Source organism: Brienomyrus brachyistius, chromosome 9 (genome assembly GCF_023856365.1).
Source record: "Brienomyrus brachyistius isolate T26 chromosome 9, BBRACH_0.4, whole genome shotgun sequence".
Taxonomy (NCBI): Eukaryota; Metazoa; Chordata; class Actinopteri; order Osteoglossiformes; family Mormyridae; genus Brienomyrus; species Brienomyrus brachyistius.
This window is the reverse complement of record NC_064541.1, coordinates 3825080-3894256: the sequence shown is the minus strand read 5'-3', so window position 1 is coordinate 3894256 and position 69177 is coordinate 3825080. Positions and strand designations below refer to the sequence as shown.

The following is a 69177-nucleotide window of genomic DNA, read 5'->3' as shown; positions in this document are numbered from 1 at the left end:
CAATGTTATGTCTTGTTTCTACCACTTGTTGGCAGCAGAAGTATATGTATGCAAGGCATATTTTACCAGCGCGACCACTAGTTTCAGGTTTCATTTGTTGCATGCACATACACATGTGTGTAGTAAAATTGCGTTTTAAACATGCTTTCAGGACTGTGCTCAAAAGGAAATACGTTCCCTATTATAGAAAGAAAAAATATATAAAAAGATCAGATTGAGACAATAAAAGAAGACAATGTAAAGCAATGATATCCGTAAATGTATTAACATAAGGAATGATCTGTCAATGAAAAGTGAGAAATACAGTCATGTTCCGAATAACGGCACGTCCGTCAACGACTGACTGCACATACGACGGCGGTCTCATAAGATTATGACGGAGCCATAAAATACTTACCGCCTAGTAACGTCATAGCGCAACGTATTACCTATTTGTGGCGATTCCATTCACTTAATTCAATTCGGTATTTTATTGTAATTTACGCAAGGTGCGGACACACGTGTAAATGAAAAGAGAGTTGCGGCTTCACCAGAACATGTGAGACGTATAGGGAGACAGGGGAGGTGGTGGGAGATAATATACATAGATTGGACATACGTTACGTACCTTATACATAAACACTGACATATATACATAAATGAAACATATATTACCAATATTATACATAAGGTATCCAGACGTACAAATTAAAAATAGATACTGGTAAGATACACATAACACACTGAGACGCAGCTGGTTAGGGGCCATGCTTTTAGTACGTACGCACGGAAGGGGGGGTCTAAAAATTTGACCGAATTTTGCGTACGTGTCCGTATGCTGGAGGAGGGGGGGTGAATCAACTTGAGAAATTTCAAAATTAAGTGTTTCGTTCACGATAATTGACCTGCTGGATTGCATTCCATACGCGCATATAACTCAAAACGTCTTTAGTTCATCTCCCGATCATCAGCCGGCCGGCCGGCGGATAGTCCATCAACATCGAATCAACACGCAAGCAGAATTATAAGCATGCAACACTAACCATTATTATTAATTATATAACAAGTGTTCGCCTGATATACATATTCGAATAAATCCAAGTTGAATAGAAAGTTTGACGTTATTTTTATTCTGTTATAAATTACCACTCTCTTACAGCCGCGCCCCATTGCCCCTGAATGCAACGTAACAAATGACAATGGGGCCGAGTTTAAGACGCTAGTCCTTATAGCTTATTCCTACAAGTGCCGACTGAAATACTACATTATAAGAATTAAAGAAGCCTTATTTGTTGCATTTCGTTTTATTTGAAAGTGATTTTATTACAGTAAATCTCATTACATCATTCTTTTGTTTCCCTAAAGTTTTAGCTCCAAAAAGCAGTGCATAAGTCGACTGACGATAGCCCATGCGTGCGTGCGTACGTACGCAGAAGGGGGGGGGGGGGTAAACTACCCAGCGTATGTGTGCGTAGTGTGCGTAGTGTGCGTAGTGTGCGTACAGCGGGGAGGAGGGCGGGAAACAAAAAATCGGTAAAATGTGCGTACGTAATAAAGGTATGGCCCCTTATGATGCTTTCAATAGTGCAGCGACAGAAGGTGGAGAGGGTCTTGGGAAATAGGCGGGGGGGGGGGCGTGGCAGCAGCTTTTGGACTTGCCGAAGTCCACAATCAGCTCCTTCGTCTTCTGCACATTGAGGATGAGACTTCTGGAAGCACACCGTGTCGTCAGGGTGTAAACATATGGGGCGCCGTTTGTAAAGGTAGCAAACATTTTTGTACTTGCCACTTTTTCAACATTTAGTGCAATTTTCTGACATTTAGCTAGAAGTCAATGGTGTTGTGGATCATCAGGTTTTTTTGCTGTGTAAATTATGTTCAAAATTGTTCATCATCCACGATGGATTATGATCCTCATAGTTCCTGTGACTGGACCTGCCGTTTTGCAAGCGATTTCTTGCCATTTCCGAACAAAACGTTCAGCAGCAGCATCTTACGAACTACCGCCACCGACGAAAGTATGGTGGGAAATATTTAAGGCCAATTTATACGATACTTCTGATCCACCTCCCGCCCCCAAAATACATTCATAGCTTCCCGATGTCACAGTGGAAGGTGTACATGATGTTGCTCCCGGCTGTGTAGCAATACCATGTAACGCAGCGCGAACAACTGCCAAAACTGCACCTTCTATGGCCTCTAAGTAAGCGGCAGTACTGACAGTCGCTAAATTGGCAACACTGGCCTTAACCTGCGCTCTCGTCGGTACCGCCCATTTTATGCAAATGGGCGTGGCTAATTTGAGGTATATAAAATTCTAACAGGTTTGGATGCTGTTCAACCAAATAGTTACTTCAGCATTAGTTTAAATACACGAACTCGTGGCCATAGGTGGAAATTAGCGGGAGAACATTTCAAGCTGGATTTAAGGAAGCACTTCTTTACACAGCGTGTAGTCAGAGTATGGAATAGCCTTCCTGATAATGTAGTGCAAGCTGAATCCTTGGGTTCCTTTAAATCAGAGCTAGATAAGATTTTAACGACTCTGAGCTATTAGTTTAGTTCTCCCCAAGCGAGCTTGATGGGCCGAATGGCCTCCTCTCGTTTGTATAGTTCTTATGTTCTTATGTTCTTAATTTGCATACGTTCTCAACATTTAGAGTCTACATTTAACATTTAGATTTATATTTAAGTTTTATATTTAACATTTATATTTATATTTACATTTAACATTTATATTTAACATTTATATTTACATTTAACATTTATATTTAAATTTAAGTTTTATATTTAACATTTATATTTACATTTAACATTTATATTTAACATTTACATTTAATATTTATTTAATATAGACAAACCATTTATATTTACATATGATGAACAATTTTGAACATAATTTACACAGCAAAAAAACCTGATGATCCACAACACCATTGACTTCTAGCTAAATGTCAGAAAATTGCACTAAATGTTGAAAAAGCGGCAAGTACAAAAATGTTTGCTACCTTTACAAACCGCGCCCCATATAAACAAACCTACTGCACTACCAGTCTTAGAAAAGTATAGCACATACAATTATGTACATAATAATTGATAATGAAAATGTTACTGCTATGTTACTGGTTTATCTGGGCCTAATTAGTGCACATTTTATCATTATTTTGGAGTATATTCAATATACTTTAGTAGTAGTAGTAGTTCTGAGTCCATTTCTTTACCATAAAAGGTACACTTACTTACAGCTGGCAGACCTAGTGACAAGTAATTGTACCCTCAAAGACAATTGGTACTTTTTTTCTGATAGTGAATAAGGACGAAACCGCCGAATGACGCATTATACGTATCCCGGTCCTTATAAGCGCCAAATGACTGTGGAATGAAGTGCGTGAACTGGCTGTTTTCTATTCGAGTAGGAGTGAAATGAAACGGGTATGGAAAGTTACTAACCCACACAGGTCTCGGCACAAACTTGGAAGCTGTGAAATATCGTTAGCTATCCAGGCTATCCTAAAGTCTGTCCGTCCGGAGCCGTCAGCGCAAATGTTTACTCGTGTAACCCATGGCTTCCTCGTATGCGTATTATCGAAAAACCACAGAAGCAAAAATTTTGTTTCGTCTTACTTTAGGGAAACATTGCCTATCAGATCTGATCATCTAAAAAGCACTTCCTTCTGGGGTTTTGGGTTTACTCAAACACGTCAGTAACGTGAACACTGAAAAATATAGACCTATATAGGCGAATGACTGGTTTTCCTTTTTTTTGCTTCCCTGGTTTTTGTCATGATATGCACTTAGAGTTTATTTGGCTTCGGTGATAAGCAATTATTTTGTAACAGACAGTGATGCATAACCCGTTCATACTTAGTAGCTATTTCATAATGAGTTATTAAAAGAGTACAATCTTGAAGATGTGATACTACAGTGATACCCACCGAGCGACCACACCGCCCAATCTAAGAAATACAAATACCCCGTCGTATGACACGTGGTAAGACCATTTCACTGATTTTTACGATTTAACCTAAACAATACCAACAGTTACAAATACGCAACAACAGAAAGACATTACCTCGAGCCTTTATTAAGGAAAAAGCCAAATATGTATGACGTATAAAAAAAATCTGAACATATAAAACTAAAACATAGACTAAATCGCAAATGTATTTTCACCAAAACAAATTAAATCTCTCATGTTAAAAAATTGCAAAATGTAAAAAAGTGAAAATATTCACAAGAACATAAATTGTAAAAAAGAGTTAGAAAGTGCATACCAAAGAGGATAAACCGTGTTAAAACGTTTCTGCGTTTTACGCGTAATCAATTTGTAAGGCTACATAGAGCGTAGATAACAAATATGCATCGAAACACAAGTGATTGTGTTTATTTTCAGATCTTCTATTTTAAATAAGTAAAACATATACATTTTTTCAGCCGATCTGAATTAACTTCGTTAAGTACCTCCGATGAGAGTTTCAAGTTGGAAATGAACGATTTCTATGAGACAAATGACTAATTCTAAAACGTTCTAAAACGTTTCCACACACTTTTGGCTCCGTTAACTGAAATTACAGTCCGCAGTTGCCTTCGTTAATCTATTTAATTATTTAAGTTGCTTTCTTTTATATTTACACAAATAAAAAATAAAATAACATTCGTATTCTTATACTCTGTAGCCTATACCATGTGTCCATTACAAGTCAAATAAGCCGTTTTTTCCAAACATGATCAGATAACGCCAAAATAAGGCGTTGTAAATAAAGAGTGGTTCGGACAAAAATACACCCCGTCGTTCCGGTTTTACATAATTTCTCCCAGGTTACACTGTGGACGAAGTAAAGAAGGGAACTGAGAAATTCAGTTGTTCTTCATAAAAAAAAAAATCTACACATTTCCTTTCCGTGCAGGACACAGATGAATTTGCCTCGCTACTAAGGAGAAAGTTTGATGGAGGTACTCCCAGATTTATGGCAGTTTGTACGCCCTCCCTTGTCTCTTTGTCGTTCACCTTCTCAGTGATCTTTCGTCTATTTCATTTTCAGTGAGACTTTTCTTACTTACTTTAACCGACGTCCTTACAGTATGCTGAGCTGAGTTATAGGAAAACGCAAGTCACGAACCCACTGCTGGGTACCGATACTTGTGAAAGATTCAAGACTGAAATATTAACCCACAATTGTCCCCGTGTTGTGTGGATTTCCCCCGGGCGGTTTGGTTTCCTTCCATAGTCAAAACACATGCAGTTAGGCTAATGATGTCTTTAAATTCCCAGTTGTGTTTTCCATACTTATGCTGTTTGGCATAAGCTGAACTCTCCCAATGAACCTGACCAGGATAATAAGCTGGGAGATGGATGGATGGACCATTCACAAGCCCTAAAGCAAAACATTGTGATGGCATATAAAGCGTACTTATGACAACCTTTCAAATTTAAGGTGATTAAAAATTCAGAAATGTATTCCTATTAATATTTTCTCCTGTACCTAGAATAATAACAAAAAAGAACACAATACTGTACACACTGACGTTCAAAAATGAGGATCTTCATTTTCAGTTTAAACACAACCATATAAGCAACAGAAAAGAGAAGCACATTCCTATGATTATCTGTGGAAAATACATTAAACTCAGCTGTATTTGTAGCTCAGTAAGTAGCAAGCTGTGCTCGTAACCTAAAATCCCTTGCCTCAAATTCCTTGGCTCAAATCCCTGAGAATGCAAATAAACTACAGCTTTCTCATCTACTGTAAATTGCTTTGACCAAAAGCATCAGATAAATGTATTTAGTTTTAAAGCAGACCAGTAATACTTTACCAAGAATGACATAATGCTAGTTTACTGATTTATTCTGTAATAGAAGCACTTGTGATTAATAATGACTGTACTATGGAGCCTTTTCAGAGCAAATTATGTTTAGCACAGTGAACAACACTAGCATTATTATTATATAACAAGAAACCAAATCCAGATATCATCTCTGATCGAAATTTTGAAAGTTTCTTGTTTGGCTTCTGGTTTCTGATATATAGTCATTTCATGAGATAGCATTCTATAGTAGACACCATCACTCAAAACAATAGCAAATTTATTCCATATGTTGGTTTTCCTCCAGATTTTTGATCAGTTTTCCTCATCACCCTCTCTCACCTTCTCAAGAAATGACGACTCTCTGCTAGTTTCATTATTACATGTTACACTTTTGATTGTTTTTCTGATTGATTTTTGGCATAACACCATCATGCATTTCCACCATCCTTAAAAAAATCATGCGGCCAATTGAAAAAAAGGACCTGGTGATGTAAGAGGCATCCATCAGAAGGCAGAGGTGTAGGAAGTATCTCCAGACTCAGACCACACAGAGCTCTTCCGTGAGGGCATGCGATATTGCCCATGCAGCCTGCAGCCCAGGGCCTTCAACATCTCCAGGAGTTGATTTCGGAACTTGACGCCGACAAATGCATAGAGTATGGGGTTCAGGCAGCAGTGCATGTAGCCCAGGGTGGTCGTGGCTGTCAAGGATATGTCCAAGGCTGTGGTGCTCTCACAAGTCCTATTTATTGTATCGTTGGTGTGTAGGGTATCTACTATGAGGGTTATATTGAAAGGTGTCCAGCAGATGAAAAAGGCCACCACTAGCACCAGGATCACACGTATGGCTCTCTGTTTCTGGATGCTCTGGGAGCCACGGTGAAGCCGTAGCAGGATACAGGAGTAGCAGAAGACCATGACCACAGAGGGGATAAGGAAGCCCACAATGTGGTAGAGCAGACGGGAGGCCAAGCGCCAATTGCTGGCATTGATGAAATACAATTGATAGTTGTGGCTACACTTACTAGTTTCTAATCGTTCGTCTTTCATCTGCTCTAGGAAGACCCAGTCAGGGATGGATAGGATGAGGCAGAAGAACCAGACGAACAGACAGCTGGCCTGCACCTGCCAGGGCTTTCGACGGGAATACATCTGCACGGCGTGGACAATGGACAGGTAACGATCCAGACTTATGCAGGCGAGCAGGAAGATGCCACAGAAGAAGTTGATCTGAAAAAAAATGAAGAGAAACATTGAATATGAGGGAACTTAGACAGAGCAAAAGGCCAGAATGATACAGAAAAAAAATATTATGGGCTCAATGTGGTACTAGATTAATTTTGTGAACATGACATATATGCATTTCTATAGTATCTTCACTGTATTTTTGTTGTCAATCTCCAGATGTAGTTTGATATTCCTGTTAAAGTGAATGGTTTGAGGAACATCTGATCTGCTTCAGAATATATTTATGACAGATTTTGTCCATAATCTAGGTCGAAGGATCGGGTACTACCTTGAAAATGGCTCCCATCAGCTTGCAGAGAGGAGTTCCAATGACCCAGCCCTGGGCAGCTTCAGCAGCCCAGAAAGGCAGCGTGATGAGCAGGAGAAGATCAGCCACAGATAGGTGCAGAATGAAGGTATCAGTGATGCTCCAGACGCGTCGCATCTGGCAGAGAATGGCCAGAACTAAGCCATTCCCCAGCAGACCCAAAAGCAAAGTCAGGGTGTAGAGCACCGGGATGAACACAGCATCAAAACGCATCGTCTTCTCTTTGTCGCACACTTGGCCAAAACAGCATGTGTCACTAAAGTTTTCTTGATAAGCTGAGTAACTGAAGTTTTCATAGTCCAACCAATCCTCTACTTCTTCTGCAGAGAATGTAAGCTTGCCATAAGCCATTTTCTCTCCTGCAAGAAAAAACATTTAATTTCTAAGAACTATTTGTCAATTTCAGTTTCAAGCAATTAAAGACCAAGTATCCATATTACCAATGTAAGCCAGAAAATAAATTTAACCTGTAACTGAGCTTTGAGGCTTAATCTGTGTGCATTGTACCAAGCTGACAAATACTGACAAATACCGCAGGTCTTTTCTTCCATCTGCCATCAGACTTTACAACAAACAATAATCACATACCTAATCCCATGCTCATATACTCCCACACATATACTGAGACTGTTCTTATGTTATAATACTCGTTTTATTCCTGCTAACAACATGTATATATACATATACACATTTATTTATCAAACAACATAACCCACATTACTATTGCTGCACTGTCCACGTTGCTGTTGTATAATGTACATTTCCCACCCGTGGGACTAATAAAGGCTATCATCTTATCTTACTTTACATCCTCACTGAAACCAGTGCTTCCCGCTGTTCCAGATTAACTTAATTTCCCACTGTAAATGAAATGTTATCTGAACAAACCACGTGTCTCTGCCAACATTAAAAACTTAACTTCTGGGATTTTCCTAGTGTCACAGCAGGCAAATTAAGGTGTGCCAGGTAGGGTGTAGCTCTGTGCTGCTGACTGGAAGGTTGCTGGTTTAAGTCCTGAAACTGATTTAAATGATGTCACCATTTGGCCCTCTTAACCACAACTGCTCCTGGGACCGGCTGACCTGCTCTCTCGCTTCCTCCCTGCCATTTTATGCAGCAGAATGAAACCTGCACCCCGGAATATGAAAGGAAGCAGGTGGCTGACAGTGCACATACAGAAGGTGGATGTTGGGTCTCAGCCTACAGAGTAGGGGAATGAGTTAGGCAGGTGGCTGACCATTGCACTGGCCAAGAAAATGCAGGAACAGTAACATTTATTACCTAGAAACAACACATTTTTACAGACCTCTGTTGGGGGGTGGGCTGTAACTACCAATCAGCACAGGGCTAGCAAGACATGAGATACTGTTTAGACAGGTGCCCAATTAAACTTTCCAGCATTATTTAATGTGGAAATCAGAAATCAGGACATCCTTCTAATTCACTGGCACCCTTCTAAATCACCATACTGTTTTCATACTTTTTCATATTATATTTGGGGGAGGGGGGGTGGTCAAATATGTCAACGTGGAACCACCAGATAGGAGAGGCTTCCGCTTGTTGGACAGTATAGCCTATGCAAATGTTTACTTAGCTAACAAGTAATAATTCCTTAATGCCCTGTTTCTCAGGATGTGTGCCATAGGACTATGTTTCTGTCACTTTTGTAAATGACAGTACAAGGTTTCCTGTCCTTAGAACAGTTTTCCGTAATGGGTTAAACTGAAATACGTAGTGCCATTACAGTCGAGAAAACGTATTTTACATAGCAATTTAACAATCTTTTGTTTTGCAATATGTATGGTCTTCACTTTGCTATTGTAAACCGAAAGTGCCTACACTTCAACTCACATCGAGTAAAAAAACAGCAGAATTGGTAGTCTGTATCTGTCGTGGGTCGCCTTGTATTATTAGCATTGCTGTTTATTTACGTTTACGTTGTTTCTGTTTTTCTCTCTGATTTCCTGGAAGTCGCGTTTCTGAGAAGACCCGTAGATGTTTAAAAAGGCTAACCATTAAATGTAGGCTACTCATTTGAAAAAAGAAACTCAGGTTGCGTTATATTTGGACGCGTTAAACGAATAGTACGCGTTTAATAAAAAAAAAAACACCGTGAAGAGTTTTAAGATGAGACATTGCACATTAACATTTTTTGTGCTCTTTTACGCTCTTATAGAGTAGCTCCGCTGCAAAAAAGCCACAACCCATGACTGCAGCACGCTAGTTAATTGTGCTGTTATTGTAAAACCACAAATCATTTGCTTAAAGAAAATTTTAAATTGAACATAAATTCATGTCGGAAATCAAGTCACTCCCTCACACTTTTTAATATGCTTTTCTACCGTATATTCCCACTAGCAATGAAATATCAGTAAACAAGGGAATTGTGACGGGTAGACATTAAATAAGTAATATGACGTTTTTGAATTTTCCGAACGCAATATTTACTGATAAAGTTGTATATATTTAATTGTAAAGTAAAATTTTCAAGAATATATAATATATACCCTGTTATATATAATGCCTGTATAAAGTCAGGCATATTCTCCATGCAATTCTGATGTACAAAATGAACGCACGGCATATTACAAATGAATAATATTTAAAATGATATTAAATTGTCTACATATATATTAATAAAATTAGGAAATATTACTGTTAAAGAAAGTGAAATAATACTACATAACACATGGTTGGAAAAAAAACTTAAATATCCAGAACTGTATAAAGCAAATGTAAACCCCTAGGCACAGAGATAAAGGACACTCACCCTTTCCAAAGACGGAGTATAGCGCGATACCTGTCAGAAAACGCGTCTGGGTACGTTTGGGGTTTTTTTTTCAGTCGAATAAGCAGAAATACCTTGAAGAGTCGCTAAGAAGGGAATGGGAGGTGACAGTGAAGAAAGCGGAAATTAGGAGATTCAGTAGCTTCATTCACAATTTCTATTGCTTGATATTGTTTCGTTCTTAAGTTTTACATTTCCTAATGCATTTACATTTATTAAATTTAACAGACACTTCTGTTCAAAGTGCCGTACCAGCAGAGTTGCCAGTTCGTCAGCTGGCTGGACAGAGATTTTCAATGCAAGACAAGTCTCGCGTTTGAGCACACACACTTACATTTATCTAGCAGTTTCCTTATAGTCTGCGGGATTTGCACACTACCCCAACCGTGTTGATACAGCTAATTATTGATACAGCTTATTGTTGATACAGCTATATGTTTATAATGCAATTTATTTATATGAATGAATGAATCAGGTTTATTGGCCAAGTGCGTGTATGGCACACACAAGGAATTTGTTTCTGGCAGTTGCTGTTCCTTCGGTACATTACAATACAATAGGGACAAAACAGTACAGATTAAATACAAAATAAAAGACATCTTGCTTACAGAGAGAAAACGTACATAGAGTGCAAACAACACAGAAAGTGCAGAGTGCATAAGATGTCTTAGATTCAGTTCTAAGGTGTGTTGAGTGGAGTAGATTGTAGCAGTCAGGGAAACAGGTGTAGGTCGTGACGCGTTCGATTATTTCTCTCCAAGTCGGAACTCGGATGAAAACGCCATGAAAAACGTCACTTCCCGTCGGAAATACGCCTCTTTTATGACGTTGATGTCGGATTGATGTTGCAGGTCAGACGTTTGTAAGGGTGATGGCGTTAGCGAAATGACTGTTCCTGTGGTCTGCAGACTTATGAATCGTCCGCCAGAGGGGAGGAGTTCAAAAAGACAGTGACCGGGGTGTGATGGGTCAGTGATGACTTTTCCTGTCCCTTTCCTGGTTCTTGAAGTGTATAAGTCCTGGAAGGAAGGCAGGGGAGCACCAATGATTCGTTTTGTTGCCCTAACTGTCCATTGCAGTTTGTTTCTGTACTGTTTGGTGGCTGCTCCAAACCAGACTGTGATGGAGAAGCACAGGGCGGGCTTGATGACTGCCAAGTAGAACTGGACCAGGATTTCCCTTGGCAGATCGTACTTCCTCTGTACATCCTCTGCTGGGCCTTTTTGAAGATGGAGGAGATGTTGCTCTCCAATATGCAATCCCCCTTAATATGTATAATTACAGTAAAAACATAACAAGCATCTTTGTGGGCTGAGTCTTTATAGGACACAGGGTGCACATTCAGATTAGGCAGTTGCATACTTGACATTCTGTAGCACCTGAGCAGGGGGATCGTCTGTAACAGGGCTCGAGGTCACTCATTCTGATTGGCATATTGGATGCCAGTGTCGCCCGGCAAGTGATATTAATTTGAATAGCCTAGTATTTGCTTAACTTATTAAACACCCGGTCCGTTTGGGGGAGCCCAATTTTCCAGCATGCTCCAAGTCTTCCCAACTCACATGCACGCAGATACATATAAATGTGCAGCAGCGCGGTCAACAACGGGGTTACTGCAAAAAACATTCTGCTATTACTACTGCAGGCACCTAATACCGTCAGTAACGTTTAGGGCCAGTCACAAGATAAGAATCAAACAAGAAGTTTAATAGCCTAATCAGAGCAAATAAAAAACAAAATCACAAAGCTTAGGGACACTGGTAACTTCCTTCTGCTTCTCATACACACCCCTTTAAGAACAATACATCACTTGAACAAAAAGGCTGAGCATTATTTAACTAACTTGTTTTTAACCACAGCGAAATGAATCAGCTGTCTACAGCGCCCAGCTACCTCTCTCCCACCTGTTGCTCCAGCAGGCTTGTTTCCATTTTGACATTTTGACTATCCATAAACTGCCTCGAAATACTGAATTATGCTTTCCGTTCAGATGGCTACGTAAATCTAATAATTCGAGTGCAGCGCTGCCACGCATGGACGGTCACAGCAAGAATAGACACAGAATTATGTGAATTAATGGGGATAGATATACGTCGCAGGGGAGGCGTTCAAGGGAGCTTGTGTCCTTTCTAGAGGTGCCTTAGCTCACTTTTGAAACATGGATACACAAGATGTATAAAGTGCTGGGCCTCCTGAATCTGTCAGTGTATCTATGCCCCTCCAATGCCCCTGAATGTCTCTAACAGTAGCTGCTCTACTAACAACAGATACTTTGCACTTAAGTAATTTTTCACTGTAACCAGCATCACCTTTGTATACACACATTAACTGTTTATTTATTTCACTCTCTGTTCCATCCCATGCTGCCTCTGTCCATAGACAGTCTTGTGTAAAAGTATGTGTAAAATTCTCACGGGTACACAATTGTTATATGTTATACCAGAGCACATGTGTAAAGACATATTCCTTGTAAGTTTAATACACTTGACTAATAAAGATCTTTCTGATTCTGATTCTTAAGCCCCGTTGCTCCAGGGACTATCAGTAAATGTTTAGAGCAACTTTGAAAGCACCTGCTAAATAAATAATAATTATTGATACTTTATTGAGGGGGCGGCATGGTGGTGCAGTGGTTAGCACTGTCGCCTCACACCTCTGGGACCCGGGTTCGAGTCTCCACCTGGGTCACATGTGTGCGGAGTTTGCATGTTCTCCCCGTGTCATCGTGGGGTTTCCTCCGGGTACTCCGGTTTCCCCCCACGGTCCAAAAACATGCTGAGGCTAATTGGAGTTGCTGAATTGCCCGTAGGTGTGCATGTGTGAGTGAATGGTGTGTGAGTGTGCCCTGCGATGGGCTGGCCCCCCATCCTGGGTTGTTCCCTGCCTCGTGCCCATTGATTCCGGGATAGGCTCCGGACCCCCCGCGACCCAATAGGATAAGCGGTTTGGAAAATGGATGGATGGATGGATACTTTATTGATCCCTGTGGGGAAATTTGTCTTTTTGCCTCCCCCAACTTGCTCGCTGTAGGTGAGAGCAACCTGGCCGCCAAGGGCAGCAGGGCAGATGTGCTGAGGTTGGGTTTGAACCGGTAACCGTCTGATTACAGGTACAGCCCATTGAGCCACACACTGCATTGATCTTATATATAAATATAATGTAAATGCAATATGAAAAGGAAAAAAAGGCAGGCATGCTTTGATATACCTCTGCAGGCAGGAGGACCTTAAGAAAAGAGATAAAGTGGTAATGCATCAGCAAGGCACATATTTAGGATGTAAACCTGTGGCTTTCCGACAGAGTTGTGGTTATTTTGACAGTAGGGCTGTCAGGGGGCTGCAGGGTGCATGCCAGAGGTACAGCGTGTGGTTCAGCGGGTGAGGATGCTGTGCAAAGGAAAGTCATCATTTCAAATCCTAGGGCCATCTGCTAAATAAAAGTATATAAGTACAAGCAAAGGGAAACTCTTGCTTAGACATGTACATTTTGAGATATGAATTCATTAGGTGTTTATCAAAAGCGTCAGCAATGGACTGGCATCCCATCCAGAGGGCAGGGCTGCCAACTCTAAAGCATCTGGCGTGACACTCATGCTTTCAGACTCTCAGGCAAGAGATCTTACGGCGAATCTATATTATTCCATTGTAAACATAAAATTAGCTACATCAAAAGTGTTGGAGTAGTTTGCAAACCTTACAAACTATTTACAAGGTAGTAAAACTGTTACATACATGTAAATGCATGTGCAGACTTGTCTTGAATTGAAAATCTCACCCCAGCCAGCTGACCAAAGTTGACGACTCTGAGGGTGTTCCCTTGTCTGGTGCCTTACACGGCTGGGGTAGTGTGCATCTAGGGTGCACTACTTTAAAGCTGGGCCTGCAGTACTTGTGACAAACTCTGCAAGGTTTAGCTACTGCATTGCTACATGATATAAATTTAAAATGCTTTTTATAGGAGTTTGCAACAACAGCAATTAACAGTGGCAGATGAGAGTTTTTGTGGGTAGTGCGGCTGAGTGATCTAAGCTGCTGAATCCAGATCACCTTTCTGCGAAGCTCCTCTGCAAGTCTCTCTAGGATATATCAAACATAGTCATTTGACATCTTATGACTCCCATAGCCACATTGTTATGTGGTATAGGATTTGTGGGGGAAAAGTGGTTAAAAAAGTGGGCATTAAGGGATGCATCAGATGCTAAGTATGTCAAACTGAATTCGGGTGGCATGAGTGGGAGGAATCGTACATATACAATATACAAGATAAAGCTAAATGCTCTTCAGACAGTCACAGATTTTCAAATGAAGATCTGTGGTGGTTTGTCAACCTTTAGCAAAGGCCTTCTTGATTTTTATGGTTGTGCCTTTTAGAGTTTTATTATTATTTATAGTTTGTATATGGCAGGCTACAGATGTGAAAATGTACTCCTATACATATATTTAACGTTATACACAATTACAGTACAAACCAAGCATATTTTAAGTAATATAATACTTATTCTGTGAAGGAATTTATAGAATACTGAATAAATAAGAGTTCAAATATATTTGCAGAAGTATGATTACATTTTGTGTGATGTTTTCATAGATCACTGTGCTGGATAAGAAAGGGATGGGATGATAAATATTTTAAAAATGAAAATAATGAAATATAACCATATTGCTTCCAATGATAAATATATCAGGTTCTGTTGAGATTCAGTAATTTAAAATTCTTTTTTAACAGTGAAGGGCCTGTTCTGACCAGCTCATGAACTCCTTTGCCAGGTCAATGGTGGTTGTTAGAGGTAATTTTTGGCATATGTTTTAAACTGTTAAGAAGTTGCATACACCCTTCCGCATGGGGGTCTGCGTTTCCCTTTACTGAGCTCTCGAAACTGAGGGTGACAAAACCACTACACACCGTAACATGTTTTTACATCTCCTATATTTCTCCCATGTCTAAAAGGTTAATAGGCATTTTATACAAATACAATGTTTAGAGCAAGTTGATCCAGAAAAATCCCTTTCAAAATACAGACAAAGCTAAATTCCCTGTAATAAATAAATGAGATTGCATTAGACTAAGATTTTTTTAACAACCGCTGAACAAAACTTCAATACTTACTAATAAATTCAATTGTAACGAGATAAGACAGACCTACTATGATTTTGTGAGTTGAACGAAGGCACAAAATATTTCATTAAAAAGGTGTGATTTCAGTTTCTAAGTATCACCTTATACTTTCTGATCTCTGTGCAGCTATGAAACATCAGTCATTACCAAAAGTGAAAATAACACTCATTTGTGAATTTTTTAAACATGAATGTTCAGTGTTTAAATGGATTCCCCTGTAGGTTTCAAATTTGATCTGCACTTATAAGAAGTCACAATGTCTCTTTGTTCCTTGAGTGAAAAAGGTCATTTGATTCTTTTTCTGACAGGCTAGATGGCATACTCAATCCATTGGAACAGAGAGGTTGATTACACGATGCTTTATAATACTGACCTTTTTTTTCTATCCTTATATTTGAGCTGCATTCAAACTATGGCATCGAGCACCAGACTTCCTCACTACAGTGTCAAAGATGAAGCTAAATAGGAAATTCTAATTTTTGCCATTGTATGTGGTGATCCTTTCTATTTCGAGAAGCTAGACATACATTTTCATGGAGAGATGCAGTATTCTTTGAGTAATGTCTCAATTTTCACTTGCATTTCACATCAGTCATCTGATTATTTAGACATTATTCTTTCTTGTGTCTCCTCTTTCCTATCCCTCGCTTTTTCACTTCCTTTATCTCCGGATGTTATCTAACCCCAGATCAAGATGTTTATCAACACCTCTGAAAGAAAAAAAAGGGGTTAAGCAGCCTGTGGTGTTCTGCTCGCTTTACTGGGGCAAAAGACTGCAATTTCTTTCACGCTTCAAAAAATAGATAAATAAAATGCACTGGTGATCAAAGAGGACAGGAATTCCAGGACTTCATGCCCATATGATATCGCTTGGTGTCCATCTTTCTGCGAGTCAGACTGCTCATAGTGTCTTCACCGACCAAAAACACTGCAGTAAGCATAATACGAGACAGACCAGAGCTGATTAGCAATATGCACATTTGACATTCTTGTATTCTCATGTACCTGATTAATGTCTTCTTCCATTTCCAAAGTACAGTTCCAATACTCATGACCATAAGTGTGGAGTACGGTAAAAATCACTGGATGTCATTCTTGCCAAGCCTGAAATATCGAAGATGCATCATCTGCAAACAAAACGAATCCCGTGATTCACTGTGCCCTAAGTTTGCTCTTTACCAAGAAACACAGAAAGACAAAAGAGGGTGCAAACTTTAAATCTGGACAATAAACACAAATGGACATAAAGGACAATTACAAATTGATTTGTGAACCTGATTTTTCTTGTGAAAGCTGAAAGGGCACCATAACTGATCTGTTAAATGCATACGCATTGACTTCCACTGAAGGAAGGAAGTGAAAGTGCAAAGATTTAAGATTACAAGGTTTATGACACCTGTCTGTCAGCCAGCAACTTAATTGTTAGTAAAGCTGCTGACGCTTCACAAGTTAGAAATGTGAAGAATGGTTAAAAAATACACTGTCATTTGCTGCGGGGGATTCCTCAGATGTGTCTTAATACTGCTGTCAGTTAATATCACTAGCAATTGTTCAAATTAGTAAAATATCATATTGTTGATAGGTAGGAGTTTACAATTTTTTATTTGATTGATTGAGCTACAGGAAAGATAAAAAAAACCACTTCCAGTTTGAGGTCCTTTGTGTATATAGAGAATTATTTTACCACATTGCTGGTTTGACACACTGACCTATTGACAATAACTGAATCTCACAAGTGCAGACTGTTGTGTTGTTTTGAATATGATGACATATTGCATAGATATGTATATCCCATTTAAACAGCTTTTCTGATCTCTGTAGGACCGAAGGATTTACTGGCAAAATTCTAAACATTGTTGAGAGATGATTAGTGTAAAACAGTCCATCCTCAGTTCACTTATATATATTTCATATTATGAGCTATAGTATTGTTCTAATACTAATTTAAAAAGTTCACAACAGTTAGCCATCTGAAGTACCAAGTGTTTGCATATTGGATATAAAATATTAGGGGACTACCTCTCTTGGTTTTGTAAACTAATGCTTAAAAGCCCAGCTTGTGTTCATTTAGTCTCTATGGAGAGCACTGCCATGCTCTCTATTCTAGTTTGGTGCACCTCTGCGGTTTCCTGCATTTCACATCGAAAGAGCTGCTGCACCTCTGCAAAACAGCTTTCTGTGCAAAGTATTAACCTCTTACAGTGACTTGCTTTACGAATTATTGACTTAAGGAAATTCATTTATCTAAAGCACTCAGTAAAGCTTCAGTTACTAGTGAGCATCATTTTTGTATCTTAATTTAATAATGGTGTTAATTGTTCATATGATTTGAAATAATGGTATTACTTATTCTGTGTTGAATTTACTGTGCATGAAGCTGTGTTCAAGGCATAAGGTACTTTGTATCGTTTTGATGAGTATATCTCAGAACGATAGCTAGATGATGACAGACAGACAGACAGATAGATAGGCTGTATATTTACTAGGAAAGTACCTGTGATGTTGAAAGTGAACAATATTTGTGATCAACTGCAATGTGCCCTCACACATCATACAGAAACAGTTCCACTGCACTGATGATGTAGTGTACAAAAACGAGCAAGCTTTTCTCAAAAACAGCAATCCGCCCTCAAATGACCGTATCTCACTACTCATGTAGCTCCATTGCTTGCTCACATCTCTAGTAAAAAGTTATGTTGCATTTATGCAGCTCCAGTCACCGCACTAGGCGACATAGGCGTCTCCATTTTTTCCAACTTTGTTGATTAAATTTTACTCAATATTTGATTACAACCAGGGCAATTAGAATGGGTAAATGACAATCAGGGGGCAGCATGTGGCTCAGTCGGCTAAGCCTGTGTGCTTGTAATCACAAGATCAATGGTTCAAACCCAGCCTCAACAAGGCCCTCAGTGCCCTGGGTATCACTATGGGTGGCAGCTATTTGCAAGCCATTTACTCTATAAATAGCAAGTTGAGGGAGGTGTAAAAGACAATTTACCCACAGGGATTAATAAAGTGATGATGATTATTTCATGAAATATGACACAACAGAGTGAGAATTACAATTTAGTGAAAGCCCTGGGATAATAAATAACCACAATATACAATGGGGTGATTTCCCTTCGTCTCAGATAGAGGGCCAGCAGCACTACATTGGCCTAACTGGCCTACATTTATATTACCTTCCAGTCTGTTTACATTCCCGTGACTGAATTTCTTAGTTTCCTTTCTGGAAAATTTGACCTGAAGGACTGCAGAGCATTAATATATGTATTTTGTACATTTCCATTGCACGGTTTACCAATAAACCAATAAAGAACTAAATATAATAAAGTTTGAGTATATATTTCTAGAATATTTAGAACATATAAAATGATACACATAAAGATTTCAGGCTAATCAATTAAGATTTGAGGATTTGCTATCAAACTATGTGAGGATATACAAATATGTTTATAACATTACAGAATAGTGACCCTTTCCTTCTCTGTCAACCATTTGCCATTAAAGGTGGCTTTATAGTTATTTTGTATAGTCTTATCTGTGTAAATATCTGGTTAAGTTTGCCTCTGGTATCAGATCAGTGACAACAGGATATTTTCATGTAGAATGAACATAATTTCAGGTTGCCAGAAGTGTCACTAGGGATTTATGAGAATGGAGGCTAAGTCTTTTCATGGGGGTCTGATTGTAATGGAAATGAATGAGAATGCACTGTTTAAACTAATTAGTGTACATCTATTGGAATAAATCCCCCCTAAAACAGCCCTAGCAACATCCTTTACAGTCAACCTGTAACTACACATTATACAATACCCCACTATATAATAACTCAACAAAATGTAACAAATTTTCACTTCATAATATAACTCCACCTGCATTTTGGAATGGTTTGAATGCAATATGTAATATTAAATTTATTACAAAATGCAGGGAAATGCAAGTAAAATGGTGCAAATAGAATAAATCACTTAAATAACCTGGGGTCTGACCATGAAAAACCTTAAAACTGTTAAAATCTTGAACTGCATTCTATAAAAAACTGGGAATAATAAGAAAGATTTTAAAAGGGGAGTCACATAGGACAATTTACTAAATTTAGTAAGCAGACGTGCTGAAGCTACTCGAACTGACTATAAATGCAGGAAAGTCAATGTGAGAAAACACAAATGCATAAGCATCTCCTTATGCAGTTTAGAAATAATTGTTGTGAAAATAGTATAAGCAAGTGCAAGTAACATGATTAATTTGGGAGTCTAGTTACAAAAAAAAATTGTGCAAAATGTGCTAGCTTTGACATTAGAACATGTTTATGAAGATAATGTTCCAATTATGTTCGTAATTACAGGTTATCAAAATCACTAGCCTCTGTAGGCAGTGGTGGCTTAATGGTTAGGGAAGTGCACTTGTAATTAAAAGACTGTGAGTTTGAATCCCTGACCAGCAAGGGCACCACTGAGGTACCCTGAGCAATGCACTGCTCCCCAGTGCTGAATTAGCTGCCCCTGGCTATGCCACATATGGGTTAAATGCAGAGGACACATTCTGTTGTTGTGCACTGTGGTGTGGAACAACGATGACCAAATGCTAATAAAACTTCTATTTTGTCATCAAGTTGTAAAGAAAATCACCCGCTAACCTGTCCCTGATAGCATTCATACAATCAACAAATACCATTTATTCATAATTTATTCATTATGTTTAAAAGAGCAATAGAAATGAATATCACCAACATAAAAATAGTAACAAGTGTTGAAGCTTTCGATAATCATACCCAGAGGCAGCACGAAATGAATAGTCTAAAGGCATCAACACAGAATCACCCAAATCAGCGGCCAATGGAAGATCATTAAAAGAGCAGATTCAACCAAATGGCATAAATGAAATCCAGATTGGATCTTGTCAGAACCAAAGAAAATTAGCAAATAATGTAAATGTTAAGTATGGTGGATATTACAAAATGCAGGAGTTGCACTTTATGATGAAAATGCAATAATATGGTGCATTGTCTTAAACAACCAAAATGATATCTTTATTCACACTTTGTCTAGTTATTACATAATGCGCTGTTAGACATCCTCCAAAAAAGAAGGCTGATGTAATTCTCCTGAGGTGCCAGTGCACAGCTCCCCCCAGTGGCCACCAAGGCTGCTTAAAAGAAACAATCCTCCAGCAAAAACAGATTCCCAAAGAAATCCACTCCTTATACAGAATAAGCAACATTTTTCTCAAATATGTTTTAGCAGTATCTATAAGACTTATACCAGACAGTTTTACATGTCAATTTAAATCTTAAAATTTATATGCTTAAAATTTATAAGTATATCCTGCACTAGGATATGCAAAGGAATTCTGCAGAAAAGCCATTCGATTCCCTAGGCCACATGGCTACAGTCTTTATGTAATCATGCATGCGTGTATCCCCGCTGTGCAGCACCTACACTGCTCTAATGATGACTTTTGCTGGGCACACAGTCATGGGAGTGCTGTGTAGTCCTGGCCCAAAAAGGGGAAAGACCCTCTCAGTGAACTTCTCGGTGAAGGTGCAGATGTGACTCCCGTCACTGGGGTTGAAAAAAGACACCTCTCCCTTGTCCATGTTCAGCTTCACCCTCACTGTGTCAGGCTTAGTCTCCAGGTTCAGCACCGTGCGTGGGGTGGTCAGCACATTGTAGGTGCCCTTGCTGAGCCCGATGGTCCAGACACCGGCATTGGGGGTCACGGTGAAACGGCGCTTGCGTACTACTGACTCCTTGCACACTCCCAGAATCCATTTGGGGTTGTCACCCACGCGGACATCCCAACGGTGGCGGCCCGAGGTGAAACCCTGGGAGCCCATAACGAATACGCAGGGGTCAAAGCGCTCCAGGTTGTCAGGCAACTGCTGCCTTCCATGGTTGTCCTTCACATTGGACAGATCCGGTGATATCCAGAGCCAGGGTGAGGCTGTGTTGGGGTCCAGTATGACGGGAACTACAGACAAGAATAGGCCGGCTATTTGCATGACCAAACGACAAAGAAAGCATTTCAAGTCCCACCCCAAATTACCAAAAAAGTACTCCCCTTTTGGTACTGGAACTTTTGCAATGGCGGTTTTGGTTACCCTAACTGAAAGGCCAATTGAGAGTTTCCTTTCTTTTGTCAGTAGTTAATATGCCGTTCCGGGATCTACCAGATGTTTGGCACAGTTACAGTCAGGTCCATAAATATTGGGACATCGACACAATTCTAATCTTTTTGGCTCTATACACCACCTCAATGGATTTGAAATGGAATGAACAAGATGTGCTTTAACTGCAGACTTTCAAGTTTAATTTGAGGGTGTTTACATACAAATTAGGTGAACGGTGTAGGAATTACAGCAGTTTGTATATCTGCCACCCACTTTTTAAGAGACCAAAAGTAATGGGACAAATTAACAATCATAAATCAAACTTTCACTTTTTAATACTTGGTTTTAACACAGGCATCATCAAACGCTGGGTTACCTCCCTAGTGATGCTCTGCCAGGCCTCTACTGCAACTGTCTTCTGTTCCTGCTTGTTCTTGGGGCATTTCCCCTTCAGTTTTGTCTTTAGCAAGTGAAATGCACGCTCAATCGGATTCAGGTCAGGTGATTGACTTGGCCATTGCATAACATTCTACTTCTTTGCCTTAAAAAAATCTTTGGTTGCTTTCGCAGTATGCTTCAGGTCATTGTCCATCTGCACTATGAAGCACCGTCCAATGAGTTCTGAAGCATTTGGTTGAATATGAGCAGATAATATTGCCCGAAACACTTCAGAATTCATCCTGCTGCTTTTGTCAGCATGCACATCATCAATAAATACAAGGGAACTAGTTCCAGTGGCAGCCATACATGCCCACGCCATGACACTACCACCACCATACTTCACTGATGATATGGTATGTTTTGGATCATGAGCAATTCCTTTCCTTCTCCATACTCTTCTCTTCCCATCACTCTGGTACAAGTTGATCTTTGTCTCATCTGTCCATAGGATGTTGTTCCAGAACTGTAAAGGCTTTTTTAGATGTTGTTTGGCAAACTCTAATCTGGCCTTCCTGTTTTTGAGGCTCACCAATGGTTTACATCTTTAGTTGAACCCTCTGTATTCACTCTGGTGAAGTCTTCTCTTGATTGTTGACCTTGACACACATACACCTACTTCCTGGAGAGTGTTCTTGATCTGCCCAACTGTTCTGAAGGGGTTTTTCTTCACCAGGGAAAGATTTCTTCGGTCATCCACCACAGTTGTTTTCCGTGGTCTTGCAACTCTTTTGGTGTTGCTGAGCTCACCGGTGCGATCTTTCTTTTTAAGAATGTTCCAAACAGTTGATTTGGCTACACCTAATGTATTTGCTATCTCTCTGATGGGTTTGTTTTTATTTTTCAGCCTAATGACGGCTTACTTCGCTGATAGTGATAGGTCTTTGCATGTCATATTGAGAGTTGACAGCAACGGATTCCAAATGCAAATAGCACACTTGAAATGAACTCTAGACCTTTTATCTGCTCCTTGTAAATTAGATAATGAGGGAATGACACACACTTGGCCATGGAACAGCTGAGCAGCCAATTGTCCCATTACTTTTGGTACCTTAAAAAGTGGGTGGCAGATATACAAACTGCTGTAATTCCTACACCGTTCACCTGATTTGTATGTAAGTACCCTCAAATTAAAGCTGAAAGTCTGCAGTTAAAGCACATCTTTTTCGTTTCACTTCAAATCCATTGTGGTGGTGTATAGAGCCAAAAAGATTAGAATTGTGTCGATGTCCCAATATTTATGGACCTGACTATGTTTTGTTATGTTTCCTTTTTCAGTTTAATGAGTACAATAAATGTTGACACTTGAGAAAAAAATTAATTACAGAGAATAGTGATCTCAATTCTAAGAAAAAAAAAATCACGCCACATTTTTTCAGAATCGTGAAGCTCTAGGTGCTCATATCTTACAATTGGCGTGTGGAGTTTGGTAGAAGGAAACAGTTCGTATATTAAACTGCTCACTACAAAGTCTGTGGATTATCATCAATAACCAGGTTATGATTTCTGGTAAGAGACATTGCTGTTGAATTTTTGTTTTGGGGTGAACTGCTTTGGATTTTGAGACCAGCCACGCTTTCATTTTTCAGAAATTTTTTTCTCTCTTAATTATAATTCTTGCAATTACCAAAACAAAAATAAGATTAACTGAATAATTTGGACCCTTTTTTCCCTCTGATTTTTGCGTGTGTTGGTTCAAATCCCAGGGCCAACAAAGCAATGATGCCACTGGGTCCGTGAACCTGCAGTCTCTATGGGGGTCTTGAATACCGGATAGACCTGCTCTGTGACCCCAAACTTACTCTCACCTGTACAAATATGTTTATGCGTCTCACAGAGAGCACAACTCTAATTTTCACATGCTATGCTGAACATTCACTAGGCAGATATGCCAGGTAACTAAAACTCACAGTCTTTGTCTTCACAGACCCTAGTTATACTCACTCTTCTGAACACATGACTGCATCTTCTCCCAGACCCTGTAACCCAAGGATCCCAGGTGACCAGCCACATCAATGAGCCCTCCTGCGACATTCGGGGGATCCTCGTCGATCCACTGGGCCCTGCAGTGACATTTCGGAGTTGACTGCTGTGTGGGACTAGGCGAAGAATTGGAAAACTGCATGCTGGTAAATGTAGTGAAATGTACTTACCTTCTTTTTAAGGATTGGAAATTCTGAAAAACACAACACAATGCATTTTTAAACTTACAAAAAACTCCATGAAATGTATGACAATAATATTTTCGGGAAAGTTTTTGTGAATTCACTTCTATAATTTTGACAGACAAAAAAAAATTGCAGTAATGTACTGTATAATTGGGTTAAATGATCCCACACTAACTTGCAAACTATAAAATTAAGCAATTAACTTTACTACCCACCTCCTATAATAACTAATCTAGTACAGGGTCACAATTATTATTAGTTAGTATGTTAGTTTAATATTCCAATATTCCATTTCTCAGGATATTCTATTTGTGTACTGTGTACTTTTTAAATCCGTATGCAGAGGGTACTGTCTATGCACTTTACACTGTATGCATGTTCATCTGTGCTCTATGTTCTTGCTTGCTATATACACAAGGATTTCCCCCTGAGATTAATAAAGTTTCATCTTAACCTTAAATGCTTGTAATGTCAGTTCTGGCTAAGTATGCAAAAGGATCTCATACTTGCAAGAAGGTCAAGTCCTCTGCCCCCATCTCCCTCTTTATGGACTGGAGCAGCTCTGACAGCTTTGAGATGTCTTTGTTCAGCTCTGAAATCCTGCTCTTCATTTTCTGCTTCTTTTCTCCCTCCTCTGACTTCAGCTCAGCAATCCTTCGTGCTTCTTCTTCTGCCAGGAACAGGCGGAGCTTCTCAAACTCACCGCTTATCTGCACTTGCGTTTGCTGAGTTTGAATCTGAAGAGAGCAGCCCAAATTATTTTCATACCTTGTCTTGAGTATAGCCCTGCGATGGGCTGGCCCCCCATCCTGGGTTGTTCCCTGCCTCGTGCCCATTGCTTCCGGGATAGGCTCCGGAACCCCCCCCCCGGGACCCAGTAGGATAAGCGTTTTGGAAAATGGATGGATGGATGGATGTCTTGAGTATATTTTCTACTCTGATTGCACACAATGCAAAAACATTCAGTCATCTATCTTCGATAGCGTCACCAGCACAAGGTCACAGTGAGCTCAGAGTGTATCCCAGGAAGCACAGAGGAGAGGAGGGTCTGGACTGGATGCCATGGGACCACATAGCATAGTCACACTCTGCGGACAATTCAGGGATGCCAGTTATCCTAATGTATGTCTTTGTAATGCAGGAAAAATCCAGAGGCAACTCACATAAATACAATCTCGCCACAAAATGGCGGAGGCAGAATTGTAGATCTGAGGCCAATGTCTGACCCACTGTGCTACACATTCCTCACAAATAATCATGTATTTGAAAATACAATTAATGTACAGAGTGTAATATTTGGGTTAATACTGGGCTTAAAAAACATGACATGGAACTGCCTGAGCAAAAGGACCAGGATCAGCACACATGATGCAGCTATGTTTCTTATAGCAGTTTAGCACAATATACCAGGCCCCTTAATGGAGTGAATTATCTCAAAGCAGGGGTCTCCAACTAGATACTATCCAGAAGGGTTTTCTATCATACCAGGGTTTGGATGAGCCATGCCTGTTTCTGGTATTTACCTGAGAACAGGTCTGGCTCATCAGAAGCCAGGTAGGACAGAAAACCTATGGGACAGGGGCTCTGCAGGATGTGAGTTGGAGACCCCCATCCTAAAGTTTAGGCCACATCACAAAGCACTATTTATCTCTGGTAAGACAAACTGTGCAGTAATTTAACTAGCCATCTTCTTTCAATTTGGTCAGGGATCTTCAACTGAGAGTCTACAAAAGCACATTGTAAGTTTACAGGTCAACAGCAATTCAGTTCATGCAAAGTGAAAAATATTTAAAGGGTGACTGGTCCAAATTCTTATTTATGTGTGCACATATGTGGTTCTTAGCTCTGGACCATTTTCATTTGATCCTGGTTTAAAAATAAATAAATAAAAAGCTTTGAAATCCCTGATTCAGGCCAATTCTGGACATTTTTCTAAGTAGCAGAAGATAACAGACAGGGTGAATGTGGAGTCAAGTCATCAAACTAGGAAGCTACCTCACCACATTGTGTCACACAAAAAAACAGAGCACTCTCTAGAGTCTGAAATAATGTCAGTTTAAAATGAATGACAAAACAGCCATATTACCTTTATGTGTTCCAGTGTTTCACTGTATTTTCTTTTTATTTTCTTATACAGGTCCAACTTCTCCTCCAAGACCTTTATTTTAATGTTAAGCTCTTCCTAAAGTGGACAGGATACATACAAAGGACAAATTTAAACAATGTGATGTGTGAAATTTCCCTGTCAAACCGGTTCCACACTCACAGCTCCCCCTAATGCCTGTCATTGATGATCGCCAGGTTCCAGGCCTCCTACCTTGCAGGCCGGCACTCCCCGGTCCACTGGTCTCAGATCGTGCCCCGGGTGCAGTGTGACGCACTCGACGCACACCGGTTCCTCATCCTTTACACAATACAACACCAGCTCCCGACGGTGCAGACCGCAAAGCGGCTCGAATCCGGACGGCGCCCAGCAGCCCTTCTCCTTCCGGTAGGATTCGCAAGTGTTCCTCAGGGCCAGGTTAGGTATGGGTTCCCCTTCACACCGTTTCCGACACACCGGGCACTCGCGGATTCCCTTCTGCTGCCAATAGCGCTCCAGACAGTCACGACAGAAGCTATGACTACAGGGCAGGAGCCCGGGCTCCTTGAATATGTCCTTGCACACAGGACATGTGAGGTCCTCCTCAAGGAGAGAGGGCCTCTCTTGCATTTCGTAGTCCTCCATGACTCCCGTCTCGAAACTTTACTTTCACTTTTTCATCGGTTCACCGAGGAAATGACGGCTCACTTCTCCAGGGTAAAAAATCCCACGATCTGATTCGGAGAAGTGTCAGTGGCACTTGTTTTAAAATATAACAATGAAACTTAATTTTTCTTCAGTTCAATCAATCCGCAAGCGGCGAGGCTAGGTCAACAGCTCCTCCTTCTTCCTGTTAAAAAAATGCATGTAGATGCAGTACTACATAGGCGCCTATAGGGGGCACAATTGAGGCCCAAAACTTGAACAAATATAGCAATGTAGGAATACTACTTCTGTCAGGAATGAAGAAGTGATTTAAAACAATACTGGATGACATTTACGAGTGACAACAGAAATAACAACTTCCTTGGTGCTTACTGCCTTGTGTTGTTCATCTAGCTAAGTCCATGCTCATCCCTGGCTTAGGAAAACCACTATCCTGTGTGTATTGCGGTTCATTGTTCACACTAAAACCAGTTTTCTGGGGGGTGTTCCACAAAGCAGGATTTTTTCTTTACCCAGGTAAGTCAAATGTAAGGACTGTCCAACAGGAATGTTACTTACTTTTCCACCTATTGAACAGTTTTACTGTTTGGCTTAAGTTTATCCAGCTAACGGGGATGTTCTGCTGTGGGGAACACCATCCATCCATCCATTTTCCAAACCGCTTATCCTACTGGGTCGTGGGGGGTCCAGAGCCTATCCCAGAAGCAATGAGCATGAGGCAGGGAACAACCCAGGATGGGGGGCCAGCCCATCGCAGGGCACATTCACACACCATTCACTCACACACCAGTTACTCACACATGCACACCTACGGGCTATTCAGCAACTCCAATTAGCCTCAGCATGTTTTTGGACTGGTGGGGGGGAAACCGGAGTATCCGGAGGAAACCCCACGACGACATGGGGAGAACATGCAAACTCCGCACACATGTAATCCAGGCGGAGACTCGAATCCGGGTTCCAGAGGTGTGAGGCAACAGTGCTAACCACTGCACAAGCTGTGGGGAACACCCCACTGATAAATGACTGCCTGTTCTACATTTTTTTATTATATATATATATATATATATATATATATATATATATATATATATATATATATATATATATATATATATATATATATAATTTTTTATTTTATTTTTTTGGAATTTGACCATATGGTGGCGCAGTGGTTTGCGCTGTTGCCTCACACCTATAGCACCAGTGAAAACATGTAATGAATCTGGATGTTTATTTGTATTTGGGCTTCACTTACCAGCATCGTTGAGCCGGACACACCGTCCCTAGTCCCCGGGTTCGGTTTCGGCAATATTCGGCCCGTGTGACCGAACGTGGTCGTGACGTCACGGCATTGGGTACGCTAGAGGACACGCCGTATGGTTTGTATCATCTTCTGTTTATCCGTCCATCCGTTTTCCCCGTTTTGTGTGGCCCGAGCCGGTACCCGGTCCGGGGTCGTAGCAAATCGCCTCAGGTTTCCTCAAATGGCGGACTGACATGCGCCTCAGTGGTGTTTACGACGCCGTGCATCTGCCGTGCGTCGTTTTTCAGCTCCACTAACGGCCGCCTTTGTGTTTGCATTCGAAGCGGCCCTTTCTGCAGGCCCCAGCGAATCCTCAGACTGGAGTGGGTGACCGGTTGGGGGCCGTCCTTTAGCCGCGTAAGCTCCGTGCGGCGGCCGCTGGCAGTGCTGCGGACAGCCGCTTCGTTTGGGGAGTGTGTGGGAGGATAAATAGAAATGTGAATATGACTATGGGGAAACCGGTAAGTACTACAAATATCATTATCGTTATAATAATAACGATAATGTTATAATAACGGTAATTATCATTATTACTGTTTTGTTTCTTGTGATTGTTATTATTAGGCACTAGCGGCTGTATATTATAATGTGTACATTATTTAACGGTAATATTTGAACGATAGTTAATTATTAACAATTATCGAGACGGTCCGTTATGTGTTTTAGATAACTTATCGGAGAATAATCGTTTACATTTTAATATAAAAGGAAATGTATAAAGATCTCGCTGTTTGGATGCGTAGCTGTTTATAACATCGGCGAACAGTCTTAGCTGCTTGGTGTGGTTCGGAATAAAATATTTCCTTTGTCGTTTTCAACTTAGTTTTCTTTAAATACGCAAATATTGAGTTACTTTAATACGCTGCGTATTATTTGCCTAGCGATTGAATTCTATGTAAGACTTGCATAGCGATGCCTTTCCTTCCAAGCGGAGATGAAACAGTTCTCAGCTTTTATTGTGCATTATTATACTGTATGTTATGCAATTGTATTACTGCAACTGTACGACAAATGATCTTTTTGCTTACCTGGACTCTTGTTGAAATGTAGCTGGTACCCTAGTCGTTTTTTAAAAAGATGTTGTCCAGAAAGAAATTGTCGTAGGAAGACAAAATGCAAACAAATAATGACCTGTAAAAGCTAAGGTGATACCTTGTGATATTTGACTTGTGTTCTTTTTCCGTAACTTTACAGTTATTAAGACCTGAACCTTTCTGCTTCTCAAACATAAGCCAGGCCTCAACATTTGTTCTGACCCTTCCCCATTTTTCCCATCACCATCATCGTGTTGTTAATATAGTGTTTGTTTGGACTGGACTGGGCCACATGCAGGGCAACTTTGGTCAGTCACGTTTCTGCGTTTCAGTTTTAGGTTCCCAGTTTTTAAACTAGCTGAAGGACTGACTCCTGCCGTGATCTTGTGCCCCCACCCCCGGACTCGATGTGGGAGCGATGACTGGCTGGCTCTCTCCCCTCCTGATGGTCCTGCTGTGGGCCTGGGTCTCCAGTAGCCAGGCTGGGGACTGTAAGGGTCAACGGCAAGTGCTCAGGGGACCTCCAGGGTATGTCACAGATGGGCCAGGAAACTACTCCGTCAATGGCAACTGCGAGTGGCTAATTAAGGGTAAGGAAAGGTTGGGTTGACAGAATAATGGTATTAGTTCAGTGTGCCTTATGTTTAGGGTGACCAGATAATCCATTTCTGGGACACTTTGAACTACTTCAAGTTTTACAAACGGCTTTAAAACTGAAAGGCTCGTGTGCTTGTATAAATAGTTCAATTCTTCTTGTGCTTTGACTGGTTTGTTTGTTTGATAGAAAGGCACATTCAGCTATTTCACAATAACATTAGTGATACATGTATGATGAGACTGACCAATCAGCACACAGCAAGAATTCCACCCTTAAGTGACCTCCTGCAGGTCCTTTTCATTGAAAAGGTTGTCTATAAATCCTGTCCTAACTCAGTGTCCTCCCTGACATGGATTACTTTCTGGTCACCCTACCTAGAATGGATTTAACATAATGTGAAAATAAGTGCAGTTTAAAAAACCTGTCTTGAGGAACAAGTTATCCATCCATTTTCCAAACCGCTTATCCTACTGGGTCGCGGAGGGTCCGGAGCCCATCCTGGAAGCAATGGGCACGAGGCAGGGAACAACCCAGGATGGGGGCCCAGCCCATTGCAGAGCACACTCACACACCATTCACTCACACCTATGGGCAACTTAGCAACTACAATTAGCCTCAGCATGTTTTTGGACTGTGGGGGGAAATGGGAGTACCCGGAGGAAACCCCACGACGACATGGGGAGAACATGCAAACTCCACACACACGTGAGTTAGGCGGAGACTCGAACCCGGGTCCCAGAGGTGTGAGGCAACAGTGCTAACCACTGCACCACCATGCCGCCCCGGAACAAGTTATGAGCAGGTGAAATATTTCTTACAATCAAGCACTACCTAACCTGTCTTCTGTCATAAGTAAGCTTAGTTAAGTATCTTAAGGGGGGAAAAACCAAGAACCCCAACAGATAGTAATTCAGGCAGTTACCTAAACTGTGCATTTATTAATTTCTGACATAATTCTACAATGCAACTTTGTTACAACATAAACCAAAACATCCTAAATCCTTTAGTTATTGGTGATTTTTAAAATGCATTCAGTTTGAATGCAATAAAGAATTTCCTTATATTCTGCCCTTTTTCTTCACTGACACAGCCCCGAGCAGCAGTTACAGCATCGTTCTGAACTTCACCTTCATGGAGACGGAGTGCACTTACGATTACCTGTTTGTTTACGATGGCGACTCATACCGGAGCCCCCTGCTGGCGAGCCTCAGTGGTACGACCCTGCCACAACCTATAGAGGCAAAGTCTGGCAAGGTAATAATACATTTGTTTATATACATGGTAACACCTCTGCATAGCCATGATATCCTACAAATCAGCTGCACTAAACAGTATCAGCATTGTATACATCATAATGTCTGGGAAGTTCTGTCTGGAGGTCTGTAAAATGGAGCCCTCTCTCTTTGGATGGTGTGGTGTTTTTTTGCTCATTCCCAGCCCATGCATCTGGCTTGGTCTGCTTCTCTCTCTCCCAGATGCTGCTGCACCTGTTCAGCGACGCAAACTACAACTTGCTGGGCTTCAATGCCACCTACTCCTTCTCGGTGTGCCCGGGAGCCTGCAGCGGGCACGGGCGCTGTGACACACCATCAGCCCGCTGCCTCTGTCCCGAGGGCTGGGGGGGGCCCGACTGTAGCAGCCCGCTCTGCCCTCATGTCTGTCCCCTGCACGGCTCCTGTGACAAGGTGAACCAGCTGCATTAGAGCTTACTGTTTACTTCAGGCCACTCTCCCCACTCACCAAAAGATGCAATCAATCCCATAAATAATGAAGAACTTGAAAATATGCTGAATTATGAGCAGAGAGGGCACAAAGATATGCTTCTCTGTGTAGGGGCTCTCACTTACCCTCTGTGCCCCCGCCCCGGATATTGATTCAGGATGTTGTCTTCACAGAAGGGTGAGCGCTGCCTGTGCAGCTCTGGTTTTGTCGGGCGGAGCTGCCAGCTGGGTCTCCGTGACGACAGTGGGGCAGGGCAGTGGTGGGAGGTCAGTGGGGGCGACGCCAACACGCCACGCCGCACAGCTGCCGCTGGAGTGTACCTGCCTTCCACTGAAGCCATGTACCTGTTTGGGGGTGAGACTCTCAACACTTCTTATTGCTTTCATTAGAGTTGGAAAAAATCCATGTGTTTTTACATGAAATAAAACTGTAACACATGTTTGAATTGAAATTGGGAACAGTGAAAACTTTCTTAACCCTCTCGGGTTGTCAGCGACGCAGCATACTTTTCGTGTCTATTTCAGTTTATATCTCGCCTTAATCTTCATGTACAATCATGAGAAAAACGCTGACTAAATCTGTAATCTGTCTTCCATTCAAAATGTCAATTGTCTAAAGTATTGATGTTTTTAAAATTAGGTTAAATCAGCAAAAAAGTAAACCATGTCACCTTTCATTGTTTTACCTGTATCGGTTGCGTGTAGTGCCGCCCTCACCTGAAGATTGCTGTTCGCATTATAAATAGCCGCATTTCCGTGTATTCAAATCGCATCCACATGGTAATTTGATTACTCTACGGTGTAATTGGAAACTCAACGGTGAACCGCGATCCAGATACATCCCCATCACTGCCATAAAAGGGGGGAGGGGTGTGGCCAGGTGTGAATCGCTCATGCATACACATGAAAGTTGCTACATATTCAATGAAAGGAGCCCAGAAATAGTCACATGAGTTAGGTTTTTCTTATTTATCAAACTGAATGTTGTAACTATACCATTTAGTCATCTTCATGTAGCCAAATCTTTGATGATCAGATATCTGGGATCAAAACAAACTGCCACCATTGCTTACTACTTTAATAATATTATTAATAATATTATTTAATAAGTGTTCCAAACTGCATTTTGCAGTGTCTATACTTTTATGTCAAATTACAAACTTCACGTAAAACTCACATATTTCCAAAGTACACTAAGATTAATATGAGATTAATGCCTAAGCAAATATGTATGGAATAATTGACGACAGGCCGTTGAATTATTAGAAAATAATGCACACCCGAGATGGTAATGCGGCCACGACGCGAAGCGTTCTGAAGCACCGTCTCTAAACTGTAAGTCTGCTTTAAGATGCAGCGCTGTTATTACCTCGCTTGTGAAAAATGTCATGTGTAGCCTTTAAGTTGGTACACTAGGCTAACTAATACTGCTGCAGCCCAGTTGTTGAAAGTTTCATATTCACCGTAAATATTAAAATGTACTTTCGGAAAATCGTCTGTCATGTTGTTGTTTTTGTTAGTCCTGTGTGCTGTATAGGTACTGTATGCTAATTTCCATTATTACAGTTAACTATGCGAAGTGATATGGAACTGTAATGCGGTCAAGAGAGCTACCTGGAACTACGTTCGCCGTGCGTTTATCTGAAAATAATTGCACACCTCAGAACGTTCGTCAGCCAATCAGATTCAAGCATTCAACGGTCCCGTAGTATAAATAAGAAATAAATTATTTGCCATGAATTAGGTTTATGATATTGAATGAAATGTGTGATCATGCTCCAATCAGTGAAAGCATGTTCCCTACCCTTAGACCCCAGAGGGTTAAACAGAAGCATCTGTTTTGATCTAACAAATAGATTCTTGATGCCTGTTTTGGTGTTACTGGTCTCTTTTGATAGGATGATGACTTACTAGATAGTTCAATGTCTGTTCCATCATCCATCGTGGCCTCTACAGCTATCTGTTATCTGACCTGTGTGTTATTTGACCTTTGCTGTGTCCTTTGCTCATGTCAGGCTTCGACTTGAACAAGGCTCTGGGGGATCTGGTGAGGTACAACTTCACAAGTAACCAATGGGAGGCGGTGCAGCACACGTTTACACCGGTGAGAATTGCCCCTGGTCCAGCTCCTGCTGACGAGAGCTTTCATTGGTCCTGTTTCCCTGGGGGCCGTTTTACTGCCTTGCCTTAACCAGCTGCCAGCCAGCTCACCCTCCATTCATATGCTTTTGTGATTTAATGCGACTGACAAATCATTAGTCACTTGCTGGTGAGAAAAGGAAAATAACACAGCTCTCATGGCAGGCGGCTCGACACTCCCACACGGCTGTCGAATGGCAAGGGAAGATGCTCGTGTATGGAGGCGAGCTTGCTGATGGCTCACTGGCAGGCGACATCTGGATGTACCACCCCCTGGAAGACAGGTGGGAGCAGCACGGGAGAGGGGACCTTCCAGGGGCTCCCCGACTGGCAAACCATGCAGCTGCCGTGGTGGATGGCTACCTTTACATCTTCGGGGGTACGTTAGTCGCGTGTGGGTGTGAGGCGGGTGGCGGGCTCTGGCACTGACTGTCACCTCTCCCGCAGGACGCACACCAGAGGACATGTTTTCCTCGATTTTGTACCGTTTTGACCTGCGGAAACGCCAGTGGGAGGTGGTGCATCCATCGGGGGGGAAGCCCCCGGCCACAGCAGGCCACTCCATGGTGTTCCACCGGCCGTCCCGGACCCTGCTGGTCTACGGTGGCCACAGACCCACCACCGCCAGGTAAAGGTGATGACCCGCGGAGTCCGCTGAGGTGGCGGCACCCTTTAAGCCCATTCACACGGCACGGTCGCCCTCAGGTTCAGTGTGCGCGTCAACTCCACGGACATGTTCCATTTGGACCGACGCTTCTGGACCTCTCTGCGCTCCCGGTTCCCGGCCAATGGTCCCAGGGAGAGGGCATTCCATTCTGCCACCGTCATCGGCAACTATATGGTTGTGTTCGGTGAGAAAACCACCGTGCCGCTCAACATGACCAAGAGGAACAGGAAACCTGCCTATGTCTGCTGGTCGTGGTCTTGCTCCATCCATCCCCTTCCTCTTTTTCAGGTGGGAACGTGCACATCCATTACCAGGAGGAGAAGTGCTATGATGAGGACATTTTCTTCTATCACCTGGGCTGTCACCAGTGGGTCACTGGCGGGGTGGATCCCACGCAGCGTGAGTCAGCTCCACCTGAGCATGTTGGCCATCGATGTGGGTTAGGGTTAGGCCTCGATCAACCGTACCGTGCAGTGAGGGCCGGGTGGGGGCCCTAGAAAGTGATGGAAAGAAATCGGTATTCCTGAGCTGTGCTCAGAACTGAATGATTTATAACACCAGCCATGTCTAGCTGAATGTACAGATGCCCCAGGGTTGAATGTCATCACCACCACTGACAGCTGTCATGCCCCCGTCCCCCCCAACAGGAGGGGGCGTTGTGCGGGGACGGTACTCCCACGTTGCTGCTGTGATGGAGGGCCGTGTGCTCCTGGTTACTGGGGGTTACAGTGGGATCGCCCGCGGAGACCTGCTGGCTTACAAAGTCCCGCTGTTCGTCAGCAGTGATCCGGGAGATAGGGTGAGGAAAGTCATTCGGGGAAAAAAATGTAATGCATATGTTAATGGTGATGTGATTTAGGGGTGGACCAGTGTGTAGAGATGTAGCCTCACACCTGCGAGGTTGTGGGATCAGTTCCCGCCTTTGCATGAGGGAAGTGCAAACCCCCAGAATCTGCGATAATGTGCTTGGGTAAGTCGCTGTATCTGCATGTAATGCGTGCGTGTGGGCCCTGTCACTCAGGACGCCGTGTGTGCCGAGGCCCCCGATGAGAGCTCGTGCCTGAAGAATCCTGAGTGCAGCTGGTGCGAAGGTCGCTGTCGCGAGTACCAGCCCACTGACCCGGTACACCCCACCTGCCTGCTTCGGCGCTCCAGGCACACGCCCACCTCTTCCCAGCCCTAACCACATTTCCGTGTCTCCCCACAGTGTGGTAGCACCGGCTGTCTGGGCCTGGCCCGCTTCCTGTCGGACTGTCAGTCGTGCCTTGTGTTCAGCGGGAGCCCGGCCTCGCTCCCCCGCGCCCCGGGGGATTTTGGGTGGTGCGTGCAGAATGAGTCCTGCTTGCCCGTCTTAGGTGAGTAGTCGCCTGTGAGTAGCGGATCTGTGACACCAGCCGAACGGAAAGCCCAATTGCTGAACCTGCCCCCTGTCCTCATCCGGCCTATCAGAGCAGAGCGCCTGCCGCGTGGACCAGATCTCAGGAGCCTACGGCTGGTGGGGGGAGCGCACGCGCTTTCTTACCTTCTTCAATTCTTGCCGTGCTGAGAACTTCGTCCCTGGGATGCACCTGCTCACCTTCCAGCACCCACGCAACAACTCCCAGCCAGACAAGGTGCTGAGGCCTTACCGCTCCCTGTCCGCCTGCTTTCATCACGCTTAACACTTAATGCAGGATACCACATGTCCCTCCCTCTCTCCATCCCTCCATCTTTCTCTCCCTCTAACCCCCCCCCCCACTCTGTCTCTCTCCCTCCCTCGCTTGCACTCCCCCCCAGGTCTCCATCTTGCGTAGCACCTCCATCACCCTCAGCCCCTCCACCGAGATGGACGTCACCCTGCAGTTCCGTGGCTTCATCCACCCACTGTGGGGCTCCCCTCCCCCCGCACCCCCGACCACCGAGACGGTCTCCATGTGGGCGCGCATCCAGAGGCTCCACTTCATGGCCCGCATGGCTGCGGGGCCCAACTCCCTAAAGCTGGTAAGCGAGGGCCCCTACAGGACAGTGCTGCAGCCCACTGGCCTGACATAGGCGCCCTGAAACTTTTTTTTCAATCCTTCCCCTTCCCCAAACTGTTAAGTCGGACGTCATTGGCCGTTGGGGGGCCCAACAGGAAAAGGAGAGCCGTCTGCTGGCCAGGCCCAGTGGATCCCGTCTCTTCCAGAACCTGACCCGGGGTAACCGCTACCTGGTGGAGGCGGAGGGCTACCTTAACAACTCTGGGTCAGGCCACACCAGCGAGATGGCCCTGACCTGGAACCGGACCGTCTTTCCTGGAGGCAGCGTCAGTACTAGTCCATTTAATACCTTCTTTATTTTCTTGGTTTCTTGCCGGAACCTTCTGACTGGTGCCTCCTCCTTCTTGCCCTGGTCCCGTTTGCAGGAGATCTCCTTCCTCTTCCTGGAGCCTTACCGCTCAAGCTCCTGCTCAGAGTACTACTCCTGCCTGGCCTGTCTCTCAGACCAGTCCTGTGGCTGGTGCCCCCCACAGAACCGTTGTCTGCTCCGCACCTCTGTGGAACCCTGCTTGGAGATGTCTGGCGAGTTGGAACGCCACCTGCTGATCACTCCACAGCACTGCACCCTCTGTGAGGACTACCGTGACTGCACTGCATGCACTCAGGTATAGTAGGGATTTTGTGCCATGGCACATCGTAAGGCCAGTTAGGTTTGTCTTCCTGGCCCAGACAGGCAATTTCCCCCCTTCCTGGTGCAGTTTGTCAGCTTTGACAGCCTTCAGCCAATGATAAACTGCCACCTCATGTGTTGCCCACAGGACCCCTACTGTGAGTGGCAGATCAGCTCCAGCAAGAAGGGCGACTACCAGTGCAGCAGGCGGGGAAGGCTGGAAGGATCCATCCGTGACCCGCGGGGGTGCCCCAAAGTGTGCAACCAGTGAGTGGCCCATCGCTGCTTGTGTCTTGATCTGCTGGCCAGATGGAAAGTCCCTTGTGTCCCCCCTGAAACACAGGGTGTCCAGGGGCCATCAGAATGTTGTAAAATGTCTGAAATTTGAGTTGAAATAATTAAGGCCATGAAAAGTCTTATGAAGTCTGCAGTTTAGTAGGTCTTAATGTCTTTGTGGGTTATAAACATTCACAGTGGTCCCCCTTTATTCGCAGTTTCCCTGTCCGTGCTTTGTTACCCAATGTCTGAAAATATTCAATGGAAAAATTCCAGAAACAACGAACAAGTTTTAAATTGCGCCCCATTTAGAGTTGAGTGATGAAGTTTCGCTCTATCACGCCTTACTTAGTAGCCATCCTGTTTATCAGATTAGCTATGGTGGTATGGCTGTGCATGTGTTCAAGTAACCATTTTCTTCGTTTTTTTTTAACATGAAAAAGGGTGAGTCTAATACTGTAAGATATATTCTTAGAAAGACACCACATTCAGAACTTCTATTACAGTGTATTGTTATTAATGTTCTGTTGTTAATCCCTTATTGCCATTAATTAATACAATATGTATGTATGTATAGGAGAAAACATAGTGTTTTATAGGGTTGGGTCCAGGTACGGATCCCCCACATATAATAGGTGTGCTACTGTATTTTAGTTTGATGTTGAGAAGCATCTCATGTAAGTTTAAATGCAACTCACTGACTCTTAAGGGGTCAACTGCCAAGTCAGTTTTTATAAATCACTGGCACTGATATGGACACTGAACATTTTTTGTCTTTCGAGTCTTTTTGTTTTAACTGTTGCACACCCGCTGGTTTTCCAGATTATTTTACGGGCAAATTGTAATAAGTATTATGTTCACACATGCGCTTCCCATTCAATAGTGGTCGCTTGCTTACAGGCACTCATGGTAAATGGACATAGTGGATCTTTAATGAAGATGTATTGAAATATGTAATGAAAAAATCAAGTGGTATGCACTGTCCTCCTAAGTCTGTTACTTAAACCACACTTGGCTGGGCATTTCTCTCTCATTTATTTTTATAGTTAAGTTCATTTATTCTACCCTTTGCACTTTGAATGTTATAAATGAGTATGGATATCGCTCTAAAATGCCAACATCTGTTTCATTTTCGTAGCCACATACCCACGATTACTCTGTGTGTGGTGTCTGTCTAATGGATAAAGGAATATTGAATGGGTTTTGAAGGGCCATGTCTGAATCTCGCTTCATAGTATACCCCTTAGTTTTGAATGTTTGATTAACGCAACAGTTTTTTTCAGTTCAGTTCAACGACTGCTAAAAGTAGATTGGGCTGTTTCAACTATCAGCTATCAGTTAACTTGTCTGCGGCATTGTCTTTGAACCAGCAATCCATGAGAAAGTGCCATTTCAAATATTCAAGATTCTATTAAATCTGCCTTTTTATATGTTTGTATTGCTGGAGAATGGGACATTGAATGTCTTAATCTGAGTCTGTCAGTCTGATTTGAGTGAAGGTTTGTAGTTTAATTGTATGGGTATTGATTCTGGTGAAGCACGTTTTCTCATTTAGATTCATCTTACATTTGACTTGAAGTGGCATTACAGAGATCTAAAAATGTCCAAAATTTTACATGGGTATTTCTGTAGACACCCTGTTAAATGGTGGCAGTACCTGTTCCCTTTACCAACCCCCAGAAGGAGGACGTGTGGAGAATGCCTATCCAACGCCAGCCAGTGTGCCTGGTGCGAGTCTGCCCAGGTCTGTTTCTACTTCGCTGCCTACCTCACCAAATACCCGTATGGAGAGTGCCGAGACTGGTATGACAGGTAGGCACCGGCTGCTCCCTCAGTCTCTGCCTTAATCTCATTATCTTTTCTCTGGAATCTATTTGCAACCATAAATTCAACCATAAACTTGTTTGTGAGGCACGTAACCATGTTCTGATTTCTGGGACTGTGGAGTGACCCATTGTAACATCACTACCCCCCTCCCTCATCAGCGTACACTCCACGCCGCAGTGTAAGCAGTGCCCGGCCCTGTCCACCTGCGCAGAGTGCCTGCAGACCTTTCAGTGTGGCTGGTGTGGGGATTACGACAATCCCACCATCGGCAGGTCAGGCCCCCCTGCTTCTGCTGCGCCTGTCCGCCTCCGGAGGCACAGTGCTTCAAAGACAGCACCCCCCCCGATTTTCTTCATCCCACCTTCCCTCCTTTGACCGGCTGTTTTGTCTTATCCAGGTGTCTGCGGGGTGATTGGGCGGGGCTTGCAGATGACTCTGCCTTTAACTGCAGTATTGCTGTGGCGGAAGTGAAGGCTGCACGGTATGATTTGCTGGCCGTCTCAATCATGCCCCGCATCTGCCCTCATCTCTATAACGACTCAGTCCACTGGCAATAGCAGTGCCCTGTGTTCCACCTCCAGCCCTGAACCACAGACCTCGTCCCCCCCACGCGTCACCGAGATGGAGCTGGAGCACCTGGAGGGCCTCCTGGAAGGCCATAAGGAAGCGGTGTGGTCATACCCCTCGTGCCCAGATGTGGAGGAGTGTCGGCTGGGCCTGCACCGCTGCCACCCCTTTGCCACCTGTGTGAACACAGCCACGGCATACGAGTGCCACTGCGAGAGGGGTTACACTGGCGATGGCGTGCTGCACTGCAACCAGACGTGAGTCACCCCTTACTGATCTAATGGTGCCTTGGTGCTCTCACTAACACAGGGTGTCTGCGGGGTTTTAAAAAGTATTAAAAGGTAGTAAATCACATCAGCAAAAATTAAGGCTATTAAAAGGTATTACACACAAATTTACGAGGTTTAGATTTTTTTAACTACAAATTGTCCATCTGTGTTTTAAAGTTTATCTGCTTAATTTCTCGCAAATTATTTAAAATGTGGATTAGGCTCAGTCCTTCATTCATAGATGATCGCTATGATGCTGACGTCATATTCAGTGGTCGAGTGATGCCTTAAACAGTTTGCGCGCTGAAGTACATGTTGGACTTGCTTATACTCAGAAAAGCAGCTACTTAGTTGGCTACTTATTCACAGCTCCTTATTCGGATTTTCTGGTCCACTTCGCAGCTTCGCAGCCCAATGCAATGACGTGATTGTGCCTGTAAGGCAGGGGTAGGGAACCTGATCCATGGAGAGCCGGTGTGGGTGCGGGTTTTTGGGATGACCTCTGTCAGCCAATAATAAAGCAGCGATTCTCAACTCCAGTTCTTGGAATCCACTGTTATTGGCTGATTGAGAGGCCATCCCAAAAACCCGCACCCACACCGGCCTTCCATGGATCAGGTTCCCTACCCCTGCTGTAAGGGGACCGTTTTAGTACCTTAAACCTCTCTGTGCCAGGCTAATATCAACTTCTCAGTACACGTCAGGTACCCCATTATATAGAAAAAGTGACATTGTCCTGGTCCCGACTGATTTTACTGCTTTAAGAATCAGATGGGAGCAAGGTATGCCTTACTATAGTGCACAAAGGTGTGAATGAGAAGCCAGATTTCCAGATTTTATTTGAGAATTCAATTCTACCATATGTGGTTTTTATAAAATTACTATTTAAGACAGTGAAATTAACTAGACTTTGAAGTAGATTGCTTACATTACTCAAACAGGTTAAATTACAACTTAAAAATTTACTTAAAATGCAAGTGTCTGAAACACTGCTTAATTCCAGTAATGTGAGTAGTTCTAATCCACTCCCTATACACAGAAAAAAATATTTGGGTCATTTTTTTTCAACTTGTACAAATCATAAATTAATTCAATGTATAAGGTTTAATTAAAATGGGCACGGAAACCTGTCCTCTCATTCACACCTTGTGTGCACTATAGTATGACATGCCTTGTTTCCATCTGATTTTTAAAGCAGTAAATCAGTCTGGGCCAGGACAATGTCACTTTTTCTATATAGTTGGGTACCTGACATGTTCTGAGAAGTTGATATTAGCCTGGCACAGAGAGGTTTAAGGTATTAAGGACTGGCTAAGGCTGGTAGCAGGAAAAAATCAGAGGGTTACTGTTCTGTTTGCAAAAAAACATATCACCTGGATGGGGGTAATGCTCTCCGGTCGCGTATGCGCAACTCATAAATCAGGAATGCGTGGACGAGAGCAGTTAGCCAACTGGTGCAAATCGATAAACTCATTGAAGAAAAAGCCAAACAATTAAGGCACTTTCCATGAGTAGCCTAGTGGATAAAGATATGAACTTGTGACTGAAGAAGTTAAACAATTGCAAGATGTCAGTCACTAAATTTATTCTGTTGACCCATGTTCCCTATTTAAATTCTATTGTACAGGCCAAGATTGTGTAATATTATAAATCTTTAAATCAGTTTGAAACTTGTTTAAAAACTGGTACAACTCAATGTCGTGGGGTTTCTAAAAAATATTAAGTATTAAATGTATTAAAAGGTGTTAAATGTAACCTGCATTTCTGTATATACCCTAACAGCATGTTTTGCGTCACTGTATTCTACGCTTTGTACAGCGGACCCCAGGTGGTCTTCGCTCACTGTACTTCCCTTAAATTGAAATCCCCATGGGGGGTGTTAATAAATTCACCGTCTCTACCGACAGCTGTTTCAACGAGTGTCGGGAAGGCAGGTGCAGCGGCAGTCCACGATTCGAGTGTGAGTGCGCCCTGGGCTGGACCTCGGATCCCTCCACCCTGGTGCTCAGCGGTGTCGAGTGTGATGTGGACTGCGGCTGCAATTTCCACAGCACCTGCGTCACCGCACCGGGCATCTGTGACCAGTGCCAGGGTCAGTGTGTGTGTGTGTGTGTGTGTGTGTGTGTGTGTGTGTGTGTGTGTGTGTGTGTGTGTGTGTGTGTGTGTGTGTGTGTGTGTGTGTGTGTGTGTGTGTGTGTGTCGGAGCGCTCTCCTTTTGATATTACGCTTATATATGCCACCGCCCTCCCCCCCCCCCCCCCCCCCACCCGCAGACTGGACTTCAGGCCTGCAGTGTGAACAGTGCCGACCAGGAAGCTTCGGCTCAGCCCTGGCGGGGGGCGAGGGTTGTGTGCCATGCCAGTGCAATGGGCATGGCGACCCCCTACGGGGCTACTGCCACAATCAGACAGGGCTGTGCTACTGCACCCACAACACCCAGGGCCCACAGTGCGAGAGCTGTCTTCCGGGCTTCTATGGGGACCCACGGTAAGCAGTGGCGCCACCTACTGCCCACTGTAGCTTGTGTGTTTATTCTCATCTCTGTCACATGGGTGAGGGATCTAGCCATGACTCACCGTCTCCGACTTATACTCCCGCTCTGTTTTGCTCTCTCTTCCCAAATTGGCCCTCACCCTCCTCCAGGAACAACGGCACGTGTTTCCGCCAGTGCCAGGGCCGCTCGGTGCTTTTGTCCTCACCCTCCTCGCAGAGTCCGCTGTTGTCGGCCTCGCTGGGCTGGCGTGGGGGCGCCGGTGCGCAGGGCGGCCTGTCCCACTGCCTCTGGGTGCTCTCTGTAACCAAGGACCTGTCGCCTTGCCTCCCGGGGAAACAGTGTCCGCCTGTGTCTCTCATGCTGCACCCAGACTCCCGCACGCCATGCCCTGTGAGTGACATGGACGTGAGGGGTCGTACTAAACTGAAAAATATTTTCATAAATTAAGCATTCCCTCCGCAAAACCTCAGCCCGGTGGAATGCTGGCTGAGGACTGGGATTTAAGCCCTCCCACAGTGCACATAGAAGCCCTCTCATTACACTGCACAGACGTTGCCCTGGCTGAAGTCACATGACTGTTGTGTCTTGTTCACAGAGCTCCTACGTGTACGTTTTCGACGGCCTGCCCAGATTCCTTGGCAACGGGGTGGTGCAGTCTGACCACAACCTGATTGGAGCATTCTGCGGGACCACTCGCACGATGCCTGTCACCGTAGAGGCAACATCAGGTCATTTGTACGCTCTCTCTATCCCTTTCTAAGAATAGGCATGAATTTTATACCCTAAGAACATTCGCTTTATCTGAAGTTGTTTAAATTCCTTTTATGAAGCTTCCCCTTCTGTTCTTCTGGAGTGCTTTTTTGCCAGATTGTTTTCTCCCTGTCCCTCTGGGCTGAGCCATTACTTTACCTTCTAGGGGTGATTTCTGTGTACTTTGAGGCCAACGTCTCCTCTGGGCCGCCCCAGGGCTTCAACGCCTCCTTTTGGGTACGGCGGTGCCAGGAGGGGCTGGCGGAGGACAAGATCCCCTGCCAGGGCAGAGCGGAGTGCCGGGGAGGCCTGTGCCGCTGTACCAAGGGCTATGGAGGGCCACACTGCGACAGGCTCCTGTGCCCAGCAGGCTGTGGATCCAAGGAGGGCCGGGGAATGTGCGTTACAGTGAGTGAACCCCCGGTGTGCTGCACTAATCCCCGGTTAATGGTCGAACTGAGAGCCCTTATTGGCAGATCAGCTCCTCTGCAACTGAAACTAATGGGAATCTGTGCAAAAGCATGAATTCAACATACAGAGACTGCAGTGTGCATGAGATGTCATTGAGGCAAGTAATCGGGATCATAAATTATGTGGTACTGGGTTACCCAATTAATGAGTTATTGGCCGTGATGAATGTAAGGTGGCCCTAACCCTAACCCTACCTTCAAGGTGAGAAACATGCAAAATAACATTCCAGACTGCGATCGAAGGAACGTTCAGAGAGCCTCAGGAAGCAGGAGTGGCCGTCAGTTCAGAAAGGGTTATAGGTCCCTGGAAATTGGTTATGGAGTCAGCATTGCAAGCCTACAATTGGAGAGATTAGCCATTGTAAGATGCCCTACGATTGGAGGGACTTGGAGGTGCACTATAAGACGACTAGTATTAGACTGCTGCCTCTTTTAGCCATATTTGACCAATCTGCACTGTATTGTGTTTTGTAAGAATTTTTGCTGGCCATATGAGTTTAAAATCGATGTAAAACAGCTGGAATGTCACAGAGTGCTGCACTGTCATGACTGGGGCTCTGATAGTTCACTGCACTGTCATTGAGGAAAGCAGTATTAGGGATGTGGAAGTTTATTATTTTGCTGGTGGAAAATAAGTCCCTCCTTCACTCATAAGAATGAATAGAAAAGAATAGTAACAGTTCATAACTCCCCGTGGGGAAATTCCTTTTTTGCGTTGCCCCATCTTGCTCTCCATACAGCAAGCTTGAGAGCCACAGCAACTTTGAGCTTATTCAAGGCCCCGCAGACGTGACTATTCTGCCAAGGCCGGACTTGAACCTGCAACCTTCTGATCACAGGCACGGAGGCTTAGCCCACTAGGCCACATATTGCATCAACAGTCTACCGAATACTAAAGTGTGGATGTTGAGATAGCAGGGATGTAGGAGGACCTGATGCAGGGCAGCCGATGATGAAACGGATTTGTTAGCAAGGATGGCTAGAGGTCATCAAGGAAATGATGAAGGCCTGATAATGAACTGTGAGAAACATCTGTATCTGCTGCACCTGCCATGGAGTTTCACTGCTGTATCCCCTGTGCCCGTACTCCCTGTACTGTACCCCCACTGCACCTGTACCCTCCCCTCCTATACTGTCTGCCTTAAAACGTTGCCGTTAAGATAATGGTCTGATGTGAATCTCGGGAGGTACGCATGCTTTGGCGTTGCATAGGATAAGAGTGTAGCTGCCTGTGATAGGTGTCCTATCAGGCACGTGTCCTGACGCTTCCCCCCCCCCCTTTGTTGCAGGCTCTCGGAATCTGCCAATGTTCGGAGGGCTGGGCTGGCCCTGACTGTGCCTCCCCCACGGGCATCAGCAGCCTGCTGTGGGAGAATCTGCTGGATACTCAGATGACAGCGGTAAGATGGGCGACCGTGGCTTCTCACCCACGGCGGTACCCCTGCCCTCATGTCTTATGTTAACTCCGTCTTGCTCTTTCAGAACCAGGCTCATAGGTTCCTCCAGAGGATGGGTCATTCTATGGTCTCGGGCCCTCAGGGGACCCTCTGGATGTATGGGGGTCTGTCGCTCACGGAGGGAATGCTAGGAAACGTCTACAGGTGTGAACAGCTCACTTTAATATTCTTATTTGTTTATTGTTTCTTTGGCTGGAGGGGGCTTAGCGCTTATGAATATAGTTTCCTTTTAAGACCGTCCCCACCTCCGTGGAAAACGGCCCTGTAAACTTGGGACTTATAGGAATGGAGAAGATAGTATTTTGTCTCTGAATGATGAAATACGCTATATTGGGGCAGGTTAACGTAGCATCACTAGCCGTAGCCAGTAGTCTCTGCCATCATTAATGCAAACCCTGCAGTAATTATGGCTTTTAGAAGTCTTCATTATGACTTATTTTCACAGGTACTCTGTGTCCGAGCATCGATGGACACAGATGCTGACCAGCATTGTGGAAGACGGGTTGGCTCCCAGCCCCCGCTATCACCATGCCTCTGCCCTCCTGACCAGCCAGGAACCTCTAGCTGGCACCCAGGGAGTCACGCACGGGGTCATGCTGGTGGTGGGCGGGGTTACGCAAAAGGGCGTTGCCATGGACACTTGGGCCCTCAATCTTAGCAGTCTTGTGTGGAAGGAGTTTAAGGTGAGGAGCAAATATCCTTGAAGCTTGTTGGTGAGTTTGGCTTTGTGTGTATCATCTTGATTTCCTTCCTTTCCTTGGGGTGATGGTGGCGCAGGAGGTAGTGCTACCATTCGGCAGCAGGAGGGTTACAGGTTTGTGCCCAGGTTCCTCCTGACCCCATCGAAGTGTCCTTGTGCAAAACACTAAACCCCAAATTGCTCCCGGTGAGCAGGTTGGCGCCTTGCATGGCAGCCTCCGCCACCGGTGTGTGAATGGGTGAGTGAATGGGTGAATGTAAGGCAAAATTGTAAAGCGATTTGAGTGCTCGTAGGAGTAGAAAATGCGCTATATAAATGCAATTAATTTACCATTTACTTTCCTGTAGAGCTCAATACTGCCCCCTGTGGCTGGACACACCCTCACGATTCGTCATGGCACGTCGGCCCTCCTTATTGGCGGATATTCTCCAGAGAATGGCTTCAACCATCAACTTCTGGAATTCAGCCTGGACAGTGGGAACTGGACTGTTGCAGCACATGCTGGGACGCCCCCTACTGGTGAGCTACAGGGGAGCAGTAAATGCATTTTCAGTCCTTGGAATATAATGACTGACCATCTGACCTATGTCTTGTCCTCTTCAGGACTGTATGGACATTCGGCGGTCTACCATGAGCAGACAGATGCCGTGTACGTCTTTGGCGGATACCGCTTTCATGTAGAATCGGTGGAGCCCTCGGGGGAGCTGTACAGCCTCTACTACCCTAACCTCACCTGGTCCCTCCTGGTCCCCTCCCAGGGCAACAAGGTACTGCCACAAGGATGGTGCTCTCTGCAACAAAGGAGTCTGGAAGGTGGCGCTGGGCTAACACGGCTGTCTGGCTTTCTCTAGCCCTTGTCGCGGTTTTTCCATGCGGCTGCCCTGCTGAAGGACACCATGGTGGTGGTAGGAGGGAGGACAGGAGAAGAGGATTACAGCAACAGTGTCTCTCTCTACCAGATCAACTGCAACACCTGGATACAACCAGGTGTGTCCCCTAAGCTGGTGTGGGCTTTCGTGATGGCCCTGGTCATGTGACAGCCTAGGTCACATGATGGCCCTGACTTCACCAGTTGAGTCAAGCCTACTCCATCCCCCCACCTCTTAGTCTTGGCAGTTGGGGAGCCGGTCAACAAGTCGGTATCTCTGGCGATGGTGGCGTGGGAGGGCCGCCTCTTCCTGTCTGGTGGCTTCAATGGAGTGACTCTGGGGCGCCTACTGACACTATCTGTGCCTGCTGACCCCTGCGGCCTGCTTCCCACCTCCGAGGCCTGCAACGCCACCACAGGGAGCTGCGTGTGGTTCAGGAGCAGCTGTACCTCCTCTGACACAGCTGAGAGGTACGGACCCTGCAAAGTCATTCAGGCCCCTTAGAGTGGCATGAACATGGGATTTCAGAAAAACCGCTCTTCAGATGCATCTAATGGTGGCACTGTGCTGTGTGAGTTGTGTTACTGGGTATACAGGAAGTCGTGTACCCTCCAGGATGTCACTTTTGCTGTGCCTTTGTGATCCACAATTCCAGAACCTTCCTTCATATTTGTGTCATTGTAGGCTGTGAAAGTACTACCTCAATCCTGTAGTCAGAAAGGCACGTAGAGTCTCATCATTCAAGGCCAGCGGCATGCATCTGTCAGGCACAACATGTAGTTTCGCCAACAGAAGCTCAATCCGATAGCACCCGGGGCTATCCTTGTGGCTAGGCTAGCTACTTCGAACCTCTGTCAACCGATAGCTTGGCGGTCCTTCAGAGAGTTGTAGTGTCCCAGTTTGCAGTTGGGGAATGAGAGGTTGCAAAAACCTCTTCAGTGATAAGCAAAGCTCACTGTCTCTGTACTTGGGCATCGAGCAAGAACCAACCTGGCACCAGCTCTGTATTGGTGGAAACAAGCTAATACCGGTCTCCTAAAGGATGTGTACCTTAGCGATCTCCCCTGTCCACCTCAGGCTGGGCTGTGAGAATGTTCAGTCTCCGTGTTCCCCAACGCCTCGCCTGCCTGACCAATGCCGCCGGCTGAAGACCTGCAGCGAGTGCCTGGCTCGGCACCCGAAGACCTTCTCCAACCCCACGCAGGTAGTGCAGACGGCTAATGCTCTCTCCCGTTCTCTTGCTCTTTGTTCTTGGTTTGATTTGTGATTATAAGCATAATGACCTTTAGTGTTACATTATACATATTATAACATACTAAGGTATTGAAAAGTAAAGCTGATGAAAGATGGTGGTTCAGTTGGTGGCATAATCTATGCCTTCAGGGCTGTGGGCCAGTTCCAGCACCCAGCTCTGTGTCTGCATTTCACATGCTTCTCTGGCTTGGCCCCAGATGCCCTGGTTTTCTCCTACATTCTAAAGATATGCTTTAGGAGAACTAATGTCTCGAAATTACCTTGCGTGTATGTGGTCCTCAGCCTAGCAGGATGTCTAGGCTGTACCCTGCCCTGTGTAATAGGCCTCTCTGGAGTGGTTTAGCTGGCACTGAGGATGAATGGGGTGAAGATGTTAATGAAGAACAGAATGTGGATTTTTTTGTGTTACTGTCGAGTAACACAAACATAGTTGTTACTGTCGAGATTTTGCCTCAGTTCTTCAAATATGATTCTTATGTGAAGGCAGTCTCTCAGGTTTCTCAGAATATTGGGTTATGAAGTAACTTTGAAGAAATCATTTTAATAAAAATATTTTATTGAAGTGTCATTAGGGACATGTACTCTTATGTCATGGACTGACATCTCATGGTAATATCATGCAAGTTGTCACATCTGTCGCTTAGCATATCCCTGAAAATGTAGTTTCACATTTAAATCCTCTTTGCACTATTTTGTAACTGATGTACTTGTTGCTTAGTCTGATTTTACAGTTTACAAATGAAAAACAAATTATGTAAACAAAGTTGAGAGATTTCAGAAATGGAAACTTAAAAATCTGTATGAGCAGGCCTTGAGGCTGGTGCTCCCTACAGGGCAGGGCGAGTCCTGTCATGGTGTGAGCAGGCCTCGAGCACAGCGCTCTGACGGCTGGGGAGAGTCCTGTTGCAATGTTAGCCGCCTCATGGACGGTGCTGTCGGCATGCTGGGATGAATTCTGTTGCGATGTGAGCAGGCCTCAAGGACGGCAATCTCTGCCAGCCAGGGCGAGTTCTATTGCAATATGACGCTCCTGGCCAAGGTCTCCTGATGAGGACTGTGAGGCCAGGGGCTGTTGTTGCTGTTCACTTTATGATACACATGCCCTTTCTGTAAAGCCATCTGTCTTTGGCTGCTGCTTCCATTAATCCATCCGTCTTCCAGCTGCTTATGTACGGAAAACTGTGTGTGACACAAGGTGTCCCCCGGAGGGGATGCCAGGCTGTTGCAACTGCTGATTTGTGTGTGTTCATGTTGTGTGTTGATTGATTTCTTGTATAGTTTTAATCTCTCGTGTTTAGTGAGAGAAGGTCTTTGTGGGCAATCTTAGAGAAGTGCTTTTGGATGGTGGTTGGCTATGCAACATGGTGGTGTGGAGCCGTATGTGCCCATTTTCTGACACCTGACACCTCCAGCCAGCGCTCCAGTGCAAGTGGTGCACGAACTGCCCGGAGGGAGCCTGCATCAACAGCTCCGTCAGCTGCACCTCTGAGCACGACTGCCGCATCAATCAGCGGGAGATCTTCCTGTCCAGCAACTGCACGGAGACTAGCTGCGAGGCGTCCGACTGCCCCAAGTGCACTGCCTCAGGCAAGTGCATGTGGACTCGGCAGTTCAAGCGCACAGGTGAGTGGTGCAGTGGGTGAGCCTGACCCTCGGGTCTGAAATGAACACATGCTATAGACTAGAACTAGATGAGCTGGTGTGGATTGGGGTGTGCTTCCACAGTGATCCATCAGTGTTTTTGTTCTGTTTTGTTTTGTGTTTTTCATTATTTTTGTTTTGTTTTTTGTTTCTGATATATATGCATAGAATGCCACTTAAATAAGTAACTTTGTTTGAAACTGTCCAAAGCCCTGAGATGAGTTGTCTTACTGTGGGTTTTTTGATTTGTGCCCCCCCCAGGCGAGACTCGCCGCATCCTCAGCGTAAACCCCACCTACGACTGGACCTGCTTCAGCTATGCCCTGCTCAATGTGTCTCCCATGCAGGTGGAGTCGTCACCGCCACTGCCCTGCCCTCCTCCCTGCCACCACCTGGGCACGTGTAGCCTCTGCCTGGGCTCACGGGGCTCCGACGGCGGCTGGCAGCAGTGTGTGTGGAGCGTGGCCCTGCAGCAGGTGGGAAGGGCAGGGGCCATGGCTTTGACTCTTACAGTGGGGGAGGGCAGGGGCATGGCTCTGGTAGCAGACTGGGGGACAGGGTGCGTGGCTCTGACTCGTTGGGGGTGTGGTTCTGACTCATCACGGTGGTGGGGGCAGGGGTGGCGGCTGTGGCGCTGACTTATCACTGACTCATACATGCTGTATCTGTGTTTTTCAGCAGCGGCCTAATTAGTCATGACTCTGTATTACAATGTCTCGGTTTTCTCCCCCCCCCCTTTCTGTCATCCGTTCTCAGTGCATGAGCCCGTCCTTTGTCCCACTCCGCTGCGAGGCCGGACAGTGTGGCCGTTTGCTCACCAGGGGTGACTCCTGCTCACCCCAGTGCTCGCAGCTCACCCAGTGCTCCCAGTGCATTGCTAGGCCCCAGTGCGGCTGGTGTGCCACCCGTGGGGGCAATGGGGCTGGGCGCTGTTTGCATGGTGGCCTGGAGGGTGAGTATGAGACAGGGGAGTGATCACTGCATAATGTGCAAGTTGACTGGATGAGCCTGGTGTCAGTCACCACTGTGTAAGTAGAGAGGAGCAAAATGGATGAGTGATCAAAGTCTGATTCAAAAGTCTAATCCAACCAGATTACATTTCTTTCAAATGTTCGGTCTGGCAAAGCCTCTGAAGCACTCAATTGAACTAATTATCACAAGCATTGAACCGCTGTAGTCTTTCTTCTCCTTCAGAGTCAAAGAATGTTGGCTGAGAAATCTGTTCTTGCTGTACAGATTAACCTTTGTGTTCCAAATAATTGACACTACATTAGACTCTTCAATGAGCCACAGACGCTGACACTGATGGGTTTTTCAAACTGTAGGAATCGTTCTTTTCCATCCTTCTTCCAGCCGTTTATCCAGTTCAGGGTGGCAGCAAACTTGAAACCTGTCCCAGGAAGCACACGGCATGGGACTCCCCAGATGGGATGTTAGTCCATCACAGTGCACACAGTCACCAGTTCACCTCAGAGTGTTTTCACTAAAACCAGATTATCCAGTGGCGACCTGTGCAGCAGGGGGAAAACATGCAGACTCCACACACACACACACACACACACACACACACACACACACACACACACACACAGCTGAGATTTCAACTCTTGGCCCTAGAGGTGTGAGGCTATAGCACCAGGCACCTATTTCAGCATGTACACCCACGGGCTTGGTGAGCATGCGTCCAGTGACGAGGCAGGAGAACATGGCCGGGCAGATATACACTGGCTGGTTTACCTGAGGAAACCCAGCGTGACCCTCCCTCCCTGTCTCTCTCCCCACCTCCCTTTACCACCTTTCTCTCCCCCGTCTCTCTCCCCACCCTTCTCCCCACTTCTCTCAGGCGTGAGTGAGGATGTCTGCCCACAGTGGAACAGCAGCTGGTCCTTTCTGCACTGCCCAGAGGAGGATGAGTGCGCCAATGGGCACCACCACTGCAACAGCACGCAGGATTGCCATGACCAACCACAGGGCTACAACTGCACTTGCAGGCAGGGCTACGTGCTCAGCAGGTATCCCCCCCCCCCCCCCGTGTTTTAGGGTTAGTGCAAGTATTAGTGTTAGGGTTATAGTTAGGATTAATAATATTGCACTCTCCCACAGTGTATTGGATCAGTGCAACCACTTGTGTGGGCTGGGTTACAGTTTGTGATTCTGTGCTCTTCCCCCAGCATGTCAGGCCAGTGCGAGCCCGTGTGCAGCCAGGGTTGCGTGAATGGCACCTGCGTGTCACCGGGCGTGTGCCACTGCCATTTTGGCTTTGTCGGGGACAGCTGCTCAGCACAGTGCCGCTGCAATAAGCACAGTGACTGCGCCAGCCTCACCCAGCCCGATGTCTGTCTGGAGTGCCACAACAACACCATGGTGAGCACGCCTCACCCCCTTCAAGATGACATCACACATGCAATCTGAAGTATTCTACTGACACGATCCGGCCCCCAATGTATTCCCTCCTCCCAGGGCCAGCACTGCGAGAAATGCAAGCCGCTGTTTGTGGGCTCAGCGCTCGGTGGCGGTATGTGCCAGCCTTGCCGGAAGTTCTGCCAGGGCAACAGTGCCGTGTGCCTGTCCCGAGAGGAGCACAAGCGGGCGCTGGAGCATCCCAGAGAGTTCTTGCTGGACCCTGAAAGTGTAGGCAACTTTGTTTCTGATATATATGCATAGAATGCCCCTGTGTCACTCCCCCCCCCCCCACTTATCTTTATGCTTCCGTGCAGCATGTTCAAAAATAGACCTTAAGTGTTCTCTCTAATCTGTTCTATGAGTCTCAAAACCAAATATACAACATTTACATAATTAGTATGCTTATAGTTATGAAATTTATAGTTTTAATGTATTTTTTAGCGGATGCTTTGTGCCAAGTGCCGTGCAATGCAGCTTTCAAGGAGCTAACTACCACAGCTAGGATGATTGTCCAGTGACTGGCCAGTAACAACAGTTACTGTGCAAAGTATTATAGGCAAGGATTGTACAGCGCTAAACATCCATCCTTTTTCTATAACCACTTGTTCTATTCATGGGGTCTGGAGCCTGTCATGGAGGATGGGACACCAACCCATCACAGGGCACACACACATACATCTGTCAAATGCACACCTATGGGCAATTTGGTAACTCCAATTAGCCTCAGCAAGTCTTTGGACTGTGGGGGGGAACTTGGGTACCCGGAGGAAACCCCATGATGACAGAGGGAAAACTCCACACACAGAGCCATGGTAGAGACTCGAACCCGAGTCCCAGAGGTGTGAGGTAGCAGTGCTAATCACTGTACCACTGTGCTGCCCCTAGTACTCACCACCACTAAACAATACTAAACATTGTAAGAACCTGGCAGAAGACGAGTTCCAGTCAGACCCCCATGAGGACTAAGGCGGTGTAGAGAGAGCGCCATCTAGATGGGGGGCAGATTTCTTCTCTTCCCCGGCTCCCTCCACCTCGTATACCATTCTGTCTGTCCCCCCTTTTTCCTGACAGTATCCCTGTCTGCTGTTTCCCTGCAGATCACACAGTGGGTGATGGAGGGCCCCACGGAGGTCAGTGCCATGTGTGTCAACTGCCAGAACAACAGCGTGGGGGACAAATGCGAGACCTGCCTCAGCGGCTACTTCCTGCTGCAGGGCAAGTGTGAAAAGTGAGTGTGGGCTGGGCTGTGCCCCATTCTGTCCAGGAACTGGATTCTATTAGCTGTGACCCAATCACACTGAGAGCAAAGTGGTTGTGAGCTGCCCGCTGTCCGTTATGAGGATATCATTAATTATCTGGCTCTTCAAGTGTCGTGGGTAACACTGAAGCAAATGAGATTGACTAAAATCTGCAGGCTCATGATTGCATAATTGCTATTTCTGGCTGGGTACAAGAACTGTAGAGGAAAATATGTGGATGAGATACAATCACTGGCATGTACCAGTATTAGAGATGGCACCAGTCCGATACCCAAAACACAAATATGTGTCAGACTTTAGCTGTAAACACATCGCCGCAACCTCAGTTCTCATGTTGCTTACAGCCAGGAAAGGAATACTATTGGTCTGTTAAATCTTTAATAGGGTTATAATTTCAATGCACGATGAAAGTATATCGATATAAACAGTAGGTGATATCTAAAATCTCATTTTGAAAATGTATCAATATACAATGAACATTTTATGCTCTTGTATTTGACTAGAATACTTTAATCATGAGGTTGTGAACCACACTGACACATGGTAACACAAACTATGATGTGGAAAACTGGCTAATGAATTGCAAAGTCTCAAACAAATTGCAATAAAAAAGCAAAGCCTATGACCTGTTAGCAGTTCTGATCATTAAAACCACTTCTTCTCTGTTGTGATGATGTTAACCTTCCTAGGCAGGGTATGGGGAAATGGCCCAATTGGGGTTAATGTGCTGCAATAACTCCTCCTGTCCTGCAGGTGTCAGTGCAACGGCCATGCGGACACCTGCAATGAGCATGACGGCACAGGCTGCCCCTGCCAGAACAACACGGAGACTGCTTCCTGCCTGACCAGCTCTCAGAGTGACAGGAAGGACTGCTACAAGCAGCAGGTGCATGAATGAACGTGACTGGGAGCATCATTTTTTTTAGCCAGTGTTACTGGGACACGTACCTTGAATCTATTTTGTTTGAGTGTTGCTGCTTGGTAATGGGGGATGTGATGACAGTGCACACAGAGCAGGAAGTTTGTAGCTGACATAGTACCCCCGGTCAATGCCTGGGTAAAAGCAATTTAGCAGCTCCAATTAGCCTCGGCATGTTTTTGGACTGTGGGGGTAAACCGGAGTACCCGGAGGAAACCCCACAACAACATGGGGAGAACATGCAAACTCCACACACATGTGACCCAGGCAGAGACTCGACCCCGAGTCCCAGAGGTGTGAGGCAACAGTGCTAACCACTGCACCACCATGCCGCCCTGCTCATTTACAACCCTGCTAAATTTAGGACTGATTTGAAAACTGAAATGCAATCAAAACCTAACCACTGCACCACCATGCCGCCCCTAAATAATATACTGACAAATAAAATAAAAAATACCAGTTTACACTTATCTCTGTATTTAGATAATTTTACGTTTTCCTTTGGAAAAAAAAAAGGCCGGCAGCTCTTCCTAGCAGCACCTACACCATGTAGCTGTTCTTTGCCGGCACTGCCGGGACTGCCAATACTTCTAGAAGCACCCTTCACTGCCTAACTGTTCTGTGCCAGCACTATAGGGGGTACAAGTACTTCATTGCATACCATAGGGGAAGAAGTTAAATGGATTTACTTAGTGTCCTAGGTGGCTACCTGTGCCACCTAATGGGTTGACCCAACAGCACCACCGTCAGTAATCAGAGTACCTTTTCATAGTGTTTTCTGTTTATGTGGTTTATGACCCTCAGTATTTCTCAATTCTTATTGCCTTAATATAGTGCCATAGCTGTTCATAGCCTGACTGTTTCACTCCCCCCATTTTGTCCAGTGTGCTAAATGCAAGGACTCCTTCAATGGTACTCCGGTGAATGGCCGTCAGTGCTACCGGCAGTTCAACGTGGACCATGAGTGCTGCTTTGACCCCACCTCGCAGTCCAATTGCTTCCATGAGCCCAACATCCGCAACCTGCCACGTGGTCGCACCGTCTTCTTCGCGGCCCAGCCCAAGTTCACCAATGTGGACATCCGTGTCACCATCGACGTCACTTTTGGGGAGGTGGAGGTCTACGTTTCCAACTCGCATGACACCTTCATTGTGGAGGTGGACCGGCAAACGGGCGTTCACAGCGTGAAGATTGAGGATGACGTGCCTCGGGGGGAGGTACCCCCATCGCCTATAAAGCTCTACACCAACTCCAGCTCGGGTCTTTCCCCGCCACCCCTCCCCAGCACTCCACTCCAACTGCAAGCCAAGTCACCGGCTGCGGAGCGGGAGATCCGCGAGGAGCGGGCCCAGGGCCTCATCTCCTACATCACTGTGTGGAAGCCTCAGACAGTGCTCATTGTGCGTGGCGTGCGTGACAGGGTGGTCATCACCTTCCCACATGAGGTGCACTCGCTCAAGTCCAGCCGCTTTTACATTGTCCTGAGAGGCGTTGGCACTGAGGCCCATGATGGCCAGTCCCAGGGCCTCCTGTTCCTCCGCCAGGACCAGGCCCACATCGACCTCTTTGTCTTCTTCTCTGTCTTCTTTTCCTGCTTCTTCCTCTTCCTGTCAGTCTGCGTGCTCCTCTGGAAGGTCAAGCAGTTTCTGGACTTTCGGCGGGAGCAGCGGCGACACATCCAGGAGATGACAAAGATGGCGTCCCGGCCCTTTGCCAAACTCACTGTCTACCTGGAGCCTGAGGAGCCGCAGCTGATCTACCTACCATCCTGCGGCCTGCCTGGCGGCCCCATCTCTATCTCTCATGCTCGTACGAACAAGCTGGGTGGAGTCATGATGGGACCCCGCGGACGGCCGGGGGGTGTGTCCTACAAACACGACCCCGCCTCTGGTCCCGCGGGTCACCAACTGCACCACCTGTCCCTCAGCGGGGGCAACAGTGGCCAGCATCTGCCCCTCCACTACCTGAACACTCAGCACTACGCTTCCACCTTGGCAGGAACCCCCTCCTCACACCTACAGCACCATCCGTCCTCCCACAGCGGCTACCAGCACTTCTGCCGCTCTGACCCCTTCCTCTCGCAGCTCCTGGGCTTCTCCTACTCCTCCTTCAAAGTGGGGCCCATCACGCTGGAGCCCACCGATGACGGCATGGCTGGGGTGGCCACGCTCCTTATTCAGCTGCCGGGTGGCATTTTGGCACCCAATCGGGCCTGCCTTGGTTCGGCCCTGGTCACACTACGACAGAACCTGCAGGAGTACTGCGGCCACGGCAGTGGGGGGGCCCACCCAGGGGCTGGCGGCGGCCGCAAGGGACTCCTGGGCCACCAGCATCTCACCACCATGGCCATGTGAATGGGAAGGAAGAATACAAAGATGACTGATGGAAAGGAGGGATGGACGATGGGAGATATGTGGTGGTGATGAAGGTCATGATGGTGAAGAGACGATGGACAGTATGCTGATTTGTATGGGCCAGTTCAAAGAGACCTCTGATTATTTGTATATAATGTATTATAGGAGGTTGACTTGTGTTTCCACTGTCACAATGCTTCACATTTCCCCAAACAAACTATCTCTGATCACATTGGAATCACCTAGTCGCCAGAGGAGAGGCAGAAGCATGGTGGACAGCCAGTGGGAGGCCACAGGAGAAGGTGGGGTAGTATATGAAGGGAATGAGAACCAACATGCTTTATTTCTGAAAGTGACAATCATGAGAGTGCTGCCAATTGGCTCCAGGGATAACATAGGTGCATGGTGACCAGTCTGACATGATAAACACACCAACAAGGTTAAATGGACATTTAACTGAGAACTGAGAGCTTATGCCTTTGAGAATATCAATATTTATAGAATTAGGCTTATTTTTTACCTAGAGGTATGAGAAGCCTTTTTGTGAAATCCTAGAGAAATTTCATCAGTCATTAAAGATGCCGCACGTGTGCAGTACCTACACTTTTATTATCAAATTTAAGAGATGTGAATACAGGGTTGGTCTGTTATCAGATTATAATAATCAAGGAGCTTTTTATTCAAACCCATCAGGCCTTTTCTTGTAGACGAAATGTGACCCCCTAAGCCTTTAATATATTCTTCTTCGACGGTGATGTTGCACTTGCCTCAAACTGCATAAGCATTTGTCAGTTTTGTCTCAAATATATTGAGTCACCAGTTGTACTTTTCCTTTTGGCAGTGGTTCCAGTGATGGCTGAAGTTTTGTGATATGAGTCATTATATAAAGTGAGTGAGGTTAGATTTCTGCCTTTGCAGCTTTAGGGTTGTTCACTCATTACGCCATTCTCTGTCAGAAGGTCCAGACGAAACCTTCGCTGTCTGTCAATCTCGCTTTTTGTGGAGGTCTTTTATTTATGCATAAAAATGTCATTATTTTACACTAAATGACTGCTTGCTCTGCATGTTTCACCGTCGCATTTAATAACCGATATTCAGAAGATTTCTTTATAACTGCCTCATTTAAAGTCAGGGATAAACTTTGGAATGACTGTAACCTGGTATGATTAGGGGTTCTGTAGGTCGGAGTATTTATTAAATGCTCCTGATTAAAGAAAGAAAGGAAATGAAAGCAACTGACTTAAACACTAGAAGAAAACCTTCAGTATTGTCTGTTACATTTTATTTTTTTATTTATTGTACGTCTAGACGTTGACTGTGCCGTACGAGCGCTCTCATTTAATCCTGGGTTGCAACCTATGATCGATATTACTTGCATAACACTCTATGATATAATTGAACAGTAGGCCTGTATCATTTCATGGCTCTGTTACTGCATGAAGTACAGTGTTTTGGAGACAAGTGTAATGCATAAATAATCGTTTACAGTTTTGTTCCAGAAAAAACATACATTTAAAGATGGGTGAGCATTTGCTTTGTGAAGTCAGTTTTCTTATAAAAAATTGCTGACAAATGTATCCGAGTGATAGTCATGTGTGTTATTCATTCAGTGTATTTCCGTTAAAGATGCCGTGTGGAACGTGATGAAATTTAATTTGACTTCATTTTGGAATGCTTTAGTGGCACGTACATTGTCCGCCGCATTGATGACATTGAAACTTAATGGAACTCGTGTCTATTTATTTAATAATTCTCCTTTCCTTTTGAAAGTCGTTCAATTTGTAGTCTGTCACAATATTAAAATGAGATTACGACTTTTGTGGTACTGAATTCTGTATGTCCTATATATATAAGGGGTCGTGACTTGACATCCGTTACGTTATTTTTTCATTTGAAACATTTGTAAGCTTCTAAAATTAATTATGACATTGGCGTGTGAAATATTTTAAACAGTTTTGCTTTGAACGCCACAGTCTGATCTGCTAGTCCAATCAGAGCTTTGGCCCGGAAACATTCTGACCTATCACGTTGTTCCATTTCTGTGCCCTCGCGTGAACCGTCTGCTGTCTGATTGGCCACGTGGGCTGTCAATCCCAATAAGTTTGCATCATTCTTCCGGTGTGTGGTGGGTAATGTTTTTACCGTTTGCAAAGATAGCGCTGTGTATTTCATGGAGCAAAATTGGTGAATGAGCAATCCTGATGTTACCGTTTTCATAAAGCGTGATAAGCAACGTAAAATATTCAACCGTCTACACTTAGCTATAAATCGGTTTTGCAGGTTTTCAGTTTTGCACGACTTGCCATCTAATACTTTAGCTAGTCGTTTGTTTGGTTACTCTCCTTTCCGTGTTTCTGAGCTGTACTGGTACAGCGATCGAAGGATGAATTACAAGGAGTCTCCAACGTTAATAGGCCTGGTAAGTATTTCCTGGACGCCCGAGTGCCACTGAGCTTGCATAAGCTACTTGCTATTGATCCGATCGTGAGCTGCATATCCTGGCAGCCATAAGTAGTCATATACTTATTTACGGACAGCATGGCATCCTGCTTGAAGCGTTCTCATCTTTTTACTAATTAAAGTAATTCCACCTATCAGTGCAACCCAGAAGCAAATCGGTGCTTTTTACTTTATCTGATTACGCTGTCCTGCTAATTAGAGCACCCTAAGTAGGAAGTACTATGTCTCCATGGAGTGTGAACAGAGGCGTAGCTGTTTCGATTAGCCATGGAAAAGACTTAAGATAAGTATCAAAGCACGTTTCGCCTGGTCGAGTACTAGTTGAGTGTGTGAGTTACAACAGAAAATGAAAACATTTTCTTTGACTTGCCTAAAATGGTGTTCATGTACTTCACAAAAGTTTGAAAATAATGCAAAATTTAAATATGCGATTTAAAATGTGCATCCTTTCATGGGCCCCTTGCTGTTTTCTTTTAGATAAAATTGAAAAGCAGAGGTTTTCCCTCCAGCTGTATACCATAAACTTTAAAGGGAATTTACAGATCTGTGGCCAGCAAGCTTTGGTTACAAGGAGTGTAAGCATGGATAACAAAATGAGAAGAAGCTCCAAACTCTGTGCTGTCAAAATCAAGTCAAGTTATAACTGTGAAGCCCATAAGCTGGGCAGGTTAATTAAAAAGGAACATGGTTGTGGTCCATGTGCATTTTCTCGCTGTCATACTGATATGGACCACAGTGACCCTGCCTTCATGAAACAGGAGACCGTCCACATTAAAGATGAACAAAATGAAGTTGAAGTTCACAGCATTCAGATAAAGGAGGATGATGTGGAAATGGAGTCCCTGGATTCAGGCACAGTGTTGAAAGGTGACTGCAAGAAACAAATTTTGAGGCCCCAAGACATCAAGCCTGTTTTAAGTAAATTGGAGCCAGATCCCATTCATGCCAAACAGGAATCAATCCTGATTAAAACCGAACCCATTCTGGATTCTGAATGCCAGACTGGAAAGACCAAGAAAGAACATGAATGTTTTGAGGTCAAAAAAGAAGATCAGGGGGATGGGTCATCAGATCTCAAGGGGGATCGAGAAGAAGCTTATGATGAGCATCGTACTGACAGCGGTGAGATGTGTCTGGGGTTGGGGGCTTGAGGGGGGAGTTAGCGAGAATCGCTAAATATTTGCTAATATATTCTATAAAGTTCCCAGCCAGATTCATACTTATAGCTCATGTGTTTCTTAGCACTGGGACAACACTCTACTTGAATGTACAATCACACATTCTTGATTTATGCAGTTGTTCAAATCCATTGTATTCCTTATTTATTCTGTTTCTCCTGCTCCTTTTCTCCAAATCCTCGGCTATGTGTCACCTCCAGAGTCCCCTCCCCAGTTTTTCCCTTGTCCCCACTGCGTTGTCTCCTTCACTGGTTCCTCCTACTTGGAGAAGCACCTGAAATGGACCCACCAGCTGCAGTACCAGGCCCTCCTCAGAAGCCGAGCCTCCAAAGTCGAAGGCAGCCCAGAGGCCCTGGAGAGACACAGCTGCCCCGATTGTGGCCTCGGCTTCCCGTTGCGCCGCCAGCTAGCTGTCCACGCACGCCGTCAGCACCCGAGCACCCCCCCACAGAAGCGACACCCCTGCCCGCAGTGTCCCCGCAGCTTCCACTACCTGGCCAGCCTGCAGAAGCACTGCAAACAGTGGCACCAGCTGGCCACTGTGTGCCGGGACGGCCGGCTAACCTGCGCCAGCTGTGGGGAGGGCCTTGGCACTCTGGGTGGGCCGCACGTGTGCCCCGGCTCTGAGACCAAAGCGGAAACGGGCCCCACAACCACTGCTGATGGCAGCTTCCTCTGCTCTGTCTGCAGCAAGACCTGCAGCACCATGCAGAACCTGCGCGTGCACATGCGCACGCACACAGGCGAGAGGCCATACACCTGTACTGACTGCGGTAAGTGCTTTGCTGAGAGGGGCTCCCTGGCCAAACACGTGCGCATCCACACTGGCGTCAAGCCCTTCAAGTGCCCCGACTGTGGCAAGCAGTTTGGCAGGATGAGCCACCTGACATCCCATCGTCTGACCCACTCGGGCGAGAAGCCATTCGTGTGTGGCGAGTGCACTCGGCGCTTCACCCATAAGGCGGACCTGAAGACGCACCAGCGCACACACTCTGGGGAGAAACCCTTCCGCTGTCCTGACTGTGGCAAGGACTTTGCCATTATGGGCAACCTGCGGGCTCACCAGCGGGTGCACAGCAAGGAGAAGAGCCACCAGTGCGGCGAGTGTGGCCGGAAGTTCGGCGAGGCAGCTGTGCTGAAGAAGCATCTACGCACACACACAGGTGAGCGGCCCTACCATTGCACCGCCTGTGGCAAGCAATTCAATCGTGTACAGCACCTGAAGACGCACCAGCGCACGCACACCGGCGAGAAACCCTACCGCTGCGGTGACTGCGGCAAGAGCTTCAGCCAGTCGGGTGACCTAACCAAGCACCGGCGCACTCACACCGGGGAGAGGCCATATGCCTGTCCCGACTGTGAGCGCACCTACAGCAACTCGGGCGACCTGCGCAAACACAGCCGCAGTCACACGGGACAGAGGCCCTACAGCTGCCAGGAGTGCGGCAAGAGCTTCCGCATGATCCACCACCTGAAGGTTCACGTCAGGACGCACACAGGGGAGAGGCCGTACTCCTGTCCGCAATGCCCACTGAGCTTCAGCCGGCCTCACCACCTTTCCTCACACCTCAAGGTGCACTGGGACGCCACCCAGAGATCGACTCCAGCAGAGAGGAGCATAAGTAGCAGTGCCCATGCTAGCTAAGCTAATCTAATATCTGCGATCTGTCGACGCCAATCAAAATAAATTATGAAACCAATTATTTATTTTGCAATAGTGTATTGCCTTCTGGAACCTGACGCTCTGTAGCTAGCTAATGAGGAAATACTAGTTTTTACTAGCATCCTTGGTTGTTTTTCTGCTGTGAATAACTTGACTATTGGCAAATATTTACCAGTCTAAACCACATCAGTATTTTATGCTAGTGTGAGGCCAGTTGATTTGGTAAAAAATCATTTAAACCGATGATTTGCTAATGTAGAGATCTGCTTCGTGTGAACATAATGCTCATCCATTAGCGTTTATCAAAAGGTTAAAAGCCTTGCATATCACCTTGTATGAAATAAATTACTCAAGTCATTCTCCACATAAAAGATTATTAATCGGTAGCCAAAGAGTGATGCATGTGTGCCTGTAATATCTATGGACTCCTGTTCTGGTGGTTATGTGTCATTATGTCCTTACATAAATATTATGTAGTCGTCTCATCTCGGCTCCAATGTGGTTATACGAAAGAACAAATAAATTGTTGACAGTCTCCACTTAAGAGGGCTTTTATTGCATTGTAAGATGTGTTGAGCATGCTTGTGGTTTGGGTTGTGCTGGTCTGAATTTTGATTCAGTTGCACATGGAAACTTGAAGATTTGGAAATATTTCTTGACAAATTTAAAGAATTGATGTTCTCAGTATGTTTCAGTGACGGTAACTTCAGGCGTTTCTCACAGCTGGGCAGCCCAGCTCTTTGACCAGTAAACCATGCTGATCTTGTAACTGTTTGGTTTCTCATCCTATTTCCACCCAATGATGTCATCACTCCTCCCTTGTAGACTTCCTCCCCTGACTCAGTCAAAAGTCCATAAACAGCAAGAAGTTCCACCACAGTAGCCCAAGAGAATATTTTAACGCAGTGACTGAAGTCTCCTACCCCAGAAGTTCAGTGTCGCTTATTCACAAAGCTTTTCTGCTACGTGTAGTGGACCAGACATCTTGAGAACTTAGGGGTATTCCAGTGTTAGAGGCCTGACGGTGTTTTTTTTTTTTTTTCCTGTATTTTGACAGGAGCTTTTCAAATCCACCTTGGTCCATGTTGTCATGTGTTTGGCATGAACAGAAATTAGGTCCTTTTTAATCACTGGTGAATGTTTGCTATGTCCTAAATTGTATGTGATTTGTGTTCACTGCACTGATAAATCTGTTTTTACAGTTACATTTTTATATTTAATTTGTAAATATCGGAGAGGTATTTTTGTGTTTGTTACATGGGCAATTTACAGAATGAATTTCTGTGTTGGTTTTTATAAACTACTGCATATTAGCAAATAGCCAAACATATTTTGCAAGAATTAGCATTTGTATTAGTGACTCATTTTGGCAGGGTGTTATTTTCCTTACTTTGTTTCATTAAAATAGACCCCTCATCTTATTTAAATGCTAACCTCTCTGATTTGCTGGTTCCAGAGACGGGACTGTCACATCAGCTTAATGGGAACAAGCGTATCATTTCAATGAACACAATTACAAAAGTGTATCCATAGCCAGCAGTCCATGCTGATAACAAAGACATATTTAGTGGTAAGTAATATTGAGTGCACCTTTGTTTGGTTCTGGAATCAATATTTCTACAAACTGTGTCCATTCTTCATTGTGTGTCAATTTGGAGGGGGGGTGGTAGGTAAAAGATGAATGGAGTGGTTGTTTAATTTGTCTCTCGTCACTATAATAATTGTTAGAGTACTGGACTCTGATGAGCGTGTGTTACACATACTGAGAGAAAATAATTCATATAGGAGATTGACATAAATTGTCTATAATGAGTAATAAGGAGATGTATGAATGAGGATGCAGTGTATGGAAGTGAATGCAGGCAGATGCTGACATATAAAGCTTGTACCACGTCTGTTGTCGCATGTATAATAGCAGATTGTGTCAATGCTGGATGTCCTCAGCAGCTCCACTTTAACAAGGGAGATTAGTTCGCGTTTCGATCGACAGGTAATTTGTATGAAATTCAAACTTTCACCACCAGAGGGAAATAGATAGCTGTCAACTGGTACTTTCAAGAGTGCAAGGATTTCAGTTTGGCTCCTGAGTCAAACTCATCTGTGTGAGTTCACACCCTGTCTGCCATGAGCATTACTCACCTCTACTTTCCTCGTACCTCCTTCTCTTTTTCTTCTCTCAGGGTTTGATACCTAGAGTTGAAATAAGTGTGAAATACACATAGTTAAATGAGCAGAACTATATTCTTGGGGGGGGGGGGTGGGAAGGAATGAGAATGGTGTTTATTCTAGATTACTATTTCAGAAACGGACAGGTCCAGGGTGGAAATAAGACAAAAATTTCATTACTGTTTCATCTGGGGAGGGGAGGGTTTCTGGATCCAAAATAAAATGCAGAAGTACAGGGTGCACAACCATGTAGGGTCGCTGAAATGAAGAACAATGACAGTCACCTGAATTGCTGTACCAAGATGGGCAGTAGTCATTTCATCAGTTATTATCCTGGACACACATGAACATAACATTTCATACATCTTCCACCCTGTGTGAAAAGACAAAATTGAAGCTCTTGGGTGGCATGCAATGTCACTTTGACAGTCCTGACAAGTGAATCAATCCAAAGAAATTCTTTTAAAGATCTTATTTTGGGAGGAAATCCCCAAGATGGAACTTTGTTGCATTGACCATCCAGTACGCTTGAGCTTCTAGACGGGACGTGGCATTGGTGTCATGCTGTGTGCTTCACGCCAGTCCTCCTGGAGCACCGCTTGAAATGGAAGGTCAGTCACTTCGTGGACATTCTGGTCCCATTAGGGGCCACAACTTACTTCTCCCAGACATAAGTCACATGGGTCAAAATCTTATACAATCAAATGTTATTCTCATATTTCGTACAAGTCTAATAACCCATTAAACAGTCAGTGGACTAAAGGCAGAAAAGAGGTTCAGCGCTGACCGTGTTTGTGTGAAATGGATAACCACGCAAATTCAAAGAAACAGCTGCTACAATGCTATGGTCTTTAGCTGTTAACTAATACAACTTTCAAATTTGCTGTCCATTTTATGTTACTTTGCTACTAAATTGACATAAATTGTTTATGCCACTGATATGAATTGTGATGCTCAGGTCTGACATTGCTATCGCTATGAGCATCATCTCCCCTGCTTGCTGTTTCACTATGTCTATGAGCGCCATCTCCCCCACCTCCTGCTTCACTATGAGGGTCATCTCCTCCGCCTTCTGCTTCACTATGTCTATGAGCACCATCTCCCCTGCCACCTGCTTGAACTTTCACTATGAACATCGTCTCCCAAGCCTCCTGCTTCACTTGTATGAGCGTTGTCTCCCCTACCTCCTGCTTCACTATCTCTGTGAGTATCATCTCCCCCGCCTCCTGCTCAAATGTAACCTTTTGCTCCCTGAGTCTCTTTAGCAGAGAATAGAGATGTGAAGGGCAGAGAGAGACTGACAGTGCGCTCTACCCTGCTCAGTAAATATGAACCGCACGGAGCGGACAGGCTCATTCATCACGAAGGAAAAAGAGGGAGAGAGGAGGGGGAGAGAGCGAGGGTGGAGAGGGATCAGAGACAGGAGCTGGGAAAGTGAGGCGGGAACCGGTGGGGCGAAAGAAGCAGGGTAATAGGCAAGAGGGGCCAAGTAAAACAAACAGGAAGCGGAAAAAGCGTGACATCTGTGAGCTGATGAGAGGTGAGCTAACTGAAATTCAGTCACTTCAGAACACAGCCAGCCTCCTGGATGCCCTCAGCTTCACCAACTCTCAGCACGACCCCATCGTTCTCCATCAGCTGATCATGTCTGTCTCCGGCCCAGCCTGCGCTGGTCAGCACATCAGTCAGGTACCAAGCCACTGTGCAAAAAAGAACACTTCTATTCACTGGGAGTCCCAAGAAGTCTAAAATCACAGACTCCCATGAACGGAAAGCACTCATCCCACTAGGCCTTGGCCTGTGCTCATCTCACAGGTCAGATATTTCTAGTCTAAAAGGTCGGTCCCCTGCAGCTCGTAATAGCAATGCAATCTCAGTGTGTGGTACCCTGCTGTTCCTACAGTACACCGTTACAGGTTGTGTCTGGGCTCACAGTTTGTCACAACTTTAATATGTGCGCTGTATTCTAGCACTCACCACCAACCACTGTTCATGTCTCCACTAGGGTTGTCAACAGCAAGTCCAATGTGCTCCCTGTAAACCAAGAAACACATGCTTTGCTGTGCGTACACAACCAAGTCGGGTACTGTGTCCGTTATGGTAGTTTGATATTTTATATATCACCATGACCCTATGCTGAACTGGACTGGACTGGATGGATCGATGGATGGATGGAAGATGAATTGAAGGATATATACCTTATTTCTAAATTTTTTGTCCTGTTACCCAATGGTTATTCATATGCTGTAAAGGGGGGGTGGGGGATTTCGGATGATTACATGGGTATGGTGGGCATTCTAAAAAATCCATCCATCCATCCATTCATTTTCCAGCCCACTTATACTACTGGGTTGTGGCGGTTCTGGAGCCTATTCTGGTAGCAATGGGCACGAGGCAGTGAACAACCCAGGATGGGGGGCCAGCCCATCGCAGGGCACACTCACACACCAGTCACTCACACATGCACAATTTAGTAACTCCAATTAGCCTCAGCATGTTTTTGGACTGTGGGGGGAAACCGGAGTACCCGGAGGAAACCCCACGACGACATGGGAAGAACATGCAAACTCCGCACACATGTAACCCAGGTGCAGACTCGAACCCGGGTCCCAGAGGTGTGAGGCAACAGTGCTAACCACTGCACCACCTGTTCTAAAAAATTTTTAATATAATTGACTTGGTCTGGGTTAGTCTCTAGCACTGCCCCTGTTCATATGTTACAGTCTTCTGGAAGCTCAGGGCTGACTTTTGTGTTCATCACAAATATAAAAATCTTTGGTGTAACTGTTGTGTCACATTATATTTAAATAGTAAATATTTATCTTGCCAAATGTGATGGGCAAATGACGTCAGATTGGAAATCTGTTAAATTGACATTGTCTCAGTAGTAGTATGGTATCAAAAAGTAGAAATTATCATTTATTAATTTAGATCCCCATCCTGGCCCCCATCCTGGGTTGTTCCCTGCCTCGTGCCCATTGCTTCCGGGATAGGCTCCGGACACCCCCGCGACCCAATAGGATATGCAGTTTGGAAGATGGATGAATGGATGGATAATTTAGATCACGAAATAACTGTATTTAAAACGTACATCTGTATGGTGAGATACACAAATAGGTTTTAAATTGTCAGTACTAGCTTAAAAAAAAAACAGAAAGATCATTGAGTTACGTTTCCAAACTGCCGGTACTCACTAGCGGCATTATTTCATTATTTTTTTTTTTTTTGTAAGTTAAGCAATACGAATGCTTACTTATATGTTATCTTTTAAATGATGGACCATTGCATTTATGTACTCGTACTAACACCTAAATTATCAAATAAATGATTTTGGTGATTTCGCCCTATGAACATTGTTACTTCTAAATTAGATTATTATAAATAAAAGATGTACACTGTATCTTATTGTTATTGGTTATTACAACTATTGGACAATGCTACGTGTAAGGTTTTGTCGGAATGTAAGCTTTTGTGCGTACGTAATAAACGTATGAATGAAGAACAGAAATGTTAAAGGGATAGGCTTAGGGTGCTGCTGGGAATGCTTCATCTGTGCTGTAAACTATTATCTCCTGGCTACAAGCAAAATACGGTTGTAACAGGTTTGATGTTATGAAAGAGAGACTTTGCTAGAACTAATTACTAACTGGCCAGTTATTAATTGACAAGTTGAAGGAAACCTTTTTCTTTATGTCGCATCATGCTTGGTTACTTTGAAGAAAGTTTATATGTTGCTTGTCTTGTTCACTGTGGTAGAGATCTATTCCAAAGCAAAACTTGTCAATCAGTTTTATTTAGTTTCTTGACATGTTGATGATATTTTGTAGTTTCATTAGGTGACAAGCCCACAATACGTGTGTGGAATTTCTGTTTAAGACTTTAACAAGGGACAAGACTTTACCGAGACTTCAACAGTTTTGAATGTCTGCCGTTAAAGTGTAAACCTTAATATGCTCCTCCCACGCTGTGCTTCTGGAAAAAAGTCATAATCCTAAAAGTACTCCTTTTTCTGTATCCTCATTAATGCAATTTCACTCTGAAAGTAACCCTTTCTCCATTTACCCTCTATATCTATCTATTTACCTCTGTCTGTTGTCCTCAACACCCCTATCTTCAGTTTTTGCAACATAGACAGGAGAGAGGAAAGATGATGTGTGACAGATGCCATATTTCGACTTTCTGTCACAGAGATTAATATTGACACAGTGTGTTTCTTACCAAAGGGCTGGTGACTGTGTGTGTTTTGTGTTTTTTTTTCTCATTATTTAGTGCTCAGGCAGTTTTTCTTAAGAATCAGACAATAACAAATGTTTGGACTGAAATAGATTCATCGTGAGCTGAGTGCTGGTTTTGTCATTGACCATACTCATAAAGGAAAAAGACCTTCACTTTAACCATTATAGTATTCAACTTAAACTAGTAGTTTATTCTCAAACTTATACTACTTACAAAAAGTTTTTTTTCTTATACGTTTTCTTTAATAAATGATAATAGCAAAGTTTTTAAGGCTTTGTTGGGAATCAAGGAATAATATGTGGAACTGTATAGGCAGAATGGTGAATACAGGAACATGTTTTGGGGTAAATCCTGAACCCAAATAATAATAATAATAATAATAATAATGACAGCAACACATACATAATCGGGGGCAGACAACGATTTCAACGCCCATTAAACAATATGATTATCGGTTTCTTTTTCACTCTGTTGTTTTTACATCTTAACTGTATGATTAGTCAAGTATAATTAAGGTAATAATTAGACAAATTCTAGAAAATCACTTACAAAGAGAGAATACGAGCCAAAAAAAACTAGCATAATGAAATGATATATTAAATCTGAGAGCAGGAACAAACAGCGTGAACTCCGAGAAACTAAGCTCAAACTACGGAACAGAAAGAACCGCATAACCCGGTGAAAGGGCGGGGGGGGCATCAACTGAGAAGAAAATTGAAAAAACGAAAGAAAGTTAAAGAGGAAGCAAATAAAAAATAAAGCGAAAAAGAGATAGTGCGCTGCAGACATGCACCCGGCGGGGGAAACAGTTGTCGCTGGAGACTTTTATTGACTTTTTTCCCTCTTCAATCGCACGTGACCGGGGCGCGCGCGGGGGCTCGCAGATAAATTCAGAGAGAGGACTGGGGGGAGAGAGAGAAATGAGAAAATAAATTACTCTGGAAAGATATGACGATAGGCTACACGCGGCTTTAAATCTAAAAGGGAATTCGCGACACACTCCACCAATTTGTCACTGCGCTTTTTACCATTTTTTTATTTCTTTTTTCGGTACTTTCCCTATTATTTTTCCTCTTCTTCAATACCCCGCTAGTGCTAATTTATCAAATATGCTTTAAACATTCATCTGTACGTCGCGCCTTCCTGTGTGCTTAATC

General features: G+C 44.5%; 4 protein-coding genes across 6 annotated transcripts; 2 read left to right on the top strand and 2 right to left on the bottom strand.

Moving 5' to 3' along the window:
• Positions 1-4043: 4043 nt before the first annotated feature.
• On the bottom strand, positions 4044-7693 carry cxcr3.1 (chemokine (C-X-C motif) receptor 3, tandem duplicate 1). Its single transcript, XM_049024345.1, has 2 exons — positions 7304-7693; positions 4044-7017 (listed from the first exon to the last, which is right to left on the bottom strand). Exons 1-2 carry the CDS (start codon positions 7691-7693, stop codon positions 6292-6294), a joined length of 1116 nt encoding a protein of 371 aa, XP_048880302.1. The 3' UTR covers positions 4044-6291.
• A 12226-nt stretch (positions 7694-19919) lies between these two features.
• trim35-28 (tripartite motif containing 35-28) lies at positions 19920-28112 on the bottom strand. Its single transcript, XM_049024321.1, has 7 exons — positions 27974-28112; positions 26284-26899; positions 26053-26148; positions 24473-24703; positions 23952-23974; positions 23743-23861; positions 19920-21221 (listed from the first exon to the last, which is right to left on the bottom strand). The coding sequence occupies exons 2-7, from the start codon at positions 26692-26694 to the stop codon at positions 20686-20688; spliced, it is 1416 nt and encodes a 471-aa protein (XP_048880278.1). The 5' UTR covers positions 26695-26899; positions 27974-28112; the 3' UTR covers positions 19920-20685.
• On the top strand, positions 27976-58131 carry megf8 (multiple EGF-like-domains 8). Of its 3 annotated transcripts, XM_049024236.1 has the most exons (45): positions 27976-28097; positions 28306-28482; positions 29388-29645; positions 30744-30907; positions 31129-31338; positions 31549-31729; positions 33390-33478; positions 33679-33892; positions 33961-34141; positions 34219-34364; positions 34469-34579; positions 34828-34979; positions 35202-35303; positions 35388-35535; positions 35630-35793; positions 35957-36160; positions 36261-36464; positions 36564-36803; positions 36957-37075; positions 38765-38896; positions 39070-39183; positions 39309-39392; positions 39469-39735; positions 41655-41839; positions 42021-42234; positions 42391-42631; positions 42837-42969; positions 43158-43399; positions 44751-44861; positions 44944-45062; positions 45364-45601; positions 45966-46137; positions 46222-46385; positions 46470-46605; positions 46726-46957; positions 47565-47691; positions 49154-49364; positions 49644-49858; positions 50139-50334; positions 51226-51394; positions 51554-51746; positions 51843-52013; positions 52883-53013; positions 53798-53930; positions 54848-58131. In XM_049024236.1, exons 3-45 carry the CDS (start codon positions 29474-29476, stop codon positions 56315-56317), a joined length of 8601 nt encoding a protein of 2866 aa, XP_048880193.1. In that variant the 5' UTR covers positions 27976-28097; positions 28306-28482; positions 29388-29473; the 3' UTR covers positions 56318-58131. The 3 variants fall into 3 exon arrangements, with proteins under 3 accessions (XP_048880193.1, XP_048880195.1, XP_048880194.1); XM_049024238.1 differs by lacking the exon at positions 27976-28097 and having other exon boundaries at positions 28324-28482; positions 39493-39735; XM_049024237.1 differs by lacking the exon at positions 27976-28097 and having other exon boundaries at positions 28324-28482; positions 39472-39735.
• Positions 58132-58410: 279 nt separating this feature from the next.
• LOC125748301 (zinc finger protein ZFP2) lies at positions 58411-62157 on the top strand. The gene is made up of 3 exons (XM_049024278.1): positions 58411-58736; positions 59255-59899; positions 60156-62157. The coding sequence occupies exons 2-3, from the start codon at positions 59359-59361 to the stop codon at positions 61598-61600; spliced, it is 1986 nt and encodes a 661-aa protein (XP_048880235.1). The 5' UTR covers positions 58411-58736; positions 59255-59358; the 3' UTR covers positions 61601-62157.
• The last annotated feature ends 7020 nt before the right edge of the window (positions 62158-69177 follow it).

What these genes read in the sequence shown, in the direction of transcription:
- cxcr3.1 (XM_049024345.1), bottom strand. Translation starts at nt 7,693, where the DNA reads ATGGCTTATGGCAAGCTTACATTCTCTGCAGAAGAAGTAGAGGATTGG. An exon ending in TGATGGGAGCCATTTTCAAG is followed by an intron (nt 7,018 to 7,303) that starts GTAGTACCCGAT and finishes ATTTTTTTTCAG; the next exon opens with ATCAACTTCTTCTGTGGCAT.
- trim35-28 (XM_049024321.1), bottom strand. Translation starts at nt 26,694, where the DNA reads ATGGAGGACTACGAAATGCAAGAGAGGCCCTCTCTCCTTGAGGAGGAC. An exon ending in GGGGAGTGCCGGCCTGCAAG is followed by an intron (nt 26,149 to 26,283) that starts GTAGGAGGCCTG and finishes TGTCCACTTTAG; the next exon opens with GAAGAGCTTAACATTAAAAT. An exon ending in AGGACTTGACCTTCTTGCAA is followed by an intron (nt 23,975 to 24,472) that starts GTATGAGATCCT and finishes TGTGTTTTTCAG; the next exon opens with AATTTCCAATCCTTAAAAAG.
- megf8 (XM_049024236.1), top strand. Translation starts at nt 29,474, where the DNA reads ATGACTGGCTGGCTCTCTCCCCTCCTGATGGTCCTGCTGTGGGCCTGG. An exon ending in CCGTCTTTCCTGGAGGCAGC is followed by an intron (nt 36,465 to 36,563) that starts GTCAGTACTAGT and finishes TCCCGTTTGCAG; the next exon opens with GAGATCTCCTTCCTCTTCCT. An exon ending in AGGACTGCTACAAGCAGCAG is followed by an intron (nt 53,931 to 54,847) that starts GTGCATGAATGA and finishes CATTTTGTCCAG; the next exon opens with TGTGCTAAATGCAAGGACTC.
- LOC125748301 (XM_049024278.1), top strand. Translation starts at nt 59,359, where the DNA reads ATGGATAACAAAATGAGAAGAAGCTCCAAACTCTGTGCTGTCAAAATC. An exon ending in TGAGCATCGTACTGACAGCG is followed by an intron (nt 59,900 to 60,155) that starts GTGAGATGTGTC and finishes TGTCACCTCCAG; the next exon opens with AGTCCCCTCCCCAGTTTTTC.